This window comes from Gossypium raimondii, chromosome 8 (assembly GCF_025698545.1).
Source record: "Gossypium raimondii isolate GPD5lz chromosome 8, ASM2569854v1, whole genome shotgun sequence".
Lineage (NCBI taxonomy): Eukaryota > Viridiplantae > Streptophyta > Magnoliopsida > Malvales > Malvaceae > Gossypium > Gossypium raimondii.
Window position 1 is genome coordinate 3,286,325 of NC_068572.1, and position 71,247 is coordinate 3,357,571.

A 71,247-nucleotide genomic window follows, 5' to 3' on the forward strand; every position below is an offset into this window, starting at 1 on the left:
AGAGTACACAATCTTCTATTACAAGTTGCCTCGTTAAAAACCTTTACCAGGAAAACCCAATGAGACAAAACCTTGGTTAAAGGAAAAGAGTACAACCTGTTTTTAGACTCCCCTGATGGCAACATTGCATTACATCTTTAAGTCGACACACTCCAATCTTATGTAGTAGTCTTTCAAATGTTGAAGTTGATAATGTCTTAGTAAACAGATCTGCTAAATTCTCGCTAGAACGAATTTTTTGAACATTTATGTCACCTCTTTTCTTAAGATCATGGGTGAAAAATAGTTTTGGTGAAATATGTTTCGTTCTGTCACCTTTGATATAATCACCCTTCAATTGATACATGTTGCATTATCTTCGTATAAGATGGTTGGCATCTTTTCCTGTAAAGGCAAATTACATATCTTCTGGATATGTTGGGTCAATAACCTTAGCCAAACACACTCTCGACTTGCCTCATGTATTGCAATTATTTTTGCATGATTTAAAGAACCAACAACTAATGTTTGCTTTGTTGAACGCCATGATATGGCTGTACCCCTGCATGTAAATAAATATCCTATTTAAGATCGATCTTTATGTGGATCTAATAAGTATACAACATCAACATAGCCAACTAATAGGGATTTTGAATCATTTGAATAAAATAACCCCATATCAATAGTCCATCTGAGATATCTAAATACATATTTAATTCCATTCCAATGTCTATGTATTGGAGAAGAACTAAATCTTACTAACAAGTTTATAGAGAAAGTTATATTAGGTCTTGTGTTGTTTGCAAGATACATCAATGCCCCTATATCACTTAAATATGGTACTTCAGGACCAATAAACTCTTCACCATCCTCGCAAGGATGAAATTGATCTTTATTCACATCTAATGATCGTACAACCATCAGAGTACTTAATGGGTGTGCTTTATCCATGTAAAATTTCTTTAATATCTTTTCCATATAAGTTGATTAGTGAACATGAACTTCATCTTTTAAATGCTCTATTTGTAAGCCAAGATTAAACTTTATTTTTCCAAGATCTTTCATCTCAAGTTCTTTCTTTAAACAATTTACTGTATTTTGAAGCTCTTCAGGAGTTCCAATAATATTTAGACCATCAACATAAACAGCAATTGTCACAAAATTTGATCCAAACATTTTTATAAAGACACATGGCCAAATTGGATTGTGTTTGTAACCTTTTTTTTTAACAAGTATTCACTAAGACGGTTGTACCACATACGTCCAGATTGTTTTAATCCATATGAACTTTTCTTTAATCTGATTGAGCAGTTTTCTCAATAAACTCTATATCTTTTTGGGATTTTAAATCCTTCAGGGATTTTCATATAAATTTCACTATCAAGTGTACCATATAAATAGGATGTAACAACATCCATTAGATGCATGTCAAGTTTTTCACGTACTGCCAGACTAATAAGATATCTAAACGTGATTGCATCCATAACAGGAGAATATGTCTCTTCATAATCAATGTCGGGCCTTTGTGAAAATCCTTGTGCTACAAGTTGAGCTTTATATCTTACGACTTCATCAATTTCATTTCGTTTTCATACAAATACCCATTTATATCCTACTGGCTTTACACCTTTAGGTGTTTGGACTACAGGTCCAAAAACTTCACGTTTAGAAAGTGAATCTAATTCTGCTTGAAATGCATCTTTCTATTTTTACCAATCTTTTCTATTTTTACATTCCTCAATAGATTTAGGCTCAGGATCTTCATTTTCTTTTATTATTTCAATAGTAATATTATAAGCAAAATTATTGTCGACAACTACATTTTTTTTTCGGTTCCATCTTTTTCTCGTATTGACATAACTTATTGAGATCTCTTTATTTTCATCATTTTCATTTTCACTTTTAGGTAGCTGAATCTCTTCTTGAGTTTTATAATTAGTTATATCATGGGTCTCTTCAGAAACCCTCGCCTCCACTATATGACCATATTGAATGTTTGCTCCTTTCCTTTTACGAGGATTTTTATATTTGGAACTGACTGATCTTCCACGCTTTAGGCATGTATTACTTTATTTTGCACTAACTGTTTGCCCTATTAGGACATCAATTCGTATTGGAACATTTTCAACTGGTTTGTGAGATTTAATGAATTTGGCAGTTGATTTGTAAAATGAATCATCTGTTGAACTTCTGGTTCACATTGCTTTGTACGAGAATCTTAGACATTGATAATTCATTTCAAATACTTTATTAATCCAACTTTTTATCCTCTCCCCCTAATATTGGGAAAACTGACAACTCATGTCATAATTAAATCTCGAATTAATAGCTCAAATATTATAAGGAGACTCATATAAATATACATTCCCAATATCTTATTATGACCCATCTTTGTGTGTTGTGGTGGAGCAGTTGGAACATATACCGCACATCCAAAAATTGTAAGATGAGAAATATTTGGCTCATGACCAAAAATCAATTGTAATGGGAGTATTTATAATTTATTAGCTTGATGCGTACAACATGTAAATCAATAAAATCTCATGTTGAAATAGAAAATTTTGTTCTCATAAGTAATGATTTAGCTATTAGTTGAAGGCATTTGATAAACAATTCAGTTAAATCATTTTGTGTGTGAACATAAGTTACAGGATGTTCAACTTTTATCCCAATTGGTATGCAATAATCATTGAAAACTTGGGACGTAAACTTACCAACATTAGCAAGATGAATTGTTTTAATTGCATAATCTGAAATTAATCATTTAAACAAGCAAACTTGCAAACGACAGGTTGCGAGTTGATAACGTATGTGATTATTTTGTAGATGCATCTACCAAAATCATATAATATCAAAACCACGTGGTGGATGAATGTGCCCATATTCATTTCAGAAATGCAAGACATTAAATCTCAATTTTAGCTAGTGAGTGTCTAAGAATCAATTTTTATTGAGAACAAGCAACTAATGAGAATTCTTTAAATTAAAGAATCTTTTGGTTCTTTAATGAATGTCCATATAAATTCTGTCCATATAAATTCTCAATTAACATCATATATGATCCAGGATGGTCTAACTGGTCACGCCAAGTAGTAAATACATTTGTATTAGTAAACTTCTAATTTACTTTAACATGTGTTTCAATTGTACTAAATTGTAACAAATTGATAATTTATTATCGTTTATTTTAATTTGTATCCACATATAAGTACTATTGTGACATTTACTACTAGAAATGCCTAAATCAATATGAAGTCTATAATGCTACTAAGTCAATAAATATAATTTCAAATAATTATATGCAATATTCACTTGATTAATATGCCAAAATCTTCAAATGCCCAAAAATCTATTAATATCAAACTTTGAGAGTGAATCTTATTTACAAGAGGTACATAACTAATGACTTTTCATACATAAGTTTTCTCTTTTACAAGTTCTCATCGGTAATATTTTTCCACGTAATTTTAATGAGAACTTATTCGAATAATGTAGAGTTATACTCACAGTTTTTAAAAATTGTAACTTTAGGTGCATCTAACCATAACAAGCTTTAGATAAAATTATCATATTTTATTGCTTAGAAGTAGATATTTCACATCAAATATTTTGTAAAAGAATATCACAAAGATTATAAAATAAATATAAATTAATAACTCAATCCCTTTTTTTATTCATATGAAATATAATATTTTCCTCATTCACAATCTCAATATGAGATTCATTACAAATATATTTTAAAAGTAATGCAATAACCATCACAAATTTTGTGCTTTTTAGATATTGATATATTAGCTCTTTTGAAGCACTCAACTAATTTTGTACTATCAAATATTTGAATAATATTTATTTGCTTCAATACCAAATAAAATAAATATTTTCTACATGTAATGATAAAATTCATTACTACATTTTATATCATTCCTCAAAGAATATTAATGAAACAAAATATTTGGGCATACGCATACATATGTGGCCAATAATCTTTCAAATCACATTGATAACATAAGTTATCTTTACTATTTGAAAAGTAATCTTGAGAATTCTCATTGTTCTTTTATTTATTATTATGTTCCCACTTTTAGTGGTCTGTGAGTATATCTTTTATTTTTATTTTATATTTGCATTCACTTCAAGGAATGCAATAACTCTAATAGGATAGACTTTTAAACGCCTCTATTGATTTTTTATTTTATAATCACTATCGTAAAGATACGTGGATTTCAAATCAAAATCTATTCATTCATGTTGTCACGATTATTTCCAATTATAATAAATATGATATAATAAATAAAATATAGTAAAATATACGAAGATCTTTAACATCATCATCATCACATTGACTATTATCACAGTAGTAATACAACTTTGTCTTTGTAATAACATTTATAATCTAATAGTAAAATAATTTAATAAACAATCAAAATTTTGGTATACGATGTTTGAAAATTTTTGATACACATTATACCAAATTTCAATACCACATATATATTATAAAATATTATCTTGCTCTAATAAAATATTTATAAGTTCAATTTAAAAGATACCATACAATCATTCAACATTAGCAAGTTAATAAGACTTAATAGACCCTATCAAATTTCCTTTAATCAAAAAGAATGATTTACGAAAAAAATAGAAAACATACCATATTAATATCAAACATATCTAATAAGCAATTATATCTTTTACATAAAAATTTAACCTAGAAATGCAAAAATCAAATACCATCGAATGTGAATTTATGTCAAATAAAAATTATTAGTAGTCATACCTTAATTGAAAAAAAAATGGTCGAAATATAAAAAATTCTTACCAAATCTATACTTTACCCATGCTTGTACAATAAATCAAAGATTGGGAATAAGAACCATAATCCATTTTGAGATTAAATCCTTCAACATCTCGAAGATGAAGTTGTAAGGGTGAAAGTTTAAGGTGAAAAAGAATTTGATCTGTGGGACAACTTTGAAAGATTTTGAAAAAAATAGAGAATCATCGTACTAATAACGTGTTATAAAATAAATAGAGATGGAGAGAATAAAGATCAAATAAAATATGAAAGCAACAGAGAATGTACTTTATTAATCAAATGGATAATTACAATACTTCATTAAAGTCTCTTTTATAGGCATAAGAAGTATAAAAGAAGTAGAGATTTAATTCTAATAACTATTAGAATTTAAAGTACATCAAAACTTTATCTTAATCGTGATGGACATCCACTTAATAAAATATTTATAATAGTTTTTATATTTTTGAATTTTTATTCTTTTGAAATTTAAAATTTCAATCTTGATTCAAATGAAAATAATTAAATCTATTTGGATAGATTTTCTTGTTAGTCATGAATGATGCATAAAGTTATAGATATAATTTATTCCGAATGTCCGTCATCAAATACATTAATTGTTTTTTTCTAAGTAATATATGAAAATAATAAGTTGACATAACATTACATATGTGATAGTAGCGTAACTAGGGGGTCGGTAGGGGCTCCGGCCCTTCTAAAATAAAACTTTTTTCATTTAGACCCTTTAAAATTTTAAATTAGTAAAGATAAAATTATACTTTGACCTCCTCTAAAAATGATAAAAAATTGATTTAATCATTTAAAAATTATAAAGATATAAGCTATTAAAATGGTGAAATCTCATTTCTACTATCGTAAAAATTATAATTTAATTTCGCCCCTAAAAAATTTTCTAGCTTCACCCTAATATGTGATACTATGTTTTTCAGATAAAATTTTTAAAAATAACAAAACTTAACGAATTTAATAAATACTGTTTGACCATGGCTAAAATTACAAAATTTTTAAAAAGTATATGGACTAAATATGATCAAATTAAAGTAGAAGAACTAGATTCAAAACTCATGCATAGTAAAAAGATTACTACTAAAATTTAACCAAAAATAAGTGTTTAAAATGTAAAAATAAAATTTTATTGTTCAGCTCAATAAGTATGGAACTTGAGTTATAAAAATTATTTGATATTTATTAAAAGTTCAATTAATTAATTTTTAATATTTATTATCAAAGTACTAAAATTTTTAATTTTTGAAAATGAAAATGTAATTAGAGCACCAAGTTCAGGAGAGAAATCCCTAAGCCTAGGCAGAACCCAAAAACGAAGAGTCCAAATAATAATCCCCAATTAAGTAAGCAGTCGGAGAAAAGCAGCTCAGAAATGGAGACGGCGGAGAACGGCGGCGATAATGATAAAATCCTCATAAACAGCCACTGGTATTGGGCCATAGCAAGTGTATCCCAGTTGGGTTGGGCAGTATCTTCTTATCGGAGAGGTTATACCGGCGACCATCGTTTCATGCCCTTAAAAGCCTTTGCCGTAGCTTCTCTGTTCCTTGGCGCCTCCGCCTCTGCATCCGTCGCTTTCCTAAAAGCCTCCGGCATTCACAAAGTAAATCTTTATTCATTCTCCATGTCTTTCAATTTTTCACGCTCAACATCTCATTATTGTACTTAAATTTTCGTTTTTGTGATTTCCATTTTTTAAATAGGTCGAAGATCTGATGGGTGTGGGTGCTAGCATAAGAAGTGGACTTGGAATTCGGCCGAGGACAGGCGACAAATGAGTCCCTTTTTTGCCCTTTCTGTTTTCAAGGTCTTTTCTAGTTTACATCTTTCTTCGATTTATTTTTTTCAGTTTGGAAAATCTATAATCTTTATCATAATAATCAAACAATTAGCTTTTAGACTCTCAATCTCTGTCATTCAGTCTCAATAACTAAATTGTTAAGAGACTTGAGGATAGCTTGTAATGGAAAGGACATGTCTAATACTCAACCCTAACCTGATAGAAAAAATGTAATCCAGTGCTGAACATAGAATTGCAATGGCAACCTTAACAAATTGCTTCAAAAATTATTTAGAATCATATGCAATTTAGCTGTCTGTTGAACTGTTTCATATATACTATTGGAGCACCCAAATCATAGAAGACCTAGCTAGCACCGCCTGGCGCTGTGTAGTCTCCTTCCTCTGGTGGAGGCTCTCCCGTAAATGCTCTCTCTTTTTGTTTTCCATGCCTTCTGGTCTTTGTGGTGTTGCCGGCTGCCGCTTGAGGTCTCATATTGTTGCTGGAAGATGGTTTTGGACTAGCATGATGTCACTCTGTTGAAGAGCTTTACACGCCTTCTTGCCTTGGATGTGAAAAGCCTTTGGTTTTGGTTCTCAAATGCATTTGGATTTCATACTGAATGACTGCACCCTTGGGGATTTGATATCCTCTCCTCCTTGAGGAAATCGATTTGTCTTCTTTTTTGGGTTTTTCTTTGGCGACCTTTGGTGTCTTGTTTGGGTATGGCTTCTCTGTTTAGAGAAGTGTTCGTACCCATTGCCGAGGGGGTCTTTCCCTGGGCTGATTTTCTTTTGAGATTGTTTCTTGTCCTTTCGAGATGCTTTGCCCATGTTGCTAGCTAATATGTTAAAATCCATGTTACTTGAATTCAAAGGTAGATCTCAGAATATAAATACATTTATAACATGAATATTGCTCAACTTGTTTCTAAATTGATGTTGGTGCTCATTGTTATTTGTTCTTCATTTTACTCTATGGGGTAAGGTTGCTCGGTTATAATTCCTCACAAGCTTGATATTACAAATTTAATTGTTCTAATGTTCGTTACCACATTCAATTGCGCTGTTGAGGTTTCCAATTTCCTTTTGGTGATGGAAAAGAGTAATAATCTCTTGGTAGGTTCCTTGTATTATTAGTTCACATAAATGCCAAGGCACACTGTTTTCACAATGTTGGTTGGTTCCAAGACGGAGAATATGCTTCATTGTATTTTTTCACAAACCTTGGCATCCAAGGCCTGGTTCACATCTTATACCCTATAAAATCCAGGTTTTGAATCAGGGTGGAGACAACAAAGGGGGAAACTTAAAAATCACACACCACAAGCAGGCAATCCCTGTGACTAGAACTCATAGTTGTATGTAGGGTGAACACCCTTGGCCAAACTAGAACTCAGAGATTGTATGTAGGTTGAACACCCTTGACCAAACTAGAACTCACAGATTGTATGTAGGGTGAACGCCCCTGGCCAATGAGTCGACAACGGGGATTCAACCTACATCATAGTGTTGACACTTATTCTAGGTTTGGATCAAATAATAATAAGTAATCTCATTTAACAGAGATCTGCTCAAGAATTAAATTACCAATTCGGCTCATACAACTTGGGTCTTGAACAGATTTTACAAATTCGAACCAATCTATCCTGAGATTCCTGACCCAAGTTGGTATTTAATAACAATAAAATGTTATTGTTACAACTTAATTATAGATGTATATAAATATTAATATGAGAATATAAGCCAGCTTAGGTTGATCCGGGCTGGGCTTGGGTAAAGTAGGTAAAAAAAAAGTCCATACCATGCTGAGGCGACTGCTTGTTATGTTTCCGGTCCAAAGCTTTATTTGTACGATGCAGCACTTGATAAAATACCAGATAATTCTGACGCTGTTGCTCCCTATATTTGTTCATAACCCTACAAATCCCTTTGTAAATTGTAATGTATTTGGCATTTAAAGTGGAGTCTGCCACCATAGCAAGAACAAATACACAAATAGCTAAAATAAGATATAAAACTGGGTACCAAAATAATAACATTAACAACATGAATGCACTAACGTCTCAATGTTTGAATTGCCAACATATCAAAATTTATATAAATATAGAATATTTTGAATACAATTACGGCACAGCAATATATATATATATAAACATGAGACGAATACAACAGTAAGTCTCATGATTCATTCATTCTCATTAGTCCCCTACCTAGAGAAACACAAGCAAAATCAAACTCGTTAATTTCAAAAGTAAGGCCTTATAATGGCTACTATAACTATAATCTTCCTCCACAATAAATAAAAGAAATAGAAGACTATTTTCCTTCAACATGTAACTGTCATAAACTACCATTAATATATATATAAAGAAAAAATGAAAAGAAAACAAATAATACTAAAATGTTCTACTAAAATCTGTGCAGCCCAAAAACTTTTCAGTAATGCTCCAAAAGGTTTCAGCAGAATACAGAATTTGATCAATTCTGAATAATCTGCAAACAGTAACTTGAAAGATTCCAGTGGCTCCAGGCAGTTAAATGAAGAGGCAAACATCATAAAATACTGTAGAATTAAGTCCAATCAACTTGGAACCAAACAAGCAAATGTTGTGAGGATCTGCACTGACCAAACGGATAGGAAACCTCTAGTTCCAGTCTAGATTCTTTTCTAACAACTCTAAAACAACAATACATGGAACCTGTGAGTGTTCATATGTGTGGTGACAGTGCAAGGATGTGAGATGTGGGTCGAATCTCATGGATAACCAGTTCTGATGAGAGCTCCTAAATCAGATATAAACAGGTTTAACATCATTGGCACCAAAGCTTGCAGCACAAACCGGACACTTGCGGTGACGACTTTCGGTGATTTTATGCACACAAGGGTTGCAGAAGAGATGGTAGCATTTTGTAATAACAACCTGAAGAACGGAATAATCTATAAGCAAATTTGGAAATAGATGGAGAAAACAGGCCAAATAAAAAACAGTGTCCAAAACAGAATTGAACAAGCCATAGCTATATGCTATGTTACTTGAACTTGGGAGTGTGCGTCAGATAGGGGCATGTGCCCAACACAAGTATGGCCAATTTTTCTAAGTTTTTCCATATACTTGGAGAATCATACTGACACCGTAATATGTTTCAGATACTGGTGTCGGACAAAGGTAATTCAAGGAAAATGAGGAAAGCAACATAGGCTACATGTTATGAAGTATTTCTTCTCTAAGTAACAGGTACAAAACCATTCTTAATGTAGTCAAATGGCACAGAAGCATCCTATTCAATTGTCAGGAAATGAGAACAAGAGCTCAAACTAAAACACTGAAGGGCCTAGTTGAAGAACTGCTACCTTGAAATACTAGATCATAATCAAACTTACCTCTTTTGGTCTGTCAAGACAGATACTGCACTTCAGTATTTCTCTGTACTCTCTAAGTTCTTGTTGAAGCCTTTCAACCATCAAGTTCCCTTCTGTCTTCGCTCGAAGATGTACAACCTTTCTTCTCGCTACTTCCAATTCTTCCTCAAGTCTTTTCTTTTTAAACCTAATAAATGAATGACATGCAGAAAAACATACATGAATTCACCCTATGCATTAAGAAAACAGGGAAACATAAAAGGACCAATGAATTCTATTACCTTTCTCTCTCTATTTCAATCTGCAACTCCACTAATGCCGCTCGACTTTTCTCAATCTTCAATTGCGAGTCCTCCAGTGACTCCTTTGCTTGATGAGAGGATCTTCTCATATCTGACAATCGCTTTTGCGTATTTTCCAATGAAACTGACTTTTGAAATCTTTCTTCTCCAAGTTTCTGAACCTGGTCTGAGCAAAACCTCAGCTGCAAAAGGAATTGCTCAATACTTGAATGCCTTTAATAGTTTATTTCATATAAAATACCTAGTTCATAATCATACCTGATCCTCGATTCTTGCAGCTTTCATATTATAAAAATCAAGGGATGTGCTGGCTTGCTGAATCTCTTTCTCCATGTTATGCTTCTCCAAGAGTAGAGTGTCCTGAAGCTGTTTTGCCCTCAAACCTTCCAAAACAAGCTGAAAAGGACACCATTAAAGTAAAATCAAGTTCTAGGAGAAAATATACAATAGTGACAAAGGATCATGGAGGCTCTACAAGTAGAAGTTCTCTACATGAAGGTAAATATCAAGAAATAGAATATCGAACCTAGATGCCCAATGTCCTTTACAAGAATAGGTCATAATAAAACCGAAGGCATTAATTGCTCCTCCAGTTTCATGATAAGTAAATTCATCTGTCTTTAAATTAAAATTACAAGATCAACTTCATTTTTTATTTTTGCAAATTTCAGTAATGTTTGGGCCAATAAAACCCTCATCCTTGATATAATTGGAGGAGTTAGGCTATTCAAAAATCTCGGTGCCTGCCAAAAATAAATGAAATCTCAATAAAATTTTACATTAATGAATATGGGCACTTAGTTATCACAAGTCCAACCAATCATATCAGATGACCAGCCAAAGAGAATACCTATGAATCTTCATACCAACAACTAACACCCAAATGGAGACCAAGAACTGAACCCAGCTCCCAAGTTCTATCTCCTCATGTTTAACTCAAGGGAAATGATGATTGTTAGTTTCTGTGATTGGTTACCAAGTAAAAATTTCTATTCCATGATCAAACATCTATGAGTATCTGAAGAACCGTTCACCTCTAAGTACATGGCTGGCAGTGGTAGCTAGTGACAACTGGATGCTTGAGGTTTTAAAAAAGGCAGAGTTATAAAAAATCAATTTATAACTAGTCAGCATAAAGGCATAGTTACAGAAAACTTATCGAGAGACCATCGTTTTATGGCAGTAAGCAGCAAAAAAGGAAGAAAAGAAAAGAGAAGAAAAGAAAAGGGTACAATGATGCTAGTGCATAAATTTTCAACGGATCTCTGAATATCATAAACCAAATAATTGATTACCTTGATGTTATAGTCATCTCTTTCAGTAATTTGCTGCAATAGCTGCTGGTTTTGAGTTTGCATATCATCATATGCCTGTCCAATTGACTGAGGAAAACCAAACTAATAGTGTCATGAAAACATCACGAAAGTACCAAAGGCAGAGCCAAGACTAAATGACAAGAAGCTAACCTCTATTTCAGATAAGTAAGCCTCATTTTCTTCAATTTTGGCTTTTAAAGAATCAGTAAGCCTAGATTTATCCCTGAAATAACAGCATAATTAACACTTTTCACTTGCTTCTTGTAAACCCATTATTTGATAAATGAAGGTAGCAACAACATAAATACCAGCTACACAATTTCCAATACATCTACATTCTGGTAATGAGAATTTTAACAGAATAATGTGTGGTGGAATTCTCTAGGCACATCAAATAAACATTTTACGAATAGCAGCAGGCTTGCAGAGATCTAGGCAAAATCCGCTTCCAGAAAGAAAAGGTATATTAAAATAAAAAACCTGAATCAGTGACATCAAAAGGTAATCTAACATAAAGAAAAAGAAACAAGTAAACTAAAACCTCTTAGAAGCCTCCAATTTGTGTCGCAACTCAGCAATTTCAGCTTCGGCAGCAGCCAACTTTTGCTGGGATATCGCTTCAGCTTCATTAGCTGTCTTAACACGTAATTCCAAATTATGCTCATCAAGGCAGGATTTCAAACTTTGAACATGAGCCCATGCCTTGAATTCTGAATCTCTTGCTTCCAAAATATAGCTGCAATCATGGAAAAGGATAAAAAAAAAGTAAGAACCTGTAAGTATGCATCAAGAAGCACCCAATTGAGGGTAGCAAGATCAGCACTTCAATACATAACGCAACATAACCAGAGGTAGAATATCATAATCAGTATGACATAAGATAAGCTGACATTCTCTTGCACCTCAGCTCATTAAAATTTCCAGTAAAAGAACAAAGTTACATTACAGAAGAATCTGATGCTTAGTCTAACTTCCAGCAGCACTGGAGGGAGGACTTTAGTGAGAGATATCTTAAAGATTGATCAGGTGTCCAGAATTTTCCATGGATTAAAAAGTAAATTAAGTGTACTGAATCAGATTAGAATTCACTGCAGAAGATTATAAAGAACACATCTTGTTTATTGAATCTGACCTTGAATCAGTGAACTCACGTCTATACATCTCCAATATCAATTTCAATTCCCCATCACTGTCCTTCAAATCCTGTACCTGTAATAAAAGAAAAGCAAAACAAAATCTAAACATAGATTTTCCTTCTCTGTGAAAAAATAAGCATGGAGAATGATAAGTGCCGATAACCAATCATACCATGGCTTGCAACTTATGCATCTGAGTAACTTGGTCAGTAGATCTGACAGATAAATTCTCTATCTCTTTGGCCTGTTCATAAATATTTTTTTAGAAATTGTTACAATTCCATCAGGCAAAAAGAAAAGGGGATCTTTAATCCCTTAAAGCAACAACAGGAATAACCAGTCAACTTATAAAAAGTACAAACCTTCCTATCGAGAATGCTGGAAAGAGATAGCACGTCAGCCCGGAGAGAATGAATATCCACAGCAGCCTCTTTGTACTTCCCTAATTGGCTCTGCATCGAACTCATTGCCTCGGGAAATGAAGAAAGCAAGCTTTTAAAGTCTGCAATTATTTCCGTTCTTCCTGAAATTTAAATGTATTTTAAGCTAATATTCAGCAAAAGAATAGCTATAAGATGAAAACAACAGATATGTTCCTACCTGGTTCTCTAGATGCCTCTTCCAGCTTAGCTTCAATCCTCTTTCTTTCATCAACTTGTCGCTGTATCTCTGCCCCAAGATGAGAAGCTCTAGAATTAGCAACTGCCAATGATCTCTGAAAAACATCAGCTATATCATTCTTTATGCTCAACTCCTTTTCTCTCCAAGCCAGGTTATCTTTCTCAACCTAAAAGGTTTAGGAGGGACATTATAGTTAGCATAGGCATTGGAGGTCCTCTGTAAAATTACAGACAAAAAAGGCATAAATGAAACTACCGACCAGTAACAACCTGTAGTTTCTCAAATAAATCTTGATGGAGGAAAACTTCTGACTTGGATTTTTCTAGTTGATCTCTCACCAAAAGGTACACTTTGGAAGAAGAAATACACTTTACACTCTTCAATGCGTTCTGTCAATTAGAAATCCCCATTCAAATTATACAACTGAATAAGTAGACCTGCCTGTCAGAAATATAGGAAAAAGAAAAATATAATATCTTAAAAGAGCAAACCTGCAAATTTGATAACCGCTGTAATATTTGAATTCTTTCTTCATGAAGACCTTTTAGCTCTGTCAGTCGGGAAGAAGCTTGTTCCTGGCAGCTCAAATAGATCATTGCATCAACTTTCAGTTTTAGAAATTTCACAAGATAACTCAAAAGGAAAAAAGGAATTACCAACAGTTCCTTAAGGGCAGACTCCATTTCATGCAGATCTATATGCTTATCTTTGACTTTGTCACCAGAAACATGCTTACTGCCAAGGTTTAAGACAGGAAAAAATGCCCCTTTTGTTGCATCTCTCTCTGCTTTAAGAGTTGCCAATTTGCAGTTACTTTCCTGCAGTTCCGCAACTGCACTCTCCAATTCACCTTCAAAAAAAAAAAAAAAAAAGAGCAAACAATGGCGGTCAAACTTACAGATTCTATAACGACATTTCATATCTTGATAATTAACTGGCATTTGGGCCCCAAGGAAAGGGTTAAAACCCAGTGATTAGTTCATCCATAGCAATAGGGGGAGAGAGTTGTCTAAGGTGAAAGAATTGCGTGGATTACATAAATTTTCAAAAATATATGGCATGCATACTGATTTTTGTTCATGCTACCACATAAATGCAAGATTAATATATCATAAATGAGTTAAGAAGCAAACGAATTCTGCTTAGGAGGCAACTGATAGTGTTGTTACCACTTCTTAACAAGACCAATTCTGATCACATATGGAAGTTACCTTTCAGACGTTTAAGCTCAGCTTTATTTTTCGCATCAATATCTCTATGGCTCTGCAATTCCCTTGCCAAAGATCTGTGATTCAAATGAACATCAGCTATTGCGAATCTCAAATTCTTAACTTCTGATTCTAGTTCTGCCAGCTGCCCGCATGAGCCTAGCATAAAAAGACATGCATACTGTTAACTGATCAACAACTCGAGGGGGTAAAATGGGAAATATTATGTTGTACACAATATAAACTTCCTACTAAGCATGTACCATCATTCTGAAGCTCCTTCCGAACTGCAGCATATAACCCATCCTTCAGGCACCACAGGTCATCAATGGCAACTATTATATTGTTTAAAATGTTCCCAGACTTTGCAGAAACGGTATGTTCTCTATCTTCTTTAATCTGCTCTGTGCAATTATTGGAAGAGGAACTTTCAGTCGCACCTGTCTCCATAAGTCGGCTAAGAAAAGCATTCTCAGTATAGGATGGAGGCCCGTCTACATAGAAATGCAAAAGCCTTCTTAGCTAGTATACTTGCCAAACAATTAAAACCTAAAGATAGAAAACGGATGAATCATATAAAACTCCTATAAATCAGAATTGCCAAAAATTTAGCTCAACCTTAGAAGTTATAACAAAAACAAAAGCATAGTCCTTGGTATTAAGTTAACAGTTCCATTACAAGGGGCTAGAACAACAACAAATAAAAAATTTTAGCATGGCAGAAGATTCTCACCTTTCACATTTGGAGTATGTCCAACATCCTGTCCACTAGATTTTCTTGTGTGGATGGACCTTGATTCCAAGTCTGTAATCAGCTATTGTAAAAAAATAATGTCAATTTCCCATAAAGCAGTTTACTAGGGGAAAAAGTCTACAAGATGTAAAATATTTTTCTAGTCTTTTCTTAGTCAGCAGAAAAGCATATAATTGTCTAACGGTTTGGACAGGATCTTACTGCTTCCCAAGATTTATTCACCGCTTTCAATGTAGAATCATATGACTTTTGTTTCTCTTTCAGTTGAAGGAACTTATTCTCAAGGGTAGAACACTCAACTTTCTGTGCCTCTAACTTTTGTACAAGCTTTTGATTCTGAAATTGTAGAACTGCAGCATCAAGCTGCATCATGCCAAAAAAAAAGGAGGGGGCATTAGGAGAAGGTTCAAATAATATGAGCTATAATAAGATAACATTTCAACTTGGCAACCTACTCATAGACAGATGAATTATTTCCCCCCAAATTTCACAATATAGCATTCACACAACCAATAAAAACAACTATCAAAGGCAAAATGACATCACAATACGAAAGCACAAACACATACAATCAGAGGTAAAAGAAAAAGAAAAGGAAACTTCATATAATATAAAATTCTTGCCGACAAGAAAAAATGTGCCGTATAATTAACAAAGCTAATTTCCACAGACCAATTAACCTATCCATAGGTCCATACCCCAATCAAAATCTTCTTCCACAAAAAATAATATCTCATATTCAAGCCTGAGCACATAGGAGGAGGACCCAGCAATTCACGGTGTTAAAACATACGACTATACTGAGGAGATTGGCTACAAACAATATAGTTACTAAAGTGAGCTAAAAGAGATCTGCAAAAGGGCGGTTAAGTGGCAATGGCAGCAAATAAACCTGCAAATCCATGATCATTTAAATAATAATAAACCCTCAGAAATCAAACCAGAGCTTAAAGTTCCAATCATTAGGTCAAAACCTTATATCAACATGCATCGATTTGATTCCATAAAAGAAAATTCAAGTAGAAACAACATGCTAAAAAAGAAACTCCGATTGATACATAAGAAAAACCAGGTCAGGAATTAAGTGATTTTGATTTTTTTTTCGAGTTGAAATTTAATAAAGAAAAAAGCAATAAGACAAGCATAAATATTCCACTGCATACTTCAAATTAAAAACTAAAAGTTTTTTTTTTTTAAGGAAACTAAGACCTTACCTTTTTCTCCTCAGAAATTGGCAAGAATGGTTGCTTCTTCGAGGCAACAGCAGTGGGCGGTATAGAGTTAAAGTGACGCCGTTTTCGGTCAGCCTCACCAGTGCTCCCCATTGAGCGCACCCTCAAAACTCACAAACCCCCAATCCAACCTGTGCTTCGCATCAAATCCCAATACCCACCCCCCAAATAAAACCAAGATTAAAGATTAAAGTAAAGGTCTTTTTTAACAAAACCCTAGCCAACCAATTCCGTTTGAAAACCCTAATTCCTGAATTTGAAAGCTTTTGATCACCTCCGGTTCTATTGAAACTGTAACGAAAACAACAATATTGGGTTTCTAATAATAATAATAATAATAAGAGTTGTTTGTTGGACTTTCTTTCGCCCTACTTTTCTCTCTCTGAAAACACAGCGAGAAAATGAAAAATCCTAATTTAATAATTACTTAGGGAGGTCGAGGGGGTATTCAATGGAGTTGTCTGAAATTTCGTGAATGTTAGAAGGGTAGTATTGGAAATTTAGTGAAAATGGAGTTTTTTCTTCTTTGATTTTATAAATTCCTTGATTTTCTTAGCTGTTTGCCTGTTGGAGAAGAATCTCATAAATTATAAATAGGTTTAATTATGACTCCAGTCCTTATACTCTTTGAATTTATAAATTTAATTTCTTTACTTTTAATTCAAGAAATCAATCCTTCATCGTGTCTGATTTAAAAATTGGCTTAATGCATTGTTTAGTCCTTAAAGTATACAGCTTTTCTCACTGATGGAATATCTAGCCAGTCATAACATGATAAGAATTAATGAATTCGAAAAATATAATTCAAAATTTAAAAAAAAACCTAGAAAACAATCCAAAGAACTAATTTTTCCCTTAAAAACGCTGCTAACTTCCGTCAAATGCCACCATTTCAACCATCGCTCCAGAGGGAAAATCGATCAGGATTCTAATCTAGAGAGAAAGGCTATGACCAATTAAGTCAAGATAAAAATTAGTTAGAAGCGACAATTGAATCGATTGAACTGATTTTTAAGATTTTTTATTTTTATTAATTTTTTAATAATTTATTTAATTGAATCATCTAAATTTGATCAAACCAACCAGATCGACATGACATTCAAATGCCACCATTTCAACCACCGATTTGTCCCCTTTCGCCTTTATTATTCGATTTCCTTTTAAGAACTTCCCAGGAGCAGACATTGGGAACCCAGTACTAACTTCTTTAATTTTTAAATCAAATAAGAAGGTTAAATTCCAGAAATTAAAAATAAATATATTAAATTGCAATTTGCAAAAAGTATGAAACCTGAGGACTTAATTACACCATTAAAATATCCAAAGCTAAATTTAGTTCATTAGCTCCCTCGAGAAAGTTGGCACGAGATATAAATTCAAACATGAAATAAGAAAAAAAAACCTTATATTGGATATATACTCAGATTTAAGTCGAGATAACACAGGAGATCAGCTATATAAAAGAAGGTCCTATACTCATTTCATCATTGTAATACCTGTTCTTTTTTTACAAATTGGGCAGACCGAGTCTGCCTAACAGTTCAGCTATATACACGTCAAATTATCAGGCTTCAATGGAGCTAGTGCTGGCCAAAAAGAATTTAAAAGAACCTCATCTACTCGGTTAACAGTACATTCATTACACCTAAGTGTGACGACGACTACGTCATTCATCTTTCATTGAGAGTTCACGTCTTTTTTTCTGCCCAACTTCCACAACCAGTGTTAAAAGAGCCTCGCACACTTGTGCCGCATCTGCTTCAGAAGGGTCATCATTCAATGATGAATAAACCATCCAGGCATGATCTAGTTTCCGTTTTGGCCGTACCACAACAGATCCTGGGGCTTCTGCATCACAGCGTGCCACAACCCCGTCGCTCTTTTCACTGTATCTAACCCGCAGCAACTGGGCACATGCAGCCATCACAGCACCGAGGGGCATGACCACAGGCAACCTTGCAGGTTGACCATCAGAAAGGGGAGCCGTCAATGGTAGCTCCGCATGAGCAATATGAGATAATGTTGCTAAAACAGCAGGAGTGATGCCGGCTTCGGTATGGAAAGAAACAACAGGAAGTTCCCGAGGTAAATGGTGTTTCTTCAAAAATTCCTTCCTCCGCTTGTAAGTCAAGTCTTCCAAAGCTTGCATGTCCCCCTGTACAGTCAGAATTATTCATGAACTTAGAAAAATAAAATGTGAAGAGATGCAAATTATCTATACTACTCGGACACAAGTTTAAGCATCATATATGAGTATGTGTCCAACACGAGTACGAGTATGTTGAATTTTTCCAAGTTTTTCCAAGTAATTGGAGGATCCCTAAAGAATCATAGTCTTATACCCGATTACGTATCCGGATACTGCACTTGGCTAGAAAGTAGACTCATAAACCCTTCTTCCCTAGGAAAGAGGTGAAAATCACTAAAATACCAAAGCAGGTGCTGAGTTCCTCCCATGGAAACTCAGAAATTGCAGCAAACATAATTGCATAATATCATACTGTCAATTATTTGTAGAAACTAAAGAGAAAAGAAAATGCATAAAAGATAACTCCAAACCTTAATCACTTTACAAATCAGAATCTCCATAAGTTTCCGTATATTAACATAATCACCGAGTTGACCTTCTCTCAAGATATCTGAAGCTATAGGGCTTCCACCATACGGACTCTGTGCTATTGCCAACCCAGCAACTTTATCTTTCAAGTCAGACCAATAGATAGATAAAGCAGCCGCTGCATCTACGCCACCTTTGCTATGTCCAAGAAGCAAAACGCGTTTCTGGGAACCCCAATAAATTTCCTCGATGTAATCCTTTATTTCTTTGGCATTTTTCTCAACTGAAGCCTAGTTAGTAATTGTCAACATTCAGTATAGACCAAAAAGTACAGAACTGTGGAATTGAAGACTAATTAAATATACCTCACTGTGAATTTTGGCAATATGGCAAGTTAGACCCAATTTTGAGAAACTTGTTTTTGTGCTGACAAAGTATAGAGGGCCATGGTTGCTGAAAAGACCTGCCACAAAAAAGGCCAGAACTGAAAATTTAGCTAATATAGAAATATAGAATCCTTTTTCTCTTTTTCGCTACAAGAAATATAGAATTTGAAGTTACAAAAGGGGGAAATTAACACAACATAGTTCAAAGATATTCCACATCTACTTTTCATGTCATGCCTACCAATGGCATCAAATTTCACCATCCAAAAAAAATCAAGTTCAGGGATATATTTTGATACGAACTCAAGTCAGTTTTAACCTTGGTCCATTTTGGCATATTCTTAGTTATAAGTTTCCATAACTGATTTTAGTCAGTTGAAATCCTATGTAGACTCTTAATTACTACATATACAAAGTAAATGCAATTCATGAACTTATATTCTTGATTTCACCAGTGAAAGGTAGACAATATGTTTCATAGCTGATACAAAATAGATGATTTTGGAAGGTACCACATGCTTGGTGAGGTAGTCAAACTCAGCTAAGGTAGGGTTAGGAAATGCTGTTTTCAGAAAGGTTTCCTTCTAATTTGTTTTTAAGAAACAATCTTTGATGTTTTAAACTGTCTACAATAAATCTTTAGTCATAAAATGAACTTCCCTTAAAAGAGTACTGTAAGCAACGGTATAAAATTACTCCCCCTCTTTTTAGTTTATAAATCATTTTTTTTCCTCTCGCGGTGCCAAAGAAGAAATATTTTTTCTTTCAGGAGAAAAAATTGCTAAGATACCTGGAACCAATAAATAAACCATTGTGTTTGGCAGCTTGTGCAGACCATGCCTGACAAAATGGGAGCCAACTAATCAATAAGTGCATAAACACGCCAAGTAATAATAGACACAAAAGATGCAAAGCCCATTTTACCTAATATTGTCTAAAATTTCTGCAAACTTCTCAGTTCCGTCTTCAACTGGAGGCATCTCAGGATCACGCTTCAACCATCCTATATCATCAGCAGATCCACGAACGGTCCTCTGTGCCCTTTCAATAAGCCTGAGGTTTTTTGTTTTCAAAGATTGGGAAAATTCAGTACTCCATATAATTCTCATAACTAAAATTTCCTCTGCACTAAATAAGAATCAATACAAAATTACGAACAAAAATCGAAATAAAAGAAAGGGAAAGATTTTTAACCAAAATACTCCATGATTTTAAATGGAATAGAAGTACGCTCCGTAATCAATATCCTATATCTATTGAGAGCATAAGAGGAACTTCACTTGAAAATTGCAAACATTTTATCTTTTAGCATCATGTGTAACTACAGCTACAGATAATATTATGGGAAGAAATTTTCAAATCATAATTCATTTTCACAAATTGTCCTACAGAAGAAATTCAAAATTAAGCATTCAGGAATCTGTACCCTTGAAACATGGAAATCCCATTTTGCCCATTATGATTTGAATGTACAATCACACCAGTATTTTCAGATGGATCTCCAGCAGTGGCCCTTGCTATTCCAACATGGTTAGCAGAGGTAGCATTTACAAGACTAGATGATTCAGCCAACGTGGAGGTGCTTTCACTAGAAAAAGGATGATCACTAATCACGGTATCCTCAGTCTGTACAGAAGAAAACGTTTCTAATTCTTGTGCATGTACAACGGAATCCCCTGAATCTCTGGTGGAAGGTTCCACTGCAACATTGCCGAAAATATTTCAATGAATTCATCCGTAGTTCATGGATAAAATCAATGTGAAGAAGAAATAAAGGCCAAAGAAATGAAGAACACCATTAGTTTGATATATAGGCAAGCTTCAAATGAAAATGATATAAGTAACTCTTCAAAGGCTAATGATTAAGACTCGGGAAAGAAAAAGAAATAAGAAAGAACAAAAAATAAATCTTATGTACAACATAAATATTGCATAAGGAAAGGGGAGAGGAGAAATACAAGGTGAAAAGGTACAACTTACCAGCATAATCAGAAAAACAACCAGTAAAGTAAGTAGTTGTTTGAGCAAGACACGAAACAGCTTCATTTAGAGCTGGTAATGAGGTAAATAATTGAGGAATAAGCCCATCAAATCCCTTGTCATTTTGTGCCTGACAACAGGGTTGCTGTTACTTGAAGTTTAAGATAAAAACCAGATGCAGTCTTAATGAAATTAACTAAAGAACTATGACACCAATTTTACCCAGAAGAAGAAGGGAAAATAAAATAAAGCTATAACTCCAAGTTATGAAGTTTAAAAACTAAATGTAATTGCAAAAAAGGATCTTATGTCAAACAATACTAGAAGGAAAAAAGATATATAACAGAGAAAGCAGAACTCTAGTATGTTATAAATTTAAACTAGAACCCAGATCAGGCTAAACATTTGATTGAAGAACCTCTTAAAACTCAATAAAATCTTGAAATCTAAACCACATACAGATTCGAATAAAACATCTTCAAACAAACAACAACCTATACTTTTAAAGCTGAAATACTTACCACCAACGGAGCTGATTCTCCATTTCTGCAGCTTTCAGCACCCCTCATTAGGATCAACCTCTAACAACCAATAAAGAGGGAAAATAACAAGTTACCTATTAAAAAAACACCTCAAAGATGAAAATAGGAAAGTGAAGAAAAAAAAATTGCCTTGATGCTCATCAATCCAAGCTTTATTAATCTAAGCTTTCGGCAGAGCAATTCCATTAGCATAATTTGCTTCCAAAAGCCTAAGACTAGAGAGTTATATGCTGTTATTCTTTCATTTTTTTTTTTCTTTTTTTTTTCTGATTCTTAAACCCTAGATCGTTCTCATAGAAAGATTCGATAGATAACGCAATCAACTTCAACAGAGAATTAGGCAAAAAAAAAAATCTAACATCAAACAATTAATAATAAATAAAAATTTAAAATTTTTAAAAGTAAATTCAAGAAACACTTACTTGAAATTTTCTCTTTTCTCCAAATAATAATTATCCGTGAAACGTTTTGCAGATCCGATTCAACAAATTTCAATACGCATGAATGACGGATTCAATCTTTTCGACAAAGAAACAAAGACGATAACTGATTGGTATTGGGCCGTGAAGTGTACGGATCCAAGGGGAAACCCCTTTTTTCCTTCAGTTGGGCCTTATAACATCAAACAAGTAAATGTTTATAGTCCCTAAAAAAATTATTATTTTATATTTGAAACAGAAAAGCCAAATAATCTACACTATCAAAAGTTAACCAGATATCAACTCGGTTAGAAAAATTATAAAATATTTATTAAAATAAGTTGTATTATTTGAGAATATTTTAGTCTTTTATTTTAATGAAATTTAATAAAAACATGCATGCGATGGGATTTAAACCCACACCAATTGCAATAATAAAATCTTATATTCACCACTTAACCAAAGTTTTAATTTAATATATTTTATACAATTTTATTTTAATATGCATAATTTATTATCTCCATAAGTTATATATGTTAATTAAATTCAAACTATATGTTTCATTATTTATTATATATTATTTTTAAACACATATTTATATTCTAAATTCATAATTTCCACATCTATATACATAGAATTTCTAATAATAATAATTTCTGTAAAAATTATTATAATAATAAACCTCTAAAACTTTTTATCACTTTGTCTTCATCCCCATTTAGCAATTTTATTTCTCTCTTTTAAAATTTTAAAATGAGTTAACAAATAGAAATAAAATATTTATTTTAAATAAAATATATTTAATAATTGTTTTCTCATAATAGAATAATGAGAAGTAAACTAAAAAATATACATTTATAGAATTTGAATCAACGCAAGAGATTTGATATTTAAATATTGCTAGAAACGAAAACGAAAACGATATATGTTTCCTAAAATTAAATGGAGACTGATTTTTCTTTAGTACAACTCCCATGCCATTACGAAGAGTAAATAATTGTCAACACATCAATACTATTGAGATTCAAACCTAAACAATTCTCGAGGAAGGTGGACATCCAACCTTAAGCCATAACTTGAGACTTAATATATCTTCACTTATCGTACCATATATATAATTAATATGTTCTTTAGTATTTTTCATATCCGTTTTATGGTACACGTTTCGAATTTATAGTTTTCCTTCCTAGCAATATCATCTTTAAAGCTCAAACCAATAGCGAAATCAGGGGCTGGCAGTAGAATTGTTCATGGGTCAGGTCAGGTTTAGGTCAGGCCAAGTAAAAAAATTTAGGCTCATTTTCTAGGCCAAACCCAAAAATAGACTTAAAATTTTACCCAAACATGACATGAATAAAAAATGCTAAAACTCGAGCCTGACCGACCCGTATTAAAATATACAATTTAATTCCCTCAATATAATTTTCTATCTTAATTCCTAATTCAAACATTTGTATTTTTTTTAAGAATGCAATATACATAACTTCACCAAACTCTTTTGTTATATATTTAATCAAATATTGAAGGGCACATCTATGTACCTATATATATATATATATACCGAATTTAGCTATTTAATTACGTATTTATTATACTTAATAATTATTTATTAATACAGTTGATCAGATCAATTGAATTTTAAGTTTAGTATTGCCCTTCTCCGTAGGAAAGGCAATAGGAGATTATTGGAACAGACATAAATTACTATAAATAGAAAAATTAATTCGTAATGAGAGGTCAAGAAGGAAAAATAAATCCTTTATTTTCCAAAAAGAAAAAAAAAACTGAGATTCAGACTGGCTTCTTCCATGTTTCACTTTTTTGCTTTCTTGATCAATTAAGGAGCATTATCGATCATTTACAGCGAAACATATGAACAGCTAATGGTTTTTTTTCTACAAACCCTTCATTAATATTTCTATCAATATTACAATATTTGTAATAAAAAGAAGAAGATCAGAAGACATGTTTTATTTTTTTGGTTTTTAATTGAAACAGATGGATGGCAGCAAAGGGCCTTCTCATTATGTAAGGATTGGGAAGGAAAAAGATCCTGTTGAAGATATCACCCCCGGTGAACTCAATCAACCTGTCAATGTTCCTCAGGTTTATTTTATTTTTTTCCCAATATTGTTATTTCTTAATAATAATTTTAGATTTCAATAAATAAATTTTTTTTGTATTTGGGGTGTTCAAATTTCGGTTAAAATCAAATTAATCGATCGAATCGATTTAATTCGGTTAATCAATCGGTTAGCCAATATAATTTGGTCAGAGGTCGGTCAGTAATTTTTTAGAAGTTCGGCTATAGGTTAATTCAGTTCAAAATCGAGTAATTAACCAAACATAATAATTAGTAATACAAATTATATATAGTTTTAGTTCGGTTAATTTAGATAATTCGGTCAAATGAACATTATCAATTTATTTTTTTATATGTTTTATACTTGTTTTAAAAAAACAAAAATATATAAATTTCGATTAAGTTGGTTAATCGAAATATTTCAGTTTAGTTAATTTAAAAAATTAATTTGATTAAAAGTTAAAGGATTAAAAGTTCGATTAATATTAGTTTGGTTCAGTTAACCGTTTGAACACCCCTACTTTGTATTTATCAAATATATGGATTAATTTTTATATTTTAATTACATTTCAAATTAATCAATTTTTAAATTTTAAAATTTAGTTTTGAGCTAAATTGTAGTAATTAAAATTGTTAGGTCAAATTCATTATTGATCTCATAAGTAATGGATTTAGTCCGTGTTCTTCAATTTGATCAGTTGTAGTCTTTATATTTTTTGAAATTTGAAATTTCAACCCTAACTCAAACGATAACTATTAAATTTATTGACTAAAATAACGTGACTTTTACGTGAGTGTTATTTATAAATAGCAAGTTAATATGACATTACACATATAATAATATATTTATCACATAAGATTTTGAAAATAATAAAATTTAACTTAATAAATTTAATAATTACCATTTACTAAAAAAGTAAAGTTAAAAATATAAAAATTCAGCTCAATTTATCTTATATATTCAGCCAATGGTCATTGCATTATTATAAGCAAAGGCTTAATAATTTTTTGCATTTTATATTAGTTTTATATTGGTAACAGTTGTTATACTTTTCAGGCTTTTGTTTAGTATCTCAACTTTCATTTCTAATAATTTAATCCCTCTACATGTTAATTTGGTTTTAAAATTAAGGTTCTATTTTTAATTTTAAAATTTAATCCTCAACCAAGACTTATTTAGAGTAGGGATAAAACTCTCATCTAGCACCATGATAATACGAGTTCAAACCCTATCATCTCTTCTTCTTCCCCACCAATATTGTAATAATAATAAAAGAATTTAATCTCTCTACTTATTTGATTTAAAATTTAAGGTTTTTCCATAACATTGTTAATTAATATGTAATAACAACCGGACTTTAAAATTTACACCATTTGTCTTTAATTTTTAAATCAGACAAATAGAAAAGTTAAATTCTTGAATTAAAAGTAAAAAAACTAAATTCCAAAAGATCAAAGAGTACAAGGACTGATGACAAAATTATACCATTTTATATTTGCTTCTGATTATGGCTACCTTTTTTTTTTTTTTTTTAGTTAATAGTCCACAGATGCGGTGAATGTGGACAACCCTTACCTGAATCCTACGAGCCACCTTCAGATGAAGACTGGACCACTGGTATTTTCGGCTGTCTTGAAGACACTCAGAGCTGTAAAAATCCGACATTTTATTTTATTTTTTAAGGTTACTTTTGATTATTTCATATAAAAAAAACACAACATATGTACTTGATTTGAGAAATAATATTATATAATTGCAGGTAAGATGGGTATGTTTTGTCCATGCATATTGTTTGGACAAAACGTAGAAACGGTGAAAGAAGATGTGATGTGGAACGATGCATGCATGTGCCATGCAATATGTGTAGAAGGAGGGATGGTGGTTGCAGGTGCCACCATGTTCTTCCATGGCATTGTCGACCTTAAAACTTCCTTCCTCATCTGTGAGACCCTTCTTTTTGCTTGGTGGTTATGTGGGATTTATAATGGCTTGTTTCGTCAATCACTACAAAAGAAGTATCATCTCAAGGTATATATATTTATTTTCTTTTAGGTTAAAATATGACAAAGTCCTATACTCTTCAAAATTTTAGAATTTAGTTTATGTATTTTTATTTTTAAAAATTTAATCCTCTATCTTTTAAAAAATTTAAATTTAGGTTTAATCATTAACACTTTTAAAATTATTTTGTTAAATTCAGGTTTATTACATCATTTTTTAGTTTTTTCAATACCGGTCATTTTTAAATTACATTGCTACAAGTGAAATTTTTGTTTATTTCAAAATGTCAAACCAACAAATTTAACTATATTAACAATTAAACTGAATTTTGAAATGTGAAAAAGTAGATAGACTAAATTCTAAATATATGAAGAGTATAGCGACCTATAACATATTTTAACATTTCTTTTATGGATATATCATTAATTTGTTAGAAGGTAAAAAATACCTAGTCAGTTGGTTAGGTTATAATTTTTAATCTTCTATAAAACCACGATGCTGATCATCGTAATCAACTTAAGCAAACCAATTCGCCAAAAGTCATTGTACAGTCAGTTTAAACCAATCGACTTTTATTCACCACTATATGTTGTAGATATTGAAATTCAAATCCCAAATCTATTAGATATCATTATTTTAAGAAAGATAATTGCATGAATCAAATGAGCTAAGGAGGTGGGATGTAAGAAGAGACAGAGGGGACTTGCCCCTCAGAAAATTCAAAATTATTAATAAGCCCTTCAAAGTTTTTAAAATTTTATTTTTATCTCTTAAAATATTTATAATTTTAATTAAACATTACAAAAGTTCTAAATTTTTTGAAAATTATCATTAATTTTCACAAATTCTTTTACAAAATTAATTATGCCCTCTAATTTTTTTAAAAATTCTCATTATACCTAAATTTAAAAATGAATTAATTAATTAGACCCAAATTTAAAAAATAAAATAATTAAGCTCTCAAAACTTAATCCCATATTACACCACTTTGAGCTGACCTTAAGGTTTGTCCTCTATGGTATTCTTTGACATAGATTCACAGCATGAAGACATGTTGTGTTAGGTAGCTTAATTAGGAAAACGAATAAGGGATTCGATCTGTTTTGTCATTTCTAGATTAAAATTTTTAAAAATTGAATAAATCAAACAAATTCGAAAAACCAACTGTTTGGTGTTTATATATGTAGAACTCGCCATGCGATCCATGCTTGGTTCACTGCTGCTTACACTGGTGTGCAATGTGTCAAGAATACCGAGAGATGCAGAACCGTATAAGCGATAACAGTGAAGTGCAAAGCACCATTGTTAAGCCTCCTCCACTCCAAGAAATGAACACTGTTAGTGCTGCTACTACTAATGATGATGGTGATCCAAAAAAAGAGGCTCAGTCAACTGCTTCATCTTCTTCTCCATCTGCAAAGGATAAACAAATTACAAAGTTGGAGATACAACCAGTATAGTAGGATTTTCTGACCAAGACATGGATTTTCTTTTTTCTTTTTAGAAAAAGACTACTACTCACTCTTATAATATTCTAAATAAAAAAATAGGATAAACTATGTTGATTGCCATTCTATTTTGACATTTAGTCTTTGTATTTAAAAAGTTAAAAATTTTAAATCTTTTTTATTTTTTTATTTAATTTTTTAGCCAAATCATCATTGTTATTAGTAATTTTCATCAAAATTTGTTAATTTAATATGTTTATTTTCCATCAACCATAAATCACATCAGTGGCGGAGCCAAGGGGGTTGGCAGGAGCCCTGACCCTCCTAAAATAAAAAATTTTCCATTTAGACCTTTATAATTTATAAAATTTTAAATTAGTAATGGTAAAATTATACTTTGGCCCCCAAAATAATAAAAATTGATTTAATATTTTAAAAATTATAAAGATATAGATTATTAAAATGGTGAAATTACATTTTTACTATTGTAAAAATATACAATTTAATTCCGGCCCCCCAAAAATATTTTCGACTCGCCTTTGTATAAACAACATAATCAACTTACGAAATTTGTAAAATTGACAGGAAATATTAGCAATATTAATTATACTAAAGTGATTAAAAATAGAAATAAAATCAAAGTGAAAAAAAATAACGTTAGATGTAAAGTTTATTATTATACTTTTTTTCCAAACTATCATTCTTATTAAAAACAAATGAGCACCAATGAATACAATAGCATCACTTAATTAGAGTTATAATTATATATAAATTAAAATTTAAATTTAAATATTTTAAAATATTTTTATATAAAATGTGAAGTCATATTTGAACGAGATAAGATGAGAAATAAAATTATAATATTTACAATTTGAATTTAATTCTTATCTAAATTACTTTTTAATAATTTAGTTTTTGAATTTCGAAGAATCAAAATTTAAGCTTTGATATTAATGAATATTGTGACAGATATTTTCAGAAAAAAATTAATAAAAAAATAAATTGGTAAATTTATTAATGTTGATGATAAATTTAAATTGTCACAAACTTTATATTTTATTGTTAATGAAGCAGCTTTTAATTTACAAAAATATTTTTGTTTTATGATTTTTTCTTCTTTGATAATTCGAAAGAGTATATGGACAAACAAATACTATATTAATGTTAGTATAAAGTATACTTATATTATGAAAATGCAATAATACAATTTATTTTGGCATAATGATTTATTTGGTCTTTCAATTATAAAAAATTTTATTTTAGTTCTTTATTTAATTTTTCACCTCTATTAGCCTTTAAACTTGCGTTGTTTGTCAAACCACCCAAAGTGGATTAAAAAGCTAATGTTTGGTACAGGGGCGTAGCTAGGGGGCTCACAGGGATCCGATCACCCCTAAAATGAAAAATTTTTCATTTAGACTCTTTAAAATTTTAAAAATTTAAATTAGTAAAAGTAAAATTGTACTTTGGCCCCCCTAAATATGATAAATTTTGATTTAATCCTTTAAAAATTATAAAGATATAAGCTATTAAAATAGTGAAATTACATTTTATTATCGTAAAAATTACAATTTAATTTCGCCTCTACTAAAAAAATTTCTAACTTCTCCCTAGTTTGGTAACTCTGTTGACATAACATACACTTGGATTGCCACATCAGTAATTACTTTTTTAAAATTAAAGTTATTACACCTTTTATTTTTACTTTGTATTAATTATTCTATCTTTGTGCTAATTTGAAAAAAGTTACCATTGTCGATGATAAGTAAATTATTTTATTTTTAAGCTTAAAAGTTTCAATTAAATTAAATTCATGTTTTATTTATTTTATCTAATTACTTAAAAAATTTATTGGTTGTTTAGTTTTTTTTCACTGTCATTATTTTTAAAATGTTATTTTATTCTCTCAATTATTTTAAAATTAATCAAATTTTATTATAAATTAGACAAATCCTCATTTAATTAGTAAAAATCTAGTTTTGATGTTATAAAACATATTATTTAATAAATTAAAATAAACATGTAAATCTACATGACATTTAAAACTAAATATTACTAAACATTATAAAATTATATTTAGAGAAATAAAATTATTTATAATTACAATAATTTCAATAGAATAATAATTATATTTTCATTCCATTACTTAGGGTTGTAGTAATAGAATTTTGCATAATCATAATTAAAAGTTGACAATTCAAATATGATGGGGTGTGACTAGAGGTGATCATGGGTTGGACTGGGTCGGGCATCAATAGAATTTCAGGTCAATTTTTTAAACATAGGCCCAGCCCAAAAAATGGGCCTAAAATTTTGTTCAATCTCGAACCAGATAAAAATGCTAAAATTCGAGCTCAATGTATCCGTATTAGAATTTTTATATTATTATTTCTATATAATATATCAAATACACTAAAAACATTAAAATAAATGTTTCCCAACAAATTGAAAATAAATTAAAAAAATTATTTGTACTTAAATAACACTAATATATGTGCAACTTAGCAAGTAAATACATTTAAAATAGTAACAAAATTAACAATAAAATAATAGTTATACAATATCTAAACAATAACAATTAAATAGTAGCAATATAATAGTAAAACCGCACCAAAATAGTGACAAAACAACCGCAAAAAGCAACAGGTTTTTTTTTTTAAATTCGGGTCGGGTCCAAGTAAAGAAAGACTTACCTGAAGCCCGACCTATTTAGAAAATAGACTTTAGTTATTTTTCAAATTCATTTTTCAAACTTGTATTTTTGTTCAAACTCTTTTACTTTTCGAACAGACATTTGATTCGGTCCGTGATCAGATTTACTTCGAGCGGACCTTCAATCCGGCCCGTGATTAGTTGTAGTTGTGAGTGTAAATTATTCACCTTTTGGTGGAGAAAACATAGGGAGATATGAAACATATGTAATAAAAAGAAAACAGATAAAACCAACCGACATAGAAGGCGAAGCATGTGTTGGAATTTCTTGGCTTGGAATTGTAAAGCGACATGAATAGCTTTTGGCAGTTTTAGAAACTTAATTCTTATTTCAGATCTCCCCTCCCAAATCTTTCATTTCATGTTCTTTTTTACGATTCATTTACTGGTTGTACGCAACTCCGTTGGTTTTTTATGGGTTTTTTTTTTTTTTTGTGATCATTGATTGAGCGGAGGCACCACCACCCTTGCACCTCCACGAGACGGCCGAAGAAAAAGTCTCTAATAAATTAACCCCCTTTGTTTCTCTCCTACCACTTGTCGCTCACCATTTCTCATATCTGTACGAAAACTCGATTAAGCCATTAACTCTTTACTAAAAACTAGGGCTAGCTATGGATGCTTCTTTTTCACCATACATCTCTGCAACCACACCCTTCACTATACAATAACATATACGACATTCTTCATTGATCACTTCATCGAACAAACACCATCTTTATTTTGTTTTTTTGGTTTGGTTTATTTCTTTTATTATGGATCAACGATCGAGTTATAAGCATTTTTGTAGAATTTGCAAGAAAGGGTTTGGATGTGGAAGAGCGCTCGGTGGGCATATGCGGGCGCATGGGATCGGGGACGAAAGTTGGAGCATTGAGGATGACGATGTTGTGAGTGATTGGGAGGTGGAGAAATTAGGCGGGGATTCACCGCTTAACAATAAGCGTATGTACTCGTTAAGGACAAACCCTAATCGGTTGAAGAGTTGTAGGGTTTGTGAGAATTGTGGGGAGGAGTTTTCGTCGTGGAAATCTTTCCTCGAGCATGGTAAATGTGGCTACGATGCCGCCGAATCGCTGGTGTCGTCGCCGGGGTCGGGCGGTGGTTGGTCTAAGAGGAAAAGATCAATGAGAGCTGAGATGGGTCATTTCAATAGCGAAGAAGAAGAACTTGCCAATTGTCTTATGATGTTATCAAATGCAACCGTTGTGAGGGAGGTCGAGGTTGATATCGAGGCTGAAGCGGAGGAGTCTTGTGCTTCAGCCAGCAAAGAAGATGAGATGATCATCAAAAGGAAGAATAATACAATGAATTTCATTGCTCCCATTGCATGTAGGGTACCAATGGATCATAATAAACCCAAAGGGTTATTTGAGTGCAAAGCATGCAAGAAAGTGTTTAATTCCCATCAAGCATTGGGTGGACATAGAGCTAGCCATAAGAAAGTTAAGGGTTGTTTCGCGGCCAGGCTTGATCATTTCGATAAGACCCAACAAGTTGACGAAGACCACGATGTCATCACGCATGAGGAACTTCTTCCGACGAAATCGACCTCCCATATACAACTTGATCAAGGAACTAGCACTCCATTTGCGGCCTCTACGTCGAAAAAGAAACTGAAAGTACACGAGTGTTCAATCTGCCATCGGGTTTTTTCGTCGGGACAAGCATTGGGAGGGCATAAAAGGTGCCATTGGGTCACTTCAAATTCACCGGACACTTCATCATTGACCAAGTTTCATCGGTTCCAAGATCAAACGGCGCACATTCGGCAAAAACCAAAGTTAAATATTGATCAATCGCTTGACCTTAAGCTTGATCTTAATCTTCCTGCTACAACAGATCTTGATCTTGTACGACGAAACCATGTGAACCCATATTTGCAACCATTTACAGGGATCGATCCCAAAGAGAAGACGACCATTAATAATCAAAATCAACTGCAAGTTGACGCCATTGATCGTAAGAAGAGTGATTTTAATAGTAGTTGTTTGCAAAATGCAGATGATGAAGCTGACAGTAAGGTGAAGTTAGCAAAACTATGTGAACTAAAGGGGATCAATGTGAGTGGAGGTTCTTCATCTCCATGGCTTCAAGTTGGGATTAGTTCTGACCCTTAAAAAACATTACGAGAATGTTTTTATTCATATTCTTATTTCAATTTTTTTGGTTGTAGACAACACGTTGTATTTATATTATATTCAAAAGTAAAACTGTAATTATAAAATCAAACATGATCTTTCATGCTAGCAGGCATTAGATTACATATTTTGTGTATTTACATCATATTTATATAAATTTTGATAAGTTCATAGTTGTTATTGTATAAATTTTAGATATTGTGCTAGATGTAGTTGTTGGCATCCCCTTGATAAAATTTTCGAAAAAAGTCCTTGATGGAACAAAGTGTGTTGCAGAATAATAATCAAGCTCTTTAGCAAAAAGCTAAGATTCAATGCGGTCTTAAATAAGACTTTTGTTATTCGGAAACCTACTCAGCCTTTCCAACTACTTGGTTTGGGAAATGATTACCGTATGGTAAAATATCAAATCTGGAGGTGTTCACAAGGGTTCTTTGGTCATGTATGGATAGTATCTCACAATTCAGCATTAAATATCTTTCTTTAATGCTGTTCAATTATATTCGTGGAGTGCGGTTGTCGGATTCCATTGTCAAGATTATTTAGAGCAATGTAAATTTCTTTTTATTAAAAACGATGAGTGATATTGTAGGTAAGACAATTAAGATCCACAATAACACAAATAATGGAGAAAGAGGGAGAACTACTTGCATGACAATGTACATTGACTTAAGGTAATCTTTAATCTCCAAGATTTACTTCAGAATTGTACTTTTAACATATGGCGTAACAAATCAAGTAATAGCCATTTGTCTTATCTTCTTCAAGGTTGATAATTTTTTCTTCAAATGGTTTTGTTGCAATTTATTGAATCTGGTGTATTAAATATAATATTTTTGTCTATGCATACTTATATTTTTCAAATAAATTGGTTTAATTATAATATTCATTAATTTCATTAAGATCATTTATTTATTGTCCTCAATGTTTTTGCACGCAAAGTAAAATAGAATAAAATATTGGCTCATTGGTTATCTAACGTTTAACTAATACTAAACGGTATTAAGTGTTCGAACCATAATACGGAAAAACAACTTGTATTAGTAGATGAATCTAAACATATCCTTAGTCTAATTGAAAATGAGCAAATTGATTGAAAGGCTAATATGTCATCTATCAAGTCCAGTTGGGGAGATGTTTTGTCTTGACCATCAGAGCAAATGACTCCAAGAAGCTAGAGACATAGATGTGACTGACTGGATTGACAATATATCAAACATGACCCGAGTATAATAAATCTTATATCAATTCATAGATTTATTTACTTGTGATGTTTATAATGTGACATACCTTAATCCTGAGTAGATGATGGACTATATATGTGTGACTCGTATATTTTGATGTAAGTAAAAACTTGAGTTCAAATAGATAATGAACCGAAAGCTAGTGCACTAGGTATACGACTTCTATAATATGCAACATCATTCAAAATAATTGAATTTGTAGCTCAACTAATGGGTAAAGGGTATCCTCTCATCGACATTAGTTGATAGATGAAAAGTAAAAGTGGTCAGAAATCGTTTGTCTTTGTGATAAATGACTTAATTACTATTTTATAGTAATCAACTTTCCACGAAGGAAGAAGTAATAGTTATCATGAGATAAAATAAGATATCTAATGAGGGTAACAAGCTGATGATAAGGTCATTGGACAAGCACTGATTAAGTAACTTTCGTTATGGTATGTATTTAGGGAGAGCTTGGTCACAATGCTATATTAGATTGAGTTCGTGATTAAATAAGTTTATAACTAATAGATGAAAAGTTGAAACTTAATTATAAATTATTTGAGCCCTAACTACATATACTCAATTGGTCGCTCCGCTAGCTTGTAGAAACCATAAATAAATTGTATGTAGAACCAAATAAACATAAATGAATAGAAATGATGAAGTTAGAGAAATGAGTCGCATTCACAAATGAAAGCGTTTTCTTACTGAGTATAGAAATGACTTGAGAATTAATTTAAGGTTTTTGAATTATTATTTAATTAATAATTGAAGTTCAAAAATGAAATTAAATTAATTAGTTCACTACACCAAAACAGTCTTTTAGTGGCATTTTTTGTGGCGTTTGATTAACAAACGCTGCTAAAAATCGATCATTAGCGGCGCTAAACCTAAAACGCCGCTAAAACCTGAAGAACTAGTGGCGTTTCTAAAAAAACGCCGTAAAAGAACATGATTAGTGGCGTTTATTGTAAGCGCCGCAAAATACCTTAACCAAAACGCAGCGTTGGTTCAATTGTATATTAGAATTCGTGGCGTTTTTTATAAAAAACGCCGCGAAAGAATAGTATTAGCGGCGTTTAACAAAAAGCGCTGCAAATATCTTAAGGAAAACGCACCGTTTTATCTTGAGGTAGATTAATATTAGTGACGTTTTTAAAAAAACGCCGTAAAAGAACATAATTAGTGGCGTTTATTTGGATGCGCCGCAAAATACCTTAACCAAAACGCAGCATTTGGTTCAATTGTATATTAGACATTGTGGCGTTTTCTATAAAACGCCGCAAAACAATAGTATTAGCGGCGTTTTCGGTAAAGCGCCGCAAATATCTTAATGAAAACGCACCGCTTCGTCTTGAGGTAGATTAGTATTAGTGGCGTTTTAGAAAACGCGCGTAAAGAACATGATTAGTGGCGTTTATTTTTATGCGCCGCAAAATACCTTAACCAAAACGCAGCGTTTGGTTTTGAGGTATATTAGAATTAGTGGCGTTTACGATAAAACGCCGTAAATATCTTAACGAAAACGCACCGTTTGGTCTTGAGGTAGATTAATATTAGTGGCGTTTTTAAAAAAACGCCCGTAAAAGAACATAATTAGTGGCGTTTATTTGGAAGCGCCGCAAAATGCCTTAACCAAAACGCAGTGTTTGGTTTTGATGTATATTAGAATTAGTGGCGTTTATGGTTAAACGCTGCTAAAGAATAGTATTAGCGGTGTTTTCGGTAAAGCGCCGCAAAACTACTTCAGCCCAACGACGCCGTTTTTGGCTTTTGGGGATTTAGTGGCGTTTTTATGAAGCGCCACTAATACTCAGGGATTTAAAATAATTTAAAATATTTGTTAAAAATGGATAAATTAAAATACTATTGATTTTTAATTTATGTGGTAAATTATTTCAAATACAATTGTAAGAGATAAGATAGTATTGATTTTAAAATATTTAATTTAATTATCATTATAGTTTAGGGTTTAATAAATATGGTTAATTAGGGTATATATATGGTTAATTAATTTAGGATTTAAGACCGGTTTAGGAGGTACAATTTTAAGTTTTATAGATTATGGATTAGGGATTCTGGTTTAAGGGTTAATGTGATTTAAGGTTTATGGATTAGGGGTTAGGGGTTAGGGGTTAGGTTAGGGGTTAGATGTTAAGAGTTAGGGTTTAGGATTTATAAAATCGGTGTTAGGTTAGAGTTTTGGGTTTAGATTAATTAGTGTGTTTTAAGTATATATTAAATAAGTTTTAGGGGTTAGGGGTTAGAGGTCATGGGTTAAGGGTTTAGGGTTAAGGGTTTAGGGTTAAGGGTTAGGGGTTAAGGGTTAGGGGTTAGGGGTTAGGGGTTAGGGGTTAGGGATTGGGTTATGGTTTAAGGTTTAGATTAATTAGTGTTTTTTATTTTATATATTAAATAAAGTTTAGGGGTTAGTGGTTAGGGTTATGGGTTTGGAGTCGGGTTAGGGATTAAGATTTGGATTAATTAGTACTTATTTAATTAACATATTAAATAAGTTCTTTATATAAATGTAAAGGAGATAATAATAAATTGTAAAGATTATTAATTTAAAATTGATATGCAATATATAATAATTTGAATATAATAATTTGGAATTATAAAATTGTAAAAAATTGTCAAAATTACAAAAATAAAATGAAAATAAAAATAAAAAGAAATAAAAAACTAAAATTTTATTTTTACCTAATTTTATAAATATTACTTAAAAAACTGAGATTGATAATTTTATCTATTTTTTTAAATATTACCAAATTAACAAAACTATTCATTAAAATCGCAAAAGCGGCGTCGTTTCAATAGAAAATTTAATGTAGCGATGGCGTTTTTATTAAAAACGCCGCTATAAATAGACATTAGCGGCGTTTTATAACAAACGCCATGAAATATTCTTAATATTGGAGATAAACAGTGCGATTTTTGGTGAGATTCATACCATTTGATAAAAAAAGCTGCTGCTTTTATTATTTGCTTTTAGTGGCGCTTTAAAAAATGCATAAATTAATTTAACTATGTTTTAAGATTTACATAACGCTGTCGTTTTATCTATATTATTAGTGGCGATTGGGCTAAAACGCCAGAGTTCGAGTTAATGGACCGCATTTGGCCTAATATTTAGTGGCGTTTATGTATAAACGCCGCAATTTTAAGAATTGTTTACTTAAAACGGCTCCGTTTTCTTATTTATCTTTAGTGGCGCTTTTAGTACACGCCGCAAAATTATTTTAATTTTATGGAGACGATGCCGTTTTGTCTAAAACGCCATGAGTTTTAGTTTACTAATCGAGAACGACGGCGTTTGATCATATTACTAGTGGCGCTAGTATATAAACGCCATAAAATCTGAAATTGTTTAGGAAAACGGCCGTTTTCTTATTTACTTTAGTGGCGCTTTTAGTAAACGCCGCAAAAATGTTTTAATTTTATGGAGACGATGCGTTTTCTAAAATGCAATGACTTAGAGTTAAGCGATGGGGAAACGACGGCGTTTGATCATATTACTAGTGGTATTTGGTATATAAACGCCGCAAATGGGTTAATTATTTTGATGAAAACGACGTCGTTTTTTCCCATCGTTTTTGAAGCTAAAACCCGATTCTCCCATCCCCAACCTCATTCTCCCAAACCCTAAAATTTCCCTAATCTCTTCTTGCATCACAACCTCTCATTCTCCCAACCCGCTCGCTTCACTGCATCAACGCCTCCGTCTGTATGCGGTGCCGCAAACTGTTCGGTAAGTTCAACTACTTCCTTCATCTTCTTCATGCGCGAATGTTTCTGGATAATCTTTGCTATTTGAACAAATATGGGTCTTTCGAATATTGACATGGAATTTGGGGCTTTCAACAAATATTTACTAGCTAATTGCATACAGTAAAATGGGTCTTTGGAATATTACTGGAATTTGGGGCTTTTGAGCATTTCGATTTTCTCATTTCAAATTGAATCATTTACTGCTGTTCTGTCGACAATTAGTTTCCATTGCTACCATGTTGAATCATTTACTGCTGTTCTGTCGAAAATTGCAAAATTGTTAATATTTTTCAAAACCATGTCGAAAATTCCATTGCTACCATGTTGAATCATTTGCTATGGTAGGGCTACTATACTAATAGTAGGAAAAATCCAATAGTGGCAAGGAACTGAACAATTTTCGACATTGTTCAAAACTTGTAAGTTCAAATTTCTAAAGAGCAAAGTAATATTTTTTGTGTGAAATCTGAGATTCAATCTTATTTTTTTATTTTTTTCTTTGATAATATATTTAAAGTTTATATACATTTTTAATATATAATATATATATATAGTTTTAATTGCTACCATGTTGAATCATTTACTGCATGTTGTTCTGTCGAAAATTGCAAACTAGTGTTCAAAACCTATTGAATTATATCTATTAATATTTGCTATGGCAGGGCTACTATACTACTATTAGAAAAAATCATCAATTACAAGTGGCAAGGAACTGAACATCATACAGCACTGTTCAAAACTTGTAAGTTCAAACTTCTAAAGAGCAAAGTAATATTTTTGGTTATCAAAATGGGAGATTCAAATCTTTTTTTTTTTTTTGATTTTTTTCTTTTATAATATACTAATATACATTTTTTGATTCATTCTCTTTATTATATATAGTTTTCTTTTTCTTTATTTAGGAACGAAACTATAAAGCGATGAGGATTATAATTTAGACTTTGCTTAAATCATCAAATGTATTTATTTGTTTGGATTTCTTTCATGAAAATCAATTCTTTTACTTGGTAACAAATCTTGCGACTTTGAAAGGAATATGGTCACGAAATTTCATTTCTCTAGCATGTTTTGTTTCTGTACCATTTTTATGTTTCTTTATTTTCTGTTTTTTGTTTTTTGTTTTTTGTTTTCTGCATTCTGTTTTTTGTTTTCTATTTTTTGTTTTCTGTTTTGCTATTTTCTGTTGAATGAAGTGTTTATCAAGTGAAAACAAAAACCGAGTGGTTCCCCCACTGCTCCATCTTGAGGAGGTTGTCCAGTTTAGATTAATTTGTATCAGCAGTTTGCTAAACATTGAGAAAAATATTATTTGTCAAAATCATCAATTACAAGTTTTTCTTTTGATGTGGTTATGAGTTTTGTGATGACAAAAGGATGTTAGAGAGGATTGGTTCAATTTGATGATTCTATCGATCAAGTAACAACATTATCCACTTCTCTACTTGTATAGTACTTGTGTCTTAATGTGAAATAGCAAAGATAATACATAGGCAACAATGATTTTGACACATTTTAGTTTTTATTTAACTTATTAATATTAAAAAAGTATATATTCATATATTTTATCATAACTTATTAATATTAAAAATATATATATGTTAATATTTTTACAATTTAATTTAACTTATTACTAATACATATTTTGTTCGAATATAATTTTTAAAATTTATATATTACATTATGGGAATATATATGTGTTAATATTTTACAATTTAATTTAACTTATTACTAATACATATATTGTTCGAATATATTTTTCAAAATTTATATGTTAGATTACTTAAATATATATATGTTAATATTTTTACAATTTAATTTAACTTATTACGAATACATATATTGTTCGAATATAATTTTTAAAATTTATATATTACATGACTTAAATATATATATGTTAATATTTTTACAATTTAATTTAACTTATTACTAATACATATATTGTTCGAATATAATTTTTCAAAATTTATATGTTACATTACTTAAATATATATATGTTAATATTTTTACAATTTAATTTTACTTATTACGAATACATATATTGTTCGAATATAATTTTTCAAAATTTATATATTACATGACTTAAATATATATATGTTAATATTTTTACAATTTAATTTAACTTATTACTAATACATATATTGTTCGAATATATTTTTCAAAATTTATATGTTACATTACTTAAATATATATGTTAATATTTTTACAATTTAATTTAACTTATTACTAATACATATATTGTTCGAATATAATTTTTAAAATTTATATATTACATTACTTAAATATATATATGTTAATATTTTTACAATTTAATTTAACTTATTACTAATACATATATTGTTCGAATATAATTTTTAAAATTTATATATTACATTACTTAAATATATATTTTAAGCATATTTTAGATGTCTTACAATATTAATAAATAAAACATATTTTTACTAAATTTTACTCTTAATATATTACTTGAATATATTACTTAAATAAATTACTTAAATACATTACTTACTAAAATTTCGTTAAATTTTTACTTAAATATGTTACTCAGTTACATTAATTACTAAAATTTGGTTAAATTTTTACTTAAATATGTTACTTGAATACATTACCGCTATAAATTTAAGTATATATTACATTACTTACGAACTTGTTAAAATATATTATAGTTTTAAATCGGTTATAAATCGATCGTAATCTTGATATACTTACATCATACATATCTTACATAACCAAAATTTGTATGTACAAGAACTTACATAATTTACACAACTTACTTAACCTACATAACTTACATAATACAAAGCTTACATAACTAAAATAGCTTACACAACTTACATAACTTACGAAGTTATATAATACATAATAACTTACAACTTACATAACATACATTACTTTGATAACTTACATAAGTTACATAATACACAACTACATAGTTTACTTAATACAAAACTTACATAACTTATACACGTACATAACCTACATAATTTACTTAATACATAAATATATATTATATGATATACTTACATAACTCATTTATACTTACCACTGAACAACTTACCCTTGTAATTTCTGGTGACAATCAGACTTCAAGAAATAAGAAATGGACCGTTCTTGGATGAATTTGTCAAGGGTAGCGGCAGTTATCGAAATGGAGTCTGAGACTTTTCTAAATTTTGCATTTCAATATGCAAGCCAGAGAACATGATTCTTTGCCGTGTAAGAAATGTGTCAACATAAACTGGCATTATCGTGAAGTTGTATATGAGCATCTAATTGTTGATGGGTTTGTTCGGGGTTATAAACAATGGTTTTTTCATGGAGAATGCCCTCCTAGTACTTCCTCTTCAAGAATGGATGTGTCTTATGACAGTACTACTTACCACCAATCTAATAGAGGGGATGACATGGAAGGTATGTTGCGGGATGCATTTAATATGCACAATCATGGTGTCCAGTCGTTCCCAACGGACTTTGTGGCTTCTGATGATTGTAATATTGGGAGAAATACTTTTACCGAACCGGGAAGTAGTGTACGTCATGAAGAGCCGAACGAAGAAGCGGCGAAGTTTTACGCGTTACTTAATGACATGAACGACGACCTGTATGAGGATCAAAATTTTCAAAATGTCTTTCGTGTTCGTCTTTTCAATTAAAATGTTTGGGAGGGTGGACCGGAAACTCTTTGACAATGCTGTTAGAGTTCTTGAGAGAAATGTTTCCTTTTGCAAAAATCCCTCAGTCATGCAAAGATATGAAGAAATTGATAAAAGATTTAGGCCTTGGGTACAACAAAATCCATAGTTGCCCAAATGACTGCATGTTGTATTGAGGCGATCGGAGAAATCAACAGTGCTGTCATGTATGCGGCCACTCCCGTTGGATAAGTAAAAACTTAGAAGGTGAGAACGACGATGAAAATGATGCACAGTCAAGAAAGAAGCCAGTCAAGGTTTTACGGTATTTTTCGCTAATACCGAGGCTTCAAAGGCTTTTCATGTCGTCGAAGATCATGAGTCTATGACGTGGCACCATGATGGACGAACCGATGATGGATTATTAAGGCATCCGGCAGATTCTTTAGCTTGGAAATCATTTGACAATAAATTTTCAGGCTTTGCAAGCGATCCTAGGAGTGTGAGGCTTGGGCTAGCATATGACGGATTAATCCTTTCAAGATCATGAGCACTGCGTACAGTACTTGGCCAGTAGTGTTTGTTCCTTACAATCTGCCTCCGTGGATTTGCATGAAGCAATCTTCCCTTATCTTATCTATGATTATCCACGGAGAGAAAGGGCAGGAATGATATCGACATTTATTTGCACCACTTATTGAAGAGTTAAAACAATTATGGGTGGTGTCGAGACATACGATGTCTCGAGAAAGGAGAACTTTAATTTACGTGCGACTTTGATGTGGACCATTAATGACTTCCCGCTTATGCCAATTTATTCGGTTGGAGTACCAAGGGTTGTTATCGTGCCCTTGTTGTCTTTGCATAAACATGTTCATAATGGTTATACAATGAGAAGAAGTTCTCTTACATGGGGCATCGTCGGTGGTTATCGAAAAATCATAGATTTAGATCTCGAGTTCGACATTTGATGATGCTTGAAGAGTTCGAGAAGCTCCTTCACGACAAGTGGATCTCGAAATCTTGTTAATGTTGGAAGATATGAATTTTAGTTATGGGAAGATGAATCAACCGGCAAACACGCAAAGAAATAAAAGATCAAATGATGAAGCTGATGATAACTCCGATGAAGAGGATGATCCTAATGAGGCGGACTTGTGGAAAAAAAGAAGTATTTTTTTTGAGTTGCCTTATTGGGAGCACCACCTTTTACGACACAATCTTGATGTTATGCACATTGAGAAAAATGTTTGCGAGAACATTGTCTGTACAATTTTGAATGTAGACGGAAAATCAAAAGACAATCTTCAGAGTCGACTTGATTTAGTTCATATGGGAATTCGACCTGATCTTCATCCGAATCCACTTCCGAATGGTAAATATCGGTTGCCGCCTTCTATTTTCTCAATGTCGAAAACAGAGAAAGAAGTGTTCTGCATGGTGTTGAAGGATATAAAGGTTCCAGATGCGTATGCATCTAATATATCTCGATGTGTTAGTGTTAAAGATCGAAGACTATATTCGCTAAAATCACATGACTATCACATCTTAATGCAAGATTTACTGCCAGTTGCTCTACGATGTTGTATTTCGAAGAAGGTGACGTCTTGTATAATTGAACTATCCAATATAATGAAAGTCATTTGTAGCAAAGTTTTGGATGTTCAAGAACTTCAAAAGGTACAGGATCGAGCCGCTTTAACTTTATGCAACATGGAGAAAATCTTCCCACCTTTCTTCTTCACTATTATGGTTCACTTGATAATCCATCTCCCGCATGAAGCAATTCTTGGCGGACCTGTTTTCTATCGATGGATGTATCCCATAGAAAGGTGTTAATTACAATTTTTAAAATTTTCCTCCATTCACCTACATGCCTTTAGTTACAACTTTTGATAATGTTGTATCGTGTTTAGGTTCCTATCCAAATTAAAGTCTTATTGCCGCAACAAGCGTTATCCGGAAGGATCGATTCTTTGAAGGCTACTTAGCGAAGGAATGTATGACCTTCTTCAAGATATTTGGAAGATGTTGAAACAAGGTTGAGCAGACCAAATAGAAATCTTGGACTCACGGATCATAACTTTGCGAGACTTATTTGTTCCAAAGTTTTGGAGAACCAATTGGTAAAGTTGAAATTGCAGAATTAGATGATTTATCGTGGGTTCAAGCACATCGATATGTTCTGTTTCACCACGAATCAATCGAACCTTTACGCAAGTAAGTTCTGGAAATTTGATAAATATTCATCATTTAAAAATTGTTTATAGTCTAACAAAGTGAACATATTTTTAACATAGTGAGTACAAACAAATATTGAGATCTCGTTCGCGCTCCCGAAGAACACAACATCGAGATATCAATAAGTTGTTTACAGAATCTTTTCATGAATGGTTAAGCCAAACGGTATGTAATTGGAGCTTTCACCGACAAATAATAACATTTACTCAAAACATTTTTAATTACTCAGTTTACTTTCCATTCAATAAGTTTGAAGTGAGAAGAACGTCACCGAAGAAGTTAAATGGCTTTCCCAAGGTCCAAATCGGGTGGTTAAAAGATATAGTGCGTTCCTCATAAACGGATTCAGATTTCATACAAAATATCGCGAGAGATTGAGGAGAACGCAAAATTGTGGAATAGTGGTTAATCCCTCAATTACAAGTTATGCTAGTGCTAGGGACAATAATCTTGTGGAGGGAAATGTGGAATATTTTGGACTTATTACTGACATAATTGAGTTGGATTACTACGGCAAATGGAAAGTTGTCTTATTTCCAGGTGATTGGGCCGATGTTAATACTGCACGTGGAATCAAGCAAGATCAATTTGGTTTCACAATGGTAAACTTTGCTCGATTGATTCACACAGGACAACAATTGATTGATGAGCCGTATGTATTTTCTTCTCAAGTCAAACAAGTTTTTTACTCAAAAGACCCAACTGATGAGGGTTGGTACGTTGTACTCCGTAACATCTCTAGAGACTTGTTTGACATGGGCAGTGGAAGTAGAGATGACATTGACGACAGAACACAAACTTTGCCATTTCCAGAACAGAACTTAAACGAACACATCCCTAGTACTAGTACACAATTTCAATGGGTCCGCCAGGATACGGATGAAGAGATTTACGAATTATAATGTAGTAAGCTTTTACGATTATCTAATTACATCTACGAATGATGACATTTCAACTATTTTATATGTGATATTATTGTTGTAATTGTATACTAAGTTTTCAACTAATTTATTTGTATTGCAGATAAAATGCCTAGAAGAAAAGTACGATCGCACCGCATTGTTCAAGGTACTCCAAACTCGGCGGAAACAAACAAAGACCTTGAACAACAGATCGCTATTGGATCTTCGAATGTTCAGGTTACACGAGGAACCTATAGAAGTTCAAAGTAATTTAACATTTAATTTACATGTGTGTTGACTTCTTGTTTGTTTTTTTTAAAATTTCGTATATTACAATACTTTTATTTTTCAGATGAATCTGGTCGGACGCGGAGAGGTCGCGGACGTCTGATCTTGGCGATTTATCGACCTAGATCCGATCGGCGTGTCCAAGTATCCGAGAATAGCCGGTCCACTGTTGGATCAGAAGCTCGCCTTTTAGCAGGATACATGGGCATTCTAGCACGGAATGCAAATATGTTACCCATTAACTTCGAGTCATGGCATAAAGTGCCCGAGAGTAACAAGAACCAAGCTCTGGATAACATTAAGGTAACAAAATGTGTATGTCATTTATAATACTTGGGTTTAAGTTTCGTTTACATTTACTTTCTTAAGTTGTGTTTTTTGTAGGCGAGATTTGCTCTAGAGGTCTCCGATGCTTATGTAAAGAAGGCATTGGGAAAAAGATGGAGAGACCATAAGAGCACTTTAAAGAAAGACTATTTTAAGACAAAAACAACACTCGAGGAGAGATTACAAAATGTCCCGCCGGGAATGCTGAGGTACCAGTGGGAAGAGGTCGTTAGATTTTGGACTTCGAAGAAAGGAGAGGTATGTGTAACTTATAAAATTTTGTAATTACTTTCGTGTATAGTATTTCCTAATTAACGTACTAATAATTTCATAATGTAGGATCGTGAAGAAGTTGGAAAAAAAAGTAGGCAGCAACAAAAATTCACTCACACAGCTGGGTCGAAAAGTTTTGCGTGTGTAGCTCATGCAGAGGTATTTTCAATTTTTTAATATTGGCAGATATTTATTACTTACTTACATTAATATTTTTACTATTGTATTGTAGGAACTGTCGTCCGGTCAAAAAGTTGGACGCTTTCAACTTTTTGACATTACACATAGGAAGAAAGATGGAAACCCTATGACTCCTGAAGCTGCAGAAATTATGGTACGTTTGCTTAATTAATACAATTTAAATTGTTTTAATAATTTATAGTGTTTATTTTCTAATGATTTATTTCATTTATTGTAATGCAAAAATTGTTAAGTTATGTTGCGTTGGGTTTTTTTAATATATATTGCGTTCCTAACTATAGGATTTATTTTTTAGGAAAAATTAAAGGATAAAAAGGCGGAGTACGAAGCGATTGCTTCCAGTGATAGTTCTGTTCATATTGACAACATTGATAACCGGATTATCACTGAAGTTTTGGGTCTTGAAAGGTATAGTCGGGTTCGATTTCAAGGATCTTTTGTTAACCCATCCCAATATTTTGGATCTAGCTCGCAACAATATATGCCTTCGGGGAGTCGAGCCGAAGCTGAAGTTCAGAGGTTAAGAGACCAGATGGCTCAGATGCAAGCGACAACAATTGAGCAAATTACACAACTTAAAGCGGAGGCAACATCGAGAGAAGCTGAGGTTCAAAAGATATGAAGAACTCCGGCTACAAGCGAAAGCAGATCTGCAATGAGAGAATCGAGGTTCAACGAAAGTATGAAGAACTCAAGCAGACTTAAAGCGATCTGGCGAAGAAGAGAAGCAGAGGCGGCTAGAGAAGTCAAAGTTGCGTGAGGAAGCAGAGGCTAAAGCGAGGGAAGCAGAGGCTGCTGCGAGGGAAGCAGAGCAGCGTCAAAAGTTCGATGAACTCCAGCAGCAGCTTCAGAGCATGATGAAGATGTTTCAACGGTCGCAACAGCTGCCGTCTTAGACTATCGTGTAAATATACTTCGATTTTGACTTTTAATTACCATTTTAACTTTTAACATTTTTCTAAGAATAATACGAAATTTATTACTTTTAACATTTTTTAATATATTTATTGATATTTATTATTTGTTTAATATATAGATTTATTACTTTTGGCTGGTTTAGATATGATTTCTTCTGATTTGTTTTTATAGGAGGGCTGAAAATATAAAAAATTTTATTTTACAAATCTGCCAAATTTAGTGGCGTTTTAAAAAAAACCGCCACTAAAGGTGTTGGCCTTTAGTGGCGTTTTTGGTCAAAGCGCCGCTAAAGATAAGGGTCTTTAGCGGCGTTTGTGGAAAAAGCGCCGCTAAAGATCATGGTCTTTAGCGGCGTTTTTGGGGAAAGCGCCGCTAAAGATTAGGTTCTTTAGTGGCGTTTTGTGGTCGAAACGCCGCTATAGATCAGGGTCTATTGCGGCGTTTTAGGGGAAAGCGCCGCTAAAGATTAGGTTCTTTAGTGGCGTTTGTAGTCAAAGCGCCGCTATAGATCAGGGTCTATTCCGGCGTTTGAGAAAAAAAGCCGCTAAAGACCCTGATCTATAGCGGCGCTTCTAGCACAAACGCCGCTAAAGATCAGGGTCTTTAGCGACGCTTTCACTAAAGCGCCGCTAAAGGTCTTAGTCTTCAACGGCGTTTGTGCTTGAAGCGCCGCTATAGACCAACACCTTTAGCGGCGTTTATTTCTAAAAACGCCGCTAAAGTTAGCGGCGCATTCATTAGCGGCGTCTGTTGCGGCGCTTTTCAAAGCGCCGCTAAAAGTATCTGCGGCGCTAAAAAGCGCCGCTAAAGGCCTAAAAAAGCGCCGCTAAAAGCCTGTTATGGTGTAGTGGTTATTATGAATCTATTGAATATAAAAATTAAATATATTTCTTTATAGATTCTTTTACAGTAAAGTCGTCACGACTTTAACAAAATTAGAATTAGGTTGAGAAAATTATTTAACTAGGAAATTAATTTAATTAATTAATATTTATTTTGGAAATATAAAACAAATATTAGGTTGGATTAAATTATAAAGTATTGCGTCAAAAGCTTGAGAAACATATATAATTAGACCCAATACGTGAGAGGCCTAATACTACCCTTAATGAATATGAAGGGGCGACAATCCTAGTAATATTTACTAGGGTGTGTCGCCTACCCTGAGTGAGAGAGTGCCTTCTATTGAATAAATATTAATTGTGTTATACTTGTTCAATTAGGATTCTCCTATATCTCCCTATAAATAAATGACATTGGTAAAACTATTAACATATAAGTTTCACATATTCTTATTTTGTCAGAAAGTAGTGGAAATTTATTGTTTTAGAATAAATTCTATTTTTTGGGAATAATAATTTCTATCGGTTTCAATCGAGATAATTATTTTCCTACTGAAAGTAATAAATCGTTTTTGGTTTTGTGTCCGGTTCTTGTTGTTTGAGCCCACAACCAACATAAATCAAGGTACGAAGATAGTGGAGAAATTCGTTCGGTTGTAAGTTGAAAACATTTTGAATCTGTATTGCACAAAACACAAGTAATTTTCAATAGAATATTTATTACTATAAATATCACAAATCGGCTCATTTTAGAAAACTTTTAAACTTTCGTTGTAATAGTAAACTATTTTCATAATCGAATTTTTTCAACAGTGTGTTCATCCTGTTTCTACATGTTCTATTCAAAAACATTGGTGCCTCTTATTCCGCGACTTTCTTTTGTCTTTTGGGTTTAAAAGGTAGAAGAGTAAACTTTGCTTTTCTTTTCTTTTCTTTTTCTTGCAATTGTAGCCTTGGCAATAAGGTTAAATAAAGGTTCTATTTCCTCTCCATTCTCTTCTAATTCAAATCAATGTGAAGGATAATAATATATTTCTTCGCTGTGGCAAATTCATTCGCTTATGAAGGATAATAATATAACAAAGAGTAAATATATGATGTTGAAATAATTTTAAAAAACCATAACTATAATAATTAATAAAAAGTGATTGCATCACTAACTATAATTTATAAAACATAATATAATTACAAGTAATATACTAATTGTTGATAGAAGTAGGAGTTTGCGATGGTTTGTGAGGGTTCACTTGAAAGGTGAGGAATTGTAGGAGCAATTATAATAGTTAGAATGTGGGTTGTTGGAGAGGATCAGAACGATGAAGAAGTAGGAGAGGCGAGATGGGGAGTTAAGAATATTAGATGAGATTTAACCTTTAAGGAATTACTTCTAATCATTTCCAATAGGTCACGTGTCGTCCATGTATTGGTTTTGGGTTTCTAAGGTTTAGCCAACCTATCGGTGCTTGGATGTCATGGGTAGAAGTTGTCATGTTAGGACAATAGATATATGTGATATGTAAATGGTAGATACTTTGTCCATGTTAGGGGTGTGGCCCTAATGATATGAGGTCACGAGATCTTAGGCTAATAAGTGCCTTTAGCTTGCAAGGTGATCCTTTTTAGTCAAAGGCGTTGACTCGTGAGGTGTAGGTATAATACTAATAAATAAATATTTTGAGTAAATATAATAATTATAGTTTTAAAGTATAGTATTTACTATTTCAATATTAAGAAAAAGATATATATATTTTTAATTAGACTTAAATTTTATTGAAAGAAAACAAAACTTTTCAAAATAATAAAAACAAACGGTTGGTTCAAATTTTCATATTTTGCCCATGACCTAAGATAATCTAAGAAATGGGTGGTATTTGGATTATACCCTATTTTTTGACATTTTGATACAATTAACCTAAGATTAATCTTGATACTGTTTGAGAATGTAAGATTACGAGGTGTAATGTTACATAATGTGAACCAAACACTCTTAAAAGGTGCATGTCACCCATTTAATCACTGTTATATCTGCTCTTTTTGACACAATATATAGAATTAACCATAGCCTTTCCCTAACCCATAAATTGAAGTGTATAGGACATGAGTTTGAGTGCGTTGAAGTGTATTATCCTCCTATTTAAGGGTTGGGGAGGGTCTATGGATAGTTCTATGTATTGTATAAAAAAGAACAGATTAGATAAAAACCAAAATAATTATAAAATTATTTCAACAAATGATTATGATCGAAGTGATAAGAGATTTTTATTTGAATTTGTTTGTTTTGTGTTTGATCGCTAAATAATGTTTTTAATTATTTTATTTGAAAATATTATATAAAAATACAAAATAATAAAAAATACCCTGATAATACTATTAATTACCTTTAAAGTAAAAATAATATTTCATAACTAAGTTAGTGTTGTATACCAACTCAAGTAGAGATTTTATATAGTATAGAGTAGACTTATTCATGGGTCGGGCCATTTGTCCGAAAAATGGGATGGTTTGGGCAAAAATATCGACTTGAAAAATAAGCTTGAACAAAAAATAAGGCTTGCTTTCTAAATGAGTTGGGCCTCGAGTAAGCTTTATTTTGCCCAAGCCTAGCCCAAATTTGCAAAAAAAAAAATTGCCACATTTTTTTTACTATTTTGCCACTGTTTTTTCATTGTTTTGTTATCATTTCGCTATTATATTCCTATTATTTTATTATTATTGTTTGGATATTGTATAACTCATGTTTGATTATTAATTTTACTATTATTTTAGAAATATTTACTTGTTAAGTTGTACTTATCTTTATTTTATTTAAATATACATATTTTAATTTTTTTTCTATTTGTTGGAAAACATTTATTTTAATGTTTTTCTTATCAAAATACTGGGTTGTATTTAAAAGGAAAAAGACCAAAACAGTAAAGCCTAATAACAAAGCACAAGCCAGTCCTAAAAAACAAAGACTAAAGGCCTACCAAAATTCAAAGAAAAAGAAACAATAAACTAAACGACAATAAAACAGCAACCCAACCATATGAGCTGTCTTCTTCTAGATTATTCTGTAGAAAATATCTGCAACCCAAACGACCAGCTCTTAGAGAAGACAAACAGACAGAGAAATCGATTCAATATCTTCTCATACTCCATATAACCACTTGATGATTCTGTTTCGGTGTGGGCTTCATCTCCATCCCCGGTCGACTTCCAATTCAGTTAGATCTTGACCAACATTTTCATGCATTTTTACCCATTTTTAGCCTTTCAGATGCTAAATTGTGTGCTGATTTGTTTGCTGCTCGCCTTGCATGTTGAAACTTGCATTCATAAAAAGTCACATTTTGTTCTTTAATATCATGAATATATGATCCAATTGCCGATTTGTCTTTATTTGGATTTTTAACTTTCTTGATTACTATTAAGGAGCCACCCTCAATTTCAACATATTTCATCCCCAAATCTCTACCCATAGTAACCGCCTGCAAACATGCAATGGCTTCAACTGCGAATTTGGAAGGAATGTTATCGTGGACCATTGTTTTTGAGGCCAAAACATCTCCTTTAAAATTCATGACTATGATTCCCGAGCATAATCTATTTTTACTGTTATCAAAAGCAGCATCGAAGTTTATTTTAAAGAAGCCTTGTTTCGAATGTCTCCACAAATCAGAGTCCGGACTTAAGGTAAGATGTTTTCTATCAGTATCTTTTAGGTCCTGTATATACTGTAATATGAACTTCGATGTCTCTACTCCAAATCTATTATGTCCTTCATGAATCCATTGATTTCTAACAGACCAGATAGCCCAAATGGCGTAGACAAAGATTCGACATCCATCTGCCTTACTGTTTAAAAGGACCCAGGTAAACTACTCCATAAACTCCATTTGGGATATATCATGAGACCAGGCATAGTCTAATTTTTCCCACGTTTCCTTTGTAACAACACAATCACAGAAAATGTGTTCCCTAGTTTCTAGCCCTTGCCTGCATATTGGACAAACATCTTCATTAGTTAATCTTTTTATTCTTAGATTCACTAGTGTAGGAAGATAGTTGAGAGTGGCTCTCCAAGCTGTAATATTTAATTTGGAAGGGAAGTCACTGTTCCACAGCTTCTTGTAGCATTTATTATTTTCAATCAGGTTATAACTATTAATATTGTGAGCATTACCTTGTAATAGTAACTTTTATTTGCTACGCACAGTATACTCGCCCAATGATTCACCCTTCCATACCAAAAAATCATCATGGGGAAAATGAGCTAGTGGAATTTGTAGAATCTTTTGAACATCATCTTCAGAAAATGTATTCAAAATCAACTCAGTTCTCCATGATCTAGTAGTACTGTCAATAAGATCCGCAACCCTTATAATATTCTGCCTACTAACCATTTGTCTAATCAACAGGCCTTCAACATTCGGAACCCAACCATCGTCCTCGATTCTAATGTCACGACCAGTGCCCACCCTCCAGTACAGTCCAGATAGAAGGAGTCATTTCGCAGCCCATATACTTGGAAAAGTATATGAATGTAAGTTCTTTAACTTTGAATTTAAGAAATCAGAATTTGGATGATATTTGGCTTTCAACGTTCGTGCTAAAAGGGTCTTGGGATTGTCAATTAATCTCCAACCTTACTCTGCGAGAAAGGCCAAAATAAATTTTCCTAAATTACGATAACTAAGACCACTACACTCCTTTAATTCGCATAATTTACTCTATGAACACCAATGGATCCCACGTCTCCCATAACCCTTTTGCCACTAGAAATTTGCTATAATTTGTTCCATCTTTTCGCATATTGATTTCGGCAATAGAAAGCATGCCATTGTGTATGTTGAGATTGCTTGTAAAACGGCTTTTATGAAAACCTCTTTTATTTTTTGCGACAATAAACTTGTACTCCAGCTATCAATCTTCATCTTTATGCGATCCTTTAAGTGTTGGAACGCCAGACGTTTCTTCTTACCCACCATATTTGACAGACCTAAATATTTCTCGAAATTGTTGGACCTTTTGACCCCCAACCTATTTGATATGGTAATACGGACTGTATCAATGGTATTTGAACTGAAAAACACAGTCGACTTCCCAAAATTGACACATTGGCCTAAGCAAACTTCGTATTCTTTTAGAACCTTTTCGAACATCGCTGTACCTTTATCAGTCGCTTCCCCAAATAAAATACAGTCATTAACAAAAAGAAGGTGGAAAATCTAAGGCCCTCTTCTGCTTGCCTTAACCCCTCTCAAACTCCCTTACTCATTTGCGAGCCTTAATAGAGTTGAAAACCCTTCACTACAAATGAGAAATAAGAAAGGGCTTAAAGGATTACCTTGACGCAAACCTCTTTGATTAAATGCTAAAGTTACATATTTAATGTAATTAAATTGGTTAATTTATGAGAATGTACCACTAATTTTGTCATATTTATTGAATTTTGTGCAGGAATGCAATTTGGGGTTAAATAGAAGAAAATGGAAACAATTGGGCCAAATTAAAGAAAGAAGCAAAGAAGGAGGGCCAAAGTAGAATTTTTCCAATATTAATTAGCTGAAAATTTTGTTGACTTAGTGGGGGAGATTATTTTGGGATATTTTTTTGTCATGGAATATTTTTTTTTCTTAATTTTCTATGACTAGTTGGCTCTTAATTTAGTAAATCCTCTAGTATAAATAGAGCATGTATTGTTCATTTATTCATCAATCAAAAAATATTAAGTTCTTGTCTTTCAATACATTCTCTCTTTTCTCACGTAGCATTGTTGTTTCTTTAGTTTCCTTTCCTTCAATTTTTAATTTCAGTAGCTAATCACCAAATCAAGCCATTTGTAATTCCTTTTTCAATTTTTTTTCCAAATAGTCAACCATCCCACTTTAATATATTCCAACCCTCATACTCAATCACATCACCCATCTTTTCACCATTCCTACCTTATTTAATTTATCAAATACCAACATGCCCCAAACCTTAGCCAACTAAACCCATTTTCAACTTTAGGCCGAAGTTAGCCTCGTCAAAACCCGTGAGTTACGAACCCGAGCCATTTAACTCCTAAAATTCCAGTACTTATTACTTCTCCAGATTAAGAGTATGATTTTGTCAACTCATAAAGTCAGATCAACACTAAGTCAAAAAAGACGTCGTTTGATTTAGTGTGGTTAGACGTCTGATTAGAATTCAAAGGAACGTTTCTAATCGGTTTTCGTGAACACATTGGCGTGCCAAGTGGAGATTCTTTGTTTGGTTCCGTCAAGGAAGTAGTGGCGGATTTAAATGTCCCAGCGGTTGAGGGCATTGGTTCGAGCTAGGCTCTTCTAGAACGCAAAGTCGCGGAGTTCTAAATCACGAACGTTTCGTGGTTGTTCGATCGGTAAGAATTAGTTATTGGACGTTCCATAACTAATTTACACAAGGAAGAGTTGGTGTCCGAGGCGTCCTTGGTAGCTATAACTAGCTTATTGGAAAAGAGGAGTTCATCCAATTTCGAGGATCGGTTCAAAGACGATGAAAATTAGTGTCTAAAGTGAGCTCATTCTAATTAATTTTCTTAATATTTATTTCACGGTTTTATTATTCATTTTCAACTTTTACTTTTGACGTTATTTTTCATTAATTTCGGGTTTTCAAATTTTATCCCTCGAGCGTCTTGGGCACGACAATTTGCCCGACATAAATCTGGTCAAGCGAGCAACAATTTCTGATAAACCGGTCTCGAGGATCGACCCTACTCCCTATACTGCATAATTTGCAAACTAAGGCGTAGGTTTATATTGGTGGATTCGACTCCCATCACTCTTTCTGGGGCAAAGACCATCCTTGGTACACCATTTAAAACAACCAAATACGAAATAGTGCTAATACAGTGCATGATAAGATCAACCCACAAATCATCAAAACCCATTTTGGTCATCATTTGTTTCAAAAACTCCCATTCCACCCAATTGTATGCCTTGCTCATATGTAATATCCTAAAAATTATTACTGAAATACCCTGAAAACTACTACAGTAAGAAAATAGGTATCCTTGATATAGTAAAATAAGGAAATAAAGTGACAAAATGGGAGATTTTGAGTTATGGCAACATTGGGAAGTATATTATGATATATTAATTCAAGAAAGGATTATATCGTAAAAGTGAGAAAAATTTTGTTGACCAAGAGTAAATACTCAAAATTTGAGGGGGTAAAGTGTAAATATAAAAAGTTGAAGGACCAATAGTGCAAATATTTTATGGGTGGAATAATCTAGAAACTAAGGATAATGGATGAATTAGGACCAAATTGAAAAGGTGAAGAATTTTAAGGGACTAAATCGTAATTTTACCAAATTAAGTGATGATTCAAGGATAGAATTTTAAAATATTATGAAGGTCAAAATGGTCAATTACAGAGAGAGAGAACTCTAGAATGTAATGATGATGTTGGTGATATTTTTAATTAATTAATTAGATAAATGTTATTTTATTAATATTTTATTAATATTTTTAGTATTATTTTATTATTAAATGATTAATATAAAAGGGAGGAAAGATGAAAAGAAATCATCATCTTCCCATACATCCAACGTGAGAAGAAGAGAGAAAGAAAGAAAGTTTTGCTTTCTTTACAATTTGGTCATTCCACCAAATATTTACCATTTTCACCTAGAAATCAAAAGAATTTTCATAGCCATCAAGAGAGAAAGATAACAAGGAGACTATGGGGAGCTAGAATATCAAGTTAGATTCAAGAAATAGAAGCTGGAGGAGAGAGAAAATCAAGTTAAAGATTGAAATCAATAGCACAAGGTAAGAATATCAAGATTTCAATATATTGTTGAGTTTGATATTATTGAAAAAGTAGGAAATTAATGTTAATGTAGAGTTTCATTATATAAGGTTCTATATTCTTGTTATGTTAGTAAAGGAAATAAGAGGAAGTGATGGAAAATATTGAAGAGAACGGAAAGGAATGTGTTATAAATTTAGTTATCAACATTTTATACTAAAACAGTTTTGAGACAACAACGATAGTCGACTTTGAAAATTCACCAAAATCGTAGAAATTGAATTAGAGGATTAAAATATATGAAATTAAATATTATTAAGTCTATTTTCACACAAAATAGACATAGAAAGCAAAAGAGTTTTATATTATGAGATATTTTAATTTTAGTGAGATAGGGTCAGAATGATTTGAATCTTATGTCTTGAGTTTGGAAAATCATCAAAATTGTACAAAAATAATTATGGGATAAACCTTATATGTTAAGAATCCTGAATGAGTCTATTTTCAAAACAATAAACGAGAACATTATACAAATTCTTTACAATAAGATAATTAATTTTTAGTGAAGAGTGGTCAGAACTGTTGAACAGTGAAATAGGGGAGACTTTAATGAATAAACTGTACTATTTGACTGAACCAAAAATTTTTAAAATTTTATGGTAATAAGATATGTGAGTCTAGTTTCGGGGAAAATTAAGGGATCTTAATTTGGAGTTTCGTAGCTCGAGATATAAATAATTTAGTGACTCTGACTCAGACAGACAACTTTGAGTTTACATATGAGCAAATAGTGAAATTTTGGATAATGATAATTGAGTGTGTTATATATTAAGGATGTGGAATGGAGAGGAGGAGGAGGAAAAAATATATGAATGAATTGTGTATAATTGGTTATATGTTCGATTATAATTGATAAATGATGAAATAGAAATGATGCTTATATTTGTGCATTATTGGTCATGGTTTAAGCTCATGTGGGAAAATAAAGTTTCATAGTATGTATGTATGATATATCTGGTATATGATTAACACATGTTGGTAAGTTTGATACTTGAATAAATGTTGTGCTCATCCATGCTTATAATGGTTATGCTATATGTTTATTTGGCTAATATGTTTGGTGTACATGCTTAGGCTTTGGCCAAGTTGTGGCTGAATTATGCCACGTTAAACTTATAAGTTATGCGTTGTAATGATATGTTTATGTTTCGTGTAATATGCATAGGAACGAGCTTGGAAAGGTAATGAAATAGTAAGTTCATACTTGAAGGGTAAAATGACGAAAAATGGGATGATGAGTTGAATTGATGTTGTTATTTAAGCTAGAATGATATTTTCATTGCAAAATTGAGAATTTCATAAATGTGTTAACGAATGATATAATCGATACACATTGAGTTAAATGGTAAATACGTATTAGTATTGAACTTAATGACATTGAATTGTACGTGAATGAAATGGGAATGAAGCATTGAATTGCATGAGTATGTATCGGGTCTCGTAGGCCCTATTTATTATGATTAAAATATTTTGAGGATATATTGTGAAGAGTTATAAAAGCATGTTAATAATTTTAAAAGTTTTAATTTAGATGAAATTTTATAACTCGGTTAAATACGTTTACAAGTGTATGTGTTATGGTAATGCTTCGTACCCTATTTCGGTGTCGAATACAGGTAAGGGGTGTTACATCGTGTTGATCTTAAGTGCCATAAGACCTTTTTTCCCCACCCTTTTATTTCGCAAGGTATGAAGAATTTCATAGGCAAGAAGTGTATTGTCGGTTATTAATCTTCCCGGTACAAACGCATTTTGAGCTGAATCGATACAAAGATCAAGTACTTTTTGAAATCTATTTACTATAGTCTTTGAGATGATTTTATAGAACACCTTGCAGAGACTAATTGGTCTAAAGTTTGTAGGGCTTTTCAGATGGGCATTCTTTGGAAACAACAACACAATATTTGTATGATTCACAGGTTTTACAGACTTACATTTATTAAGGATCTCTAAGCAGAAATTGCTTACCTCCCTCCCCACAATGTGCCAAAATTTCTAGAAGAAAATGGCTGAAAACCCATTAGGTCCTGAAGCTTTGGTTGGCCCTATATTGTTGAGCGCTTCAATTATTTCCTCCTCTTTATGTTTCGCTATTAATAACTGATTCATATTTTCATCGATACACCGTTTAACACCCGAAAGGAGATGATTTGTGTCGTTGACCCCACTTGATTAGAAGTGCCCAATAAAATAATCTCTTATGATATTCTCCATATCTTCGTCTTCTGTTTTAAGGATACCATCAATATTTTCCAATCCCCATATTTTGTTCGTCATATGTCTTTGAGATGCTTTGCTATGAAAGAAACTCGTATTTTTATCCCCTTGGCGCAACCAATTAGCTCTGGCTCTCTGTTCTCAATACATTTCCTCCTTCTCCATCTCCCAATTTAATTCTAATTTCACATCAATTATTTCAGCTAAAGTATCATCATCCTTAATCATGCCATCAAGTTCAACCAATCTTTTCTGAAGATTTTTCGTTCTCCTATCGCGCTTTCCTTTGATATTTTCCCCCATCTTTGTAGATCAACCTGAAGATATTCTAATTTATCCAAAACATCTCTTGACTTCTCATCCCATAGTTTTTTAATGACTTCTTCACATGAATACTCAAGTATCCACCAAGACTCAAATTTAAACCGATTTCTCCCAAAGCGTTTTACATTTGTCTCTATTTAAATGAAAATTAGGCAGTGATCGTAGAAAGGGTGAGGGAGATGTTGTACAGAAAAATCAGTAAACAAATTTAACCACTCAATATTTTCCATTCCCCTGTCGAGTCTTTCTCTAATATTTGTATCCGCAAAATTTCCCCTTTCCCAAGTGAACTTCTGTCCCATGAAACCTATATCAATCAAATCACAATCTGCCAAAGCTTTTCAAAACTCCTCCATTTGCCTTTTGTCTTTTGTTGCCCCTCCTATTTTCTCATGTGCGTACATACTCGTTGAAATCTCTGCAAACACACCATGGAAATGAACAGGTGCTTCGTAACCTTTGAAGAAGATTCTAAGATTCTTGTCGATTGGGTTGCCTTGGATTTCCATAAAAACTAGTAAACCTCTATTTGTTTGAGTCGTCTTCTTCACTAATTTCTACGTCAATGTGGTTATTTGAATAACTGCGAACTTGGATCAAATAATTCCCGTTCCAAGCAAGGCTTAATCCACCTCGCAAACCAGAAGCTGAAACATCCAACCCATTATGAAAACCACAATGTTTTCGAACATGTTCTATTCGAGTGTGATCCAATTTTATCTCTATTAAGAAGACTAGTTGGGGTTTGTAAAGCTTCAACGTGTGTTGAAGCCTCCTAGTAGCCTGAGGATTCCCCAATCCCCGGACATTCCAACATAAGAGCTTCATTGTTTCCGGTCGGCTTGCCATTTGGCAGCCACCGATATAATTTGTGAAGAATCTAAGTTATCCTTCGAAATAGGCCACGAAGGCTCAATTATTGTGAGAACTTCCAAATATCCATTTTTAGATTTTACTCTTTTTGCTATGTCTTCAACAAATGAATATGGTTCAATATTATCTAACTCCTCTTGGTTAAATTTTCGCTTTCCCATTATCGTCTCAGACATGTTTGTGTCGAATATATCTCTATTGACTCAGCGACGCCAACTTCTTTTTTTGTGACCCAATTGTTGGGCCCCTATTAAATTGGTAAACCCCTCCAGCTCAGAGTTTCATTCACATTGGTTCTTGTTAGACTTATCTTCCACGTCTATAGGCGTAATTTGAAGAGATAAATTAGCTTTGATATCCATATAATTTTGCCTCATTTTCACAATTTCCAAGAAAGTAGAATTCTTCTCTGAGTAACCTTCATTTGCTGTCTGATGTATTTGTTTCATAGATTCTGGTGAAAAACCTTCATCTCTACTCGTTGCTTCCACACTTGTGTAATAACATTGTTTCATTGTTCTTTTCATTAAATAACCAAACAATAAACTTTTTTCCTATTATGGGTGATTTAGCCTTGAGCGCTAACGAATAAGGTAAACCATCTTCCGCCTTAACTCGATCTCCAGACGGTATCTTCGTACAATCCTTAACCCCATGAATCAATCGGCCACACCCAAAACAAAAAGTCGGGAGATTCTCATATTTGAAAGAAAGCTAGATTTTTCCTTGTCCATTCGGAGAAACAAAAATACCTCTTTGTAACGGTTTTTGAACATCCAAATTAACTCTGATTCGACAAAACTCACCTTTAATCTCTGATTGAATTACACCCCTAAAAGTGGATCCAACAACATGCATCAAGTCTTTCTTATCACATTCGGGTGGACACGGGCCAAACTTAAGCCAAAACGGAGAATAAACTAGTTGAATCTTGTTCAGCTCAACCGACTTCAGTAGCCAGTCGAAAATAATTAATTGTTTTCGAAAAAGCCATAAACGCCCTTCCATAATATGCTCTAAATTATCCTCATCTTCAAAAGATATTATGAACAAGTCCTGCCCTGCAACTAGGATCTCAAACTTCTTTTTTGTTTTCCAGATGCTTCTCAATTATGCTCTCAGACTGTTCGGATTGTAGGTTTTCCTTGTCCAAACAGAGCCGATTAGCGCCGGATTTTCAGATGGAACTACTAATAAACTTTTCACCGTTAGCTGGATGAACTCATCTTCGAGGAGGGCTTACTCATTCTCATCTTCCATAGCCCCGAAGTCACCACTCGTCTTCTTCCCAACCACAGTATCCACTATTTCTTCGGGAGACCTAAGAGAGCACTCTTGACTTTTTGTTTATAAATTGTTAGATACATCTATTTTATTTTAATGTTTTTAGTATATTTGATATGTTATATTTTTTAAATTTATTTTTATATAAAAAATTTAAGCCCATTTTTTCGACCCAAACCGAGCCTAGAAAATGGATCTAATTCTTTTACTTAACTTTACATAACCCGACTCATGAACAACTCTAGCATACACATAACTTTATCAAAGAATTAATATGATCCTGAGAAGAAAAGACAATTATACCCCTAATTAGAATCGCTGCTGTAAAATAGGAACCGGATCAACCGCAGGTCGAAAGCAAGACAAACATCAGTATCCCACGTTCTTCCTTGTTTTTTTCACTTCTTTCTCTTTCTCGAAAACCGGTCACCTGAAACTCAAACGCCTCTCTGAATCCTCGCCGGAACCTGTCAATCTCTTACATCTCCGGCGGCTGTCTCACGGATCTGTTCACGATGAGCACCGGCCAACTTCTCAGCATCGAGCCTCAAGAGCTCCAGTTCCCATGTAAGCATCTTCCAAAACCCTTTCAACTTTTTTCAAAAAAAAAAAAAAAGTTTCGCGTTGCTCTTCAGATCCGTATCCTTGTCGTTGTAAGCTAACTGTTCAAGTTCGTTCAACTGTTTTTCTAATTCTTAACGTTTCTTGTTCCTAATCAGTTGAATTGAGAAAGCAGATCTCGTGTTCCCTAAACTTGTCCAACAAGACCGACAATTATGTGGCTTTTAAGGTAATCAGGCTGATTCTCAAATTAAATTTGGATTTTTTTTCTAATTTAAGGAGACTTTGGTTCTATATTGTGTGTGCGTGTGTGTGTTTCATTTTTTTGCAGGTCAAAACGACAAATCCAAAGAAGTACTGTGTAAGGCCAAATACTGGAGTTGTGCTGCCTAGGTCTACGTGCAACGTTGTTGGTCTCTCTCTTTCACCCTCTCTTGCACCAATTTGAACTTAGATATCACTATTTTAGTTTATCGTGGTTGATGTTCAATCCTAGTAGTTTATTTCCTTTTTTTCCTTGACCTGTTAATTTCATTGCAAATTTTTTGCTTTATTTCCACAGTATGGTTACTTTATATCGTTGTAACTTATTGGTCTATTTATGGAATCAGTTACAATGCAAGCTCAAAAGGAAGCACCTACTGATATGCAATGCAAAGATAAGTTTTTACTTCAGAGTGTGGTTGCTAGTCCTGGAGCTACCCCGAAAGATATAACGGCGGAGATGGTACCTATAGAAACTCTATTGAATCTGATTTGAATCTTTTTTACCCCCTAATGTTTGCTTTTGAATGTGTTAGTTTAATAAGGAATCTGGGCATAATGTTGAAGAGTGCAAGTTGAGGGTTGTTTATGTTGCACCTCCTCGGCCTCCTTCCCCTGTTCGAGAAGGATCTGAGGAAGGCTCTTCACCTAGGGCTTCAGTCTCGGACAATGGTAGCTTTAATGCTGCTGAACTTACATCTGTGAGTATTTTGTTTGACATTGAATAGGATTTAATGTTTCACCACGTTCCATTCAAATTTTACGAGCTGTGTTGTGATTGTATGGTTGAGCCTGTAGGTGTCTAGAGCTCATGTTGAGCGGCATGAAACTCAAGACAACTCATATGATGTAACCTCTCTCTCTCTCTCTCTCTCTCTCACACACACACACACACACACACACACACACACACACACACACACACTTATTGACGCTTTTAGCTCTGGTATTGTAATTTTATGGTCTCTCAATGTTCTCAGTTTCCATAGACATACTTCTTTTCTTGTTTGAACCCCATGGACTTCATTTTGTTTGAACTTTTGTTGCCCTTTAATTAACTTCTATGCACAGCGAGTGATTCCCTACAAAGAAGTAAATTATTTTCTTGTTAAACTTCCTATCTTAGGACTGAACATGCATATCACTTGATATTGCTGTGATTTTTTACTTATTATGATGCATGTTTAGACCTGTTCATTAGGATTTTAGGTGTGTAAAAATACATACCTGATTGATATTGAAGGACTCTTGTCTCCTTTATCTTGATGTGGTGAAAGTCTTCCTATGTGCTGAATATTCATGTTATTGAATTTCCTCATCTGGATAGCGATTCTCACCACTCATCACCATTACAACTCCAGTAGGTTAAATTGGCTGATTTGAGCACTCGGAAATCTTGTACTTGTTTTTCTGTCATGGTGGTAATTAACCAGAACTTTTCCTAGATTTCTAAAAAAAAATGTTTTTCATAACCCCCCAGCATTTGGCTGTTGGATCCAGTGCTGGATACACTAAACACGCCCATAAATGTCAACCTTCTCCAGTTAAAACTTAGAAGTTTGTTCATATGCACATTTTAAAATTCAACTATTAGTGTTGTCTTTTTAAATGCTCTTGATGTGAGAAAATTGTATGAACCTAAAATGACTCACTTTAGATGTGATGTTATCACCTTGTGAAATCATAAATGCTATATCTTTTGTCTTCACATTCATGTTATTGCTCTTTTACATGATTTAATATGATAATAATCTAATTGAAATGCTTTAAAAGAATTATCATCTCTGAAGAATGAAAAAGCCTCGAAATGTGGCTAGCTAATAGTGGCAATGTTCCTTTTTCCTCTATTGCTGAAGCTGTTCTAAAATTTTGCAATTATCCAAAAGGGGGGAAAAAGGGCCTTAAAAAACATTGAGGCTTTGCTGTGGCATTGTTATTCTGAAAAATACTTTTTATTGCAGGCAAGGTCCCTCATTTCCAAGCTAACTGAGGAGAAAAACTCTGCCATTCAGCAAAATAGCAAGCTTCAGCAAGAACTGGTAAGTTAATCCTCTATTTTCTGCGAGTTTCTGGCAGTTCACTTTGGAATTATATATTCGGGGTCCTCAACTTATAACAGAAATGTTAAAGGAATTTAAGGACCAATTGCTAATATACTAGCTATATAAGTGCATCATCATTCATCTGTGACCTTAGCCAAAAAAATCATTCCTCCACAGTCGTGGTTCTGTTGTCAAAAACTACTTATCATTGTCATTTTTTTTATCGAAACTGAGAATGACAATGCAAAACTTTAAAAAGGAAATGGGATCTAAAAAAGAGAATAATAATAGAGAAAACGTTTATGTTAATTGCTTTATTACATTGCACATTGCAATTTGATTTGCAGGAACTGTTGAGACGCGAAGCCAAAAGAAACCGAAGTGGTATTCCATTCATTTATGTATTTCTTGTGGGCTTGATCGGCATCATTTTGGGATACCTATTGAAAAGAACATGACCACCACCGTGTTACACATTCTTCGTTGTTCTTCGATGCAACTTCCATGGCTGGGAAAAGAAAAGAAATTTGGAAAATTGGTAAGGTAACTGGTAGCTTATTCTGCCGGAATGTAGTGCACTGCTTATTGATCTGTATGGAGGACTAGCAAAAAAAAAAAAAAACATGTGAAGAGCGTTGTTTGTTCACTGTATTTCCGTGCATTATTTAGGAAAACTAACTCTTTATTGCTGATGGTAGGGGTTAAAGTCTAGGGTTTCTCGTTCATGCGCTTTGATGGATTGGTTATAAATCAGTCCTATCTTTAGATTTTTTACGTTTCTCCTTTTTTCTTGTACCTTATTTTAATTCTCCCCAACGAATCTTTTGCATTGCTATGATGGAAAATTCTACCCTACGCTTAAAAAAATATATACTAAATTTGGTATAAAGATAGAAATTTTGGTAAACGTTAAAAATTTGGATATACATTAGATAAATATAATTGTTTGTATATGTAATATATAAATGTAAAATAGTGTTACATAATGATGGTGTCGGTGAAAATCAAAATTTTATGTATAATGATGTAAATAATTAAAATTTGTGCATAATATTTTACATTAGATCAGGGTTGTGTAATTTTGATGTATATATATTTTTAATTGAAGTACTAAGCTCGCGAGACCCGTGTCGTGTCAAGTTTAGTTTTAATTAATGATCTTAATTTGTTAGGTTCACCAATCTCAGGTCACTTTCATCTGTCTCATTTCCTATTCTGTGATCAAACTCAAACATAATTTATCATAAAAGTTGGTTCGACTATGAAAGTCCTAGAGGGACACACGAGAGAGATAAAAACTTTGCTTAGATAACCTTTGAAATTGCACCTCCACTCATGATGTGAATCACTATAATAAATTATAATCTATTATAACAAAGTTAAAATTTTAATTTAGTTTAAAATAAGTGATTTTTTAATACTCTTAGATAAGATAAGCTTCATTATTGAATTATTGGTTTAGCTCTTAAAACCCAATGAAGGATAAAAAATTGAAATAGAGTTCCCAGTACTTAATTCAAACTATTCATGAACCACATTTAAGCCACGAAATGTTTTAGTTAATCTCTAAAATTCCCCTTCTCTAAAAGAAAAAAAGTAATTGAGTTTAATATATGTAATACGTCTTTGTCTTTGACTTCCATTACGGTACGTTTCGTTATTTTGGTAGGTGATCGACAAAGTTATTCAAAATATTCGGAGTTTTGATGTTTGAACGTCAAACACTCTGCATAGTCATAATTCATTTCATGTTTTCATTTTCTTTGGGTAATAATGGATAAACTACTAAAATGGTTTTTTTTGTTTGACTCAGGTTACATTTTAGTCACTTATGTTTCAAATGTTACGTTTTAGTCATGTTTTCGCGTTGTAACATTTTAGTCACTGAGCCGTTAATGGTCTAACAATATGCTGACGTGGCACATTAAATAATTATTTCATGCGAAAATTTTAAGTTAAATTCTACAATTGATCCTTATATTTTTTTATTTTGAGCAATTTATTTTTTTCTTTTATGTTCTTTTAACTTTTTTCTTTATTTTCCATTCTTTATTTCTTTTAACGTAATTTTTTATGTTTTCCATTCGTTAAAACGAGTCCACAAGCTCGTCTCATTTGAAAAAATTAAATATTTTAAAAAACAAAAGTTTAAGAACTAGTTTTAACAAATGGAAAACATAGAAAAACTACGTTAAAAGAAATAAATAAAGGAGGAAAATAGGGAGAAGCAAAAGATAATGGAAAATAAAGAAAAAAAATATGAAAGTTAAAAGAACATAAAAGAAAAAAATTAAATTGCTCAAAATGAAAAATATGGGAACCTATTGTATAAATTAACATAAAATTTTTGTTTGAAATAATAATTTAACATGCCATGATAGTTTCTTGTTACACCATTAACGGCTTAGTAATTAAAATGTTATAACACTATAATGTAAGTGATTAAAATGTAACATTTTAAATATAAGTTACTAAAATATAACTTAAAGTAAACAAAAGTGATTATTTTAATAGTTTCTTGTTAGAATGTGAATGAGTGCTTAATATTTTCATTTTAAATTCATTAAATCTTGATCTATTATTATTGTTACCTTCTACATTTCCATTTCCGTACGAAACACTCATCTCTTTTAACTCTTGCAAGCAATAATATACCCAACCAAACCCTATCTTTATTTCTATATATCTATAGATATATTAAACTATTGTATCGAAAATTATTAAAATATATTTTAGGCATAATGATTTATTTAGTCCTTTAGTTTTATAAAAACAAAATTTTAGCTATTCATATAATTTTTTTATCTCTTTTAATTTTTGAACTTGTATTTTTTTGTCAAATCACCCTAAAATGAATAGAAAAGTTAAACTTTGCTAATGTGAACATATATGTAGATTACCATGTGAATATCACATTAGCAATTAATTAAATTTTAAAAATCATGAAAAATTCCAAAAAATAGAACATTAAAATTATTTAAAATTTTGTAAAAATAAAAATCTATCTTATAAAGTTTTTAAAAAAATTAAAAATTAAAAATAATTAATTGATTATGTGAGATTCATATAGCTATTTATGTTTATGTTCACGTCAATAAAGTTAATGTTTGCCAACATTTTCATCTATTTTGAGGTGATTTGATTAAAAATAAACACAATGTGTTCAAAGTTTAAAACAAACGAAAAATTATATAGATGACTAAAATGATTTTTTATAAAATTGAAAGGTTGAATAAATCATTATGCTTAAATATGAAATAACAAATATTAATATAATGACATTTTCTGTCTTTTCATGCTTTTTAATAAAATAATACTATAATATAATTTAAACTTTTAATTTAACCATTCAATTAATATTTTAAAGTAAATTTATTATAAATTTATTTTTTACATAATTTTTTCACCCGTGCCATTAAACTAGTTTATATATATAATTTTTTAATATAAATATCGTTTTCAAAATATATATCAAATTCGTAAAGTTAAGCAATCATCTTTGGTTGAATTTGATGTTATAAGTTAAGTATAGATTATAATAAATTAAATACAAATATTTAAATATTCCAATTTTAAAAAAATAATAACCGTTCAAAATTAATACTTATTTAAAGGTTAGCTTTTTCAATTTAAGAAAAAATGTTATTAATTCATATTTTATCAATTTAGTTTTTTAGTTAAATTTGATCCTAACCTTAAATTTAACAATCAAACTTTTAAAAAGGAATTAAAATGATTTTTCGATAATACTAATTAAAATGTTAAAATTTTAAACACGATAATTTACATGACAATTTAGGTGTACTCCATGTTTTATTTTTTGAATTTTTATATTTTTAATATTATATTTTATAATTTTAAATTATTTGTTGACGCGACATATAAGATAAATGATGTTATGTTAGCATAATATGCATATGAACTGTCATGCGTATGGTTAATGTTATAATTTAATATTTTAGTCATCATTTCCGTTAAAAAATTTTTGACTAATTTTTGAGAAGTTAAGAGTTCGATTTTGTTAAAAAAATAAAAGCTAAATCGACAAAAAAAAATATAAACATGGAGGATTGAAATTTTTTCAAATTTATCATTTGCAACCGTAATCATTGAAGTCCTTGCTGAAGACCCGACTCACATGGCCCGACCCGAGTCTAATCACATAAAAGGAACCGCAGGAGAAGCCAGAAGGCCCAAACCTATTATCGTCTTTTCACTTTTATTTATTCATATTTATTTTTAATATTTAAAGACAATAATAGCTTAGCAAGTCTGGATCTCTTCAATTCAGTCTCTTAGTTTTCGTGTTCTTGTTGTTTACTTCTAAGTCTCTTGATTTATCGATTTTATTTTTCATTCAGCTGAAAAGAAAATTTGAAAAAAAAGATTATTATTATTTTTTATTTTTTGCATCTGGATTCTTCAAAATCGAATAACGGTTCGTATGTTCGTATGTTCGTATGTTGAGATTTTAAAATTTTGTTGTCTCGATTTTGAATTTAAGTTCTAGGTTTTTTGAAAAAATAAATCTTTTTCTTTCTTCTTTTTCATGTCTATTTGTTGAAATTGTGTATTTGCTTATTGTGCAGAGATACTCAGCACAATGGCTAAAAGTAGCTTCAAGATCGAGCATGACTTTGGTATTTACTGATATTTGTCTATTAGTATTAGTTTTTGTTATTGATTTAGCTATTTTTTGGTTGGCTTTGTTAATGGCTTCTTGATGTTTAGAGAAAAGGCGCGCTGAGGCTGCAAGAATTAGGGTAAAATACCCAGATAGAATTCCAGTAAGAATCAATCATTAACTATATCTGTTTTATTATTTTTAATTTTTTTTTCTGATGTTAAAATAGTAATTTTGATTGTTCTATCGCTTGTTTGTCCTTGGTTTATGTAGTGCCATGTGTTTTTAACTTTTAAATTTTGTTGAGAATTTCTGTTAGGTATCAGTTTATGTTCCATATTTTAGATCAAATGACAATTTCCATATACCAACTTTAGGGGTTGGACTAGTCTGGCTTGCATTTCCTTGACTTTGTAGTGTAATATTCCACTGTGTTGTTAAGGCGTGTGTGCACCTAGGCTACCTACGATGTTGTGCTTGCAGCATAACGGTAATGATACGTATTGTGTCAATGTCAGTAATATGCTTTGTTTGATGTATGTTCATGGGATCTGGCTCAAGGATTTTAAGCAATTATTTGACAGATGAATTGGCAATACTGTCATTACTGTGTAGACAGGATTGCAGTCCCTTTGTTTGCTATTGGACCATGGTTAAGGCAGGCATCTATTAACATCGTGTGATACTTATTGTGTTGTGATTGCAGCATAGTAATACATGTCGCGTTAATATCAGTAATTTGCTTTGTTTTTAATGTATGTTCGTGAGAAATGGCTTGAGGATTTCAAGCAATAGTTGAATATTTGTATTGGTTGGATTGTCGTTACTTTCTAGACATGATTGAATGAATAGAACGATATCATGTAACAACTTTTTGTTTCGGGAAAACCTGTGCCTGTTTTAAGCTGGTGAAAAGGAAAACTTTTGCTATTTAGGGCATGGCTAAATTAGAACAGCTAATTATGAGGCATTGAATAATTTAAAATCTCAATAAAGATTAAATTCCCTTCAGATACTCTATGCCTCCCTGCTGAGGAGGAGAAAAAGGCCCTTTAAGGAGGAACAAGAAAAGCATGAAACTTGAGCAGTTAAAAGTTTAGAGCGCTCAATGTCTTAATCCTGGAATAAATTACTAATCTTTATATTAAAAGCATATAAGGTTAAATGGAGGCTGCTTGAATTGGTTTATGCATGTTTGGTCCATCTCCTTGCATAGTGCAAAAGAAAAGCTTATGCTTTCTGACCCCAATCTTTCTTATATTGATATTTGCTCATATGCTTTTTAGGTGATTGTGGAGAAGACGAAAGGAAACGACATCCCTAACATTGACAAGAAGAAGTAAGCAACAATTTCATGCCTAGTGCTCAACATCTCCATATTATTAATTTATTAGACACTGGTGATGACATTGATTATATAATTTACAGATACTTAGTACCAGCTGACTTGACAGTGGGTCAGTTTGTCTATGTGATCCGAAAAAGAATCAAATTGAGTGCTGAAAAGGCTATCTTCTTATTTGTGGACAATGTCCTCCCTCCAACTGGTATTTTCCTATGCTAGTTCTTTCTTGGCTTAAAAAAATGTAAAAAGAACTCTTAAGTTTTATAACTATATTTAAGTAACCCTCTCATATTTATTACCCAAATAAGATATTAACATTTGATGTATACCTAAAACAAGCCTTTAACTCAAGGCGATATTTTATTTAAATATTAAGGGCTCAAATCAAAGGATAAAAGTTTTAGTATAATAAAAGCATAGGGGCTTACTTAAAGTTCTGGGACATTTTTTCATCGTCTTCTTTTTCCTATTCAATGTTAAATGCTACACTGTCATTTTTTTTTTCTTTTTACAAATTGATATAAATTTGCAGGAGCAATTATGTCAACCATCTATGATGAAAAGAAGGATGAAGATGGATTTCTGTATGTTACATACAGTGGGGAAAATACATTTGGTTAGTACATCATGCATTGACCTTAATTAATTTCCATGTTAATGTTGTCCCGCGCTTTAAATAATTGATAATTGTGGCATTATTGCATAGTATATATGATCTTTCTGTATTTACATGTATAGTTTCTCTGTATATAGCTTGTCAGCAGACTAAAATGTGAGACCAATGAGCAATTTAAAATTCTTGTGTGTTATATTCCTGAACTTGGCATTGTCAGTTTTCATGCAACAAAAAAAAAAAAAAAAAGTCACTAATGGAGAAAATAAAGTATCAGATCTGAAATTTCAACTTACCAAGGAGTAGATACAGAAATCTCCAAATAAAATTTTGTGATTTAGATGATGGTAGATGTATGTATATTTGTTGGTTCATAACTTCATGTTGTTGATTTGATTCACTGCTTTATCAGAGCTTCACGATGTGTAGTGTATCTCGTGGGGTTTGAATACAGTGATACAGTAAATTTGAGCTAAATCATCAAATGAATAACTTGAGAGAGCATTTACTCATACATATTCAATACTACCTTACTTGTGGTAGGCGTATTATATTTTTAATTGATTTTAGTCAACAATAAATTAATTTCATTTGATAGTTTTTGATTAATCAAACGGCTTATTTTGAGTTTCTCATTCTTTTAATTTCATATAACAAACTATTGTAATACTTGCATATTAATTAGCTTTTCCTTGTCTTAACGTACTATTAAGAAAGAGGCACCGATATTTTGTTTTGTTGTCTTGTTTAGGGTTTTTTGGGAAAATATTTTGTACATTGACAGTATGGTAAAAAGATTTGAAGTACTAAATATATAAAAGAAATGGAACACGTGACAGATTTGTAATTTTATTTATGGGTTTAAAAAAATGCATTGTCAAAATGCGTTAACTTTCCAAAGTCATTTGGGAGGTAAATGTACTTGTGGGGTTTAACTTATGTTTTCTTATCTCAAAGATAGTTTGAAGCAAAATTAGAGATTGGGATTTTCCTCTTATTCCTCATGTAGTATTAGGGTTTGAGATTTATATAATGGCCGGAATTAGGGAATGATAAAACTCAAATTGGTTGCTAGATTGTGAATTGATCCACTTTAAATCACAGATATTCTTATTTTGAAAAATGAAGGGGGAGGTTCGAAAGACGGGTGTGGGTTGTTTTTTTATGTTTTGATCGTTGCATTCAATGAGTATGGATCAGTTTTGATATTTTTATCCTTTAAAAGCTTTAAAAGCATAAAAATATAATGATATGATAAACTTTAAAATATTTAAGTTAAAAAGTTCAAAAGGTAAAAGTAATTAAATTTGAGTTAATTGTTTGTAATTACTTGTATAATCATTTTGATTTTTATTCTCTTTTTAAGAATTGATTGTTACCTAAATGTCACATATGTGTAATTATATACAATTAAATACATTTAAATTCAATTAGTTGGTAAATTTTAAACGCGCCTCATATTTATAGACTATTATTTTATGTTTAAATGTCAATTTGAAAATGTTAAAAAGCTAATAAATATCAAACGATTTGGGTCAAGACTATTATTGGAAAGGTATTTGGGTTGAGGCTTGATATTAAGGGTTTGATTAATAATATTTAAAAAAATACTTTTGGAAGAAAAATTGTGTTAAAATTTGAAAAGTACTTCTAAAAGGAGAAGCTAAAAATTTAGTTTTCTTTTTCAAAAGTACTTTTGGTGATTAATTATTTTTCACTCATCCAATAATGTAGTGTTTTTTTTCTTTTTGATGCTTAATCATAAATGTGTTTAAATCATTAATTAAAATCAAAATAAAATATATTTTTAAATAATTCAAATGTGTGAATATCTAATTACAAATATTTAATGGTTATATTTAAATATAAAAATAT

At 32.0% G+C, this 71,247-nt stretch overlaps 7 protein-coding genes and 1 long non-coding RNA gene across 11 annotated transcripts; 6 read left to right on the forward strand and 2 right to left on the reverse strand.

Annotated features, from left to right (window-relative positions):
* Window positions 1–6,038: 6,038 nt before the first annotated feature.
* LOC105790317 (uncharacterized) lies at window positions 6,039–7,513 on the forward strand. Of its 2 annotated transcripts, XM_052634253.1 has the most exons (3): window positions 6,039–6,401; window positions 6,502–6,605; window positions 6,940–7,513. In XM_052634253.1, the coding sequence occupies exons 1-2, from the start codon at window positions 6,171–6,173 to the stop codon at window positions 6,574–6,576; spliced, it is 306 nt and encodes a 101-aa protein (XP_052490213.1). In that variant the 5' UTR covers window positions 6,039–6,170; the 3' UTR covers window positions 6,577–6,605; window positions 6,940–7,513. The 2 variants fall into 2 exon arrangements, with proteins under 2 accessions (XP_052490213.1, XP_012473321.1); XM_012617867.2 differs by having other exon boundaries at window positions 6,040–6,401; window positions 6,502–7,513.
* Window positions 7,514–8,649: 1,136 nt separating this feature from the next.
* Window positions 8,650–16,943, reverse strand: LOC105790316 (E3 ubiquitin-protein ligase BRE1-like 1). 2 transcript variants are annotated; one of them, XM_012617865.2, is made up of 19 exons: window positions 16,493–16,943; window positions 15,480–15,641; window positions 15,258–15,339; window positions 14,788–15,018; window positions 14,528–14,683; window positions 13,973–14,166; window positions 13,808–13,891; window positions 13,586–13,705; window positions 13,296–13,482; window positions 13,058–13,218; window positions 12,868–12,939; window positions 12,692–12,768; window positions 12,101–12,295; window positions 11,710–11,782; window positions 11,539–11,625; window positions 10,502–10,639; window positions 10,223–10,425; window positions 9,963–10,128; window positions 8,650–9,501 (listed from the first exon to the last, which is right to left on the reverse strand). In XM_012617865.2, exons 1-19 carry the CDS (start codon window positions 16,601–16,603, stop codon window positions 9,370–9,372), a joined length of 2,631 nt encoding a protein of 876 aa, XP_012473319.1. In that variant the 5' UTR covers window positions 16,604–16,943; the 3' UTR covers window positions 8,650–9,369. The 2 variants fall into 2 exon arrangements, with proteins under 2 accessions (XP_012473319.1, XP_052490212.1); XM_052634252.1 differs by lacking the exons at window positions 15,480–15,641; window positions 16,493–16,943 and having other exon boundaries at window positions 14,788–15,073.
* Window positions 16,944–17,964: 1,021 nt separating this feature from the next.
* Window positions 17,965–22,559, reverse strand: LOC105790318 (uncharacterized). The gene is made up of 9 exons (XM_012617869.2): window positions 22,398–22,559; window positions 21,955–22,014; window positions 21,434–21,563; window positions 20,880–21,153; window positions 20,378–20,506; window positions 20,244–20,293; window positions 19,433–19,530; window positions 19,070–19,357; window positions 17,965–18,665 (listed from the first exon to the last, which is right to left on the reverse strand). Exons 2-9 carry the CDS (start codon window positions 22,000–22,002, stop codon window positions 18,177–18,179), a joined length of 1,506 nt encoding a protein of 501 aa, XP_012473323.1. The 5' UTR covers window positions 22,003–22,014; window positions 22,398–22,559; the 3' UTR covers window positions 17,965–18,176.
* A 1,584-nt stretch (window positions 22,560–24,143) lies between these two features.
* LOC105793514 (cell number regulator 6) lies at window positions 24,144–28,045 on the forward strand. The gene is made up of 5 exons (XM_012622413.2): window positions 24,144–24,280; window positions 24,393–24,500; window positions 26,014–26,128; window positions 26,238–26,506; window positions 27,667–28,045. Exons 1-5 carry the CDS (start codon window positions 24,278–24,280, stop codon window positions 27,937–27,939), a joined length of 768 nt encoding a protein of 255 aa, XP_012477867.1. The 5' UTR covers window positions 24,144–24,277; the 3' UTR covers window positions 27,940–28,045.
* Window positions 28,046–31,388: 3,343 nt separating this feature from the next.
* On the forward strand, window positions 31,389–32,759 carry LOC105793515 (zinc finger protein ZAT9; the record flags this gene model as incomplete). The annotated part of the gene is made up of 1 exon (XM_012622415.2): window positions 31,389–32,759. A coding segment is annotated over one exon (1,371 nt), but the record flags the coding sequence as incomplete, so codon positions are not given.
* A 17,686-nt stretch (window positions 32,760–50,445) lies between these two features.
* Window positions 50,446–53,130, forward strand: LOC105790321 (uncharacterized). The gene is made up of 4 exons (XR_008198926.1): window positions 50,446–51,076; window positions 51,189–51,256; window positions 51,802–51,926; window positions 52,844–53,130. It is a non-coding gene; the product is annotated as an uncharacterized LOC105790321 (long non-coding RNA).
* Window positions 53,131–60,266: 7,136 nt separating this feature from the next.
* LOC105790319 (vesicle-associated protein 1-2) lies at window positions 60,267–63,635 on the forward strand. Of its 2 annotated transcripts, XM_012617871.2 has the most exons (8): window positions 60,267–60,490; window positions 60,643–60,713; window positions 60,816–60,897; window positions 61,096–61,211; window positions 61,285–61,449; window positions 61,547–61,597; window positions 62,710–62,787; window positions 63,138–63,635. In XM_012617871.2, exons 1-8 carry the CDS (start codon window positions 60,439–60,441, stop codon window positions 63,246–63,248), a joined length of 726 nt encoding a protein of 241 aa, XP_012473325.1. In that variant the 5' UTR covers window positions 60,267–60,438; the 3' UTR covers window positions 63,249–63,635. The 2 variants fall into 2 exon arrangements, with proteins under 2 accessions (XP_012473325.1, XP_012473326.1); XM_012617872.2 differs by lacking the exon at window positions 61,547–61,597.
* Window positions 63,636–67,056: 3,421 nt separating this feature from the next.
* On the forward strand, window positions 67,057–69,568 carry LOC105790322 (autophagy-related protein 8f). The gene is made up of 6 exons (XM_052634163.1): window positions 67,057–67,228; window positions 67,380–67,430; window positions 67,522–67,577; window positions 68,701–68,753; window positions 68,843–68,961; window positions 69,292–69,568. The coding sequence occupies exons 2-6, from the start codon at window positions 67,394–67,396 to the stop codon at window positions 69,378–69,380; spliced, it is 354 nt and encodes a 117-aa protein (XP_052490123.1). The 5' UTR covers window positions 67,057–67,228; window positions 67,380–67,393; the 3' UTR covers window positions 69,381–69,568.
* Window positions 69,569–71,247: the final 1,679 nt, after the last annotated feature.

Bases quoted from the DNA above. Each gene is read 5' to 3' on its own strand.
- LOC105790317 (XM_052634253.1), top strand. From the start codon at position 6,171: ATGGAGACGGCGGAGAACGGCGGCGATAATGATAAAATCCTCATAAAC. The intron at 6,402-6,501 runs GTAAATCTTTAT...TTTTTTAAATAG, and splicing joins AAGCCTCCGGCATTCACAAA to GTCGAAGATCTGATGGGTGT.
- LOC105790316 (XM_012617865.2), bottom strand. From the start codon at position 16,603: ATGGGGAGCACTGGTGAGGCTGACCGAAAACGGCGTCACTTTAACTCT. The intron at 14,167-14,527 runs GTAACTTCCATA...TTTTTTTTGAAG, and splicing joins TGAGCTTAAACGTCTGAAAG to GTGAATTGGAGAGTGCAGTT. The intron at 12,940-13,057 runs GTTTGTACTTTT...ATTTATGAACAG, and splicing joins CCAGCATTCTCGATAGGAAG to GCCAAAGAGATAGAGAATTT.
- LOC105790318 (XM_012617869.2), bottom strand. From the start codon at position 22,002: ATGAGGGGTGCTGAAAGCTGCAGAAATGGAGAATCAGCTCCGTTGGTG. The intron at 20,507-20,879 runs GTACAGATTCCT...AAAAAACCTCAG, and splicing joins GGGATTTCCATGTTTCAAGG to GCTTATTGAAAGGGCACAGA. The intron at 18,666-19,069 runs GTTTGGAGTTAT...CTGACTGTACAG, and splicing joins TGATTTGTAAAGTGATTAAG to GGGGACATGCAAGCTTTGGA.
- LOC105793514 (XM_012622413.2), top strand. The intron at 24,501-26,013 runs GTTTATTTTATT...TTTTTTTTTTAG, and splicing joins AACCTGTCAATGTTCCTCAG to TTAATAGTCCACAGATGCGG. The intron at 26,507-27,666 runs GTATATATATTT...TTATATATGTAG, and splicing joins AAAAGAAGTATCATCTCAAG to AACTCGCCATGCGATCCATG.
- LOC105790319 (XM_012617871.2), top strand. From the start codon at position 60,439: ATGAGCACCGGCCAACTTCTCAGCATCGAGCCTCAAGAGCTCCAGTTC. The intron at 60,714-60,815 runs GTAATCAGGCTG...ATTTTTTTGCAG, and splicing joins ACAATTATGTGGCTTTTAAG to GTCAAAACGACAAATCCAAA. The intron at 62,788-63,137 runs GTAAGTTAATCC...TTTGATTTGCAG, and splicing joins GCAAGCTTCAGCAAGAACTG to GAACTGTTGAGACGCGAAGC.
- LOC105790322 (XM_052634163.1), top strand. From the start codon at position 67,394: ATGGCTAAAAGTAGCTTCAAGATCGAGCATGACTTTG. The intron at 68,754-68,842 runs GTAAGCAACAAT...TATAATTTACAG, and splicing joins CCTAACATTGACAAGAAGAA to ATACTTAGTACCAGCTGACT. The intron at 68,962-69,291 runs GTATTTTCCTAT...ATAAATTTGCAG, and splicing joins CAATGTCCTCCCTCCAACTG to GAGCAATTATGTCAACCATC.